Genomic DNA, 61,470 nt, shown 5'->3' with positions numbered 1-61,470 from the left:
ACCTTTCCTCCCAGTCTCAATTTCTTGCTGCCTTACTCCATCCTTAGAGATGTGCAATTAGTTGTATGGTTGTTTACCTGTTTTCTTTATTGCTATCCTCTTGCCTAAAAGATCTCTTGTGCCAAAGGAATACTTCTGTACTAAATCCCTGTGACCTAAGAAAAGGCACTGGCAACAACACAGAGGTTTGCCGAAATATTTGCATATGGTGAGTATCCTAGTGTGTGCTCACGAGGGACTGGCTGGCCTTGGACAGGGTCCTGTTGCATTTTTCCAGGGATTAGGTGTGCATCTTGACTGTGTCTTGAAAGCATGTTGGAATCAGGAAAGGTGGCAACACCAGTCTCTGCAAGGCTCAGAGTGGAGATAGTGCCTACAGAAAGTAGATGTGCTCTACAGTGATTGCTTACTGTTGCTCTCCTTGTCAAAATGGACACAGTAATTTGGAGATGGGGTCATAGCTATTGAGTCGGGTATATTCTTATGTTTGAGGTGAGCAAGGACATGTCTTTGATCTACTATAAAATAGCCCATCGAGCAGCATGTGGCAGGTGAGGAGGTCAAGGTCAGTGCTTGGCTTTCTTGAGCTGTGTAACTGTCCTCATCCCATATGTGGGAGAGGAGTCAGGTCACTATGGGGAAGCAGATGTCCAGAACATAGGGTTTGCTGACCTATTTAGGCAGTTGAAAGTGGCACGTTATTGCTGAAATGAATGGTGACTTTGGGGCAGCAGAGTGTGGCTTTCTGTCTGCTTTCAGCCCGCTTTCCCATACTATGCTGCTGCTTTTGCTGCTATAATAGCATTGTTGAAGAAAGAGGTAATATTTGTCCTTCCCATGGGACAGTTTGGGAGCAATAGAGGTATAGGAATCAAAAACATAGTAGAAGACACTTTCTAAGAACAATTTTAGGTTATTCTTAAAGATACTCATTAGCAAATCTATTGGTATATATTTCTATTTGACTTCTTTTGCTGCTGTTACTAAGAAAAATTTCTAGCAACAGGTATACAATGACGTCAAAGAGAAAGCCTTTCAATATTGCCAAACCAAAGACAAAGAAATGCTCTCCTTCACCTAGCGCTTCTTTATTCCCATTGTGTGCTCCACCCTAGAATAACATGGCATTAAGCAGACAGTTCCTTAGCTTCAGGGATTTTGTACTCTGGTGTGTGTGTGTGTGTGTGTGTGTGTGTGTGTGTGTGTGTGTGTGTAATTAATGGGAGTTTTATACATGTATACAATGAAAGATGATTACATGTGTGTGTGTGTAATTAATGGGAATTTTATACATGTATACAATGAAAGATGATTACATGTAATCCCCAAGTGTGTGTGTGTGTGTGTGTGTGTGTGTGTGTGTGTGTGTGTGTGTGTAATTAATGGGAGTTTTATACATGTATACAATGAAAGATGATTACATGTAATCCTCAATTTCCTTTTCCAACTTCTGTCATGTTGCCCCAGCATGCCTCTTCTTAGCTTCATGTCTGTTTTTTGTAACCTTCTCAGCCCAATTATTGATTCCCATAGGAATCCCATAAGTAAAAAAGCCCCCAAACAATGATTCTCCCTCTCTCTACAGCTATCAGCTGCCTAAAGCTTTTCTTCTTTAAGGGGTGAATACAGAAGAGCACCCCTCTCTGAGTTTGGGCTGGCTTGATCTTATGCAGGTACACACAGCTTCTGTCAATTCATGATGGTGGTCACTGTGTCACGTCCAGAAGACAGCATCTGTTTGCAGTGACAGCAGTCAATTCGAAGATGCAAGATTGGTCAGAGTACCAAGAGTAAGGGACTATGTGCGATTTTCAGAGAGGTGGTGAGATGCAGTTTGGGTGAGTAGAATCTGTAACCAAGGATGATGGTCCTAGTGAGAACGGTGAGAGACATTTCCCATAGTGCATACTTGTATATAGTCGGCTTCTCGGGCTGTGTGTGTGTGTGTGTGTGTGTGTGTGTGTGTGTGTGTGTGTGTGTGTGTGTGTGTGTATGTGTGTGTGTGTGCCCGCTCTCACACTCTGTGTGTGTGTGTATGTGTTCTCCCTTCCACCCTGTGTGTGTAATAACAGTTAAAAAAAAAACAGGCCATGAATTTGAAAGAGCAAATAGGGGTATATGGGAAGGTTTGGAGGGAGGAAAGGTAATGAAGAACTATTTTAGTTATATTGTAACCTCAAATATAAAAGAAAAAAGGAAAATTAATAACAATGAATTAACTTAAGACACCAAAGGTGCAAAAATAAAGAAAGCAGGCTGGGCAAGCCCTGAGGAGTAGCACTCTTCCATGTTCTCTGTGTCAGTTCCTGCCTCCAGATTCCTGCCCTGACTTCCCTAGATGATGGACTGCAAGCTGTACAAAGAAGTAGACTTTCTCCTCTGAAGTTGCTTTTGGCCATGGTATTTTATCACAGCAGTGCAGACCCTGAGATTTCAGGTATGTAATTCTTCCCATGGATCAGGCCTCAAATCCAATCAGAAAATAATTGGGTACTTTCAAAGCAGTGTTGGCAGTATTGGACAAATGGGCGCATCTTGCCTTTTAGGGTCCTCAGGATCTAGAGCTGGGTAAGACCATTGCTTTCTTTTTCCCCACAGCCTGCATGGGACCTTCCAGCACTATGAACATCAGCCATCAGAGTGGAAGCTTCCAACTTAGTTCTAGCTTGATTTATTTATATGCTGCATCTGCATCCAAAGTCTGTGGTTTCTTCAGTAACATAGTCTTACCATCTAGTTCCGGTGGGTGACCTACCAATGGCAGTTTTGGGAGCCTGTAATCAACAACTCAGAAGGAAATAGCCTACAAGTGGTGTTGAGATTTTTCTTTCAAAACTCTTGTCGTTTGGGAGCAGTATTATCCATTCATTTAGGGTACCTTCATCCACAAATGTTAGCTCTCTAATTGGACTTAAGGCCTGCTCAATAGGAGGGAAACCATGCCTGGTACTGGTAGCATAGCCAACTACCCGGTGCCAGTGAACTCATGGATCTTGGAGGAGAACTGACAACCATCACTTTACTAAGCCATCGTAATACCTAACTATACTCTAAATCCTTATACTCACAGTTAAGTGTAGGCCTCCCTTACTCACCATCAATTTTATTTCTCTTTGCAACAGACATGGACTATTACAGAAAACAACAACTCATCAAACTGCAGAGTTGTGGAGCCCAGTCCCAGTGGATACATCTCCAAAACAACTAACTGCATCTAAGGCTCTGGGAGTATTTTGGAAGAGGGGCAAAAAGGTTCTAAGAACTAGAGGATCAGGGAACAAGCCGTGGGGCTATGTCTCCTAGTAATGCCGGAAGTTACCCATAATGTGTCAGCAATGTGACTGCCTAAACACGAGCAGAACAAGGACAACAATACACATGCCTAACTGGAATGGGGAAAGGTACTAGGCCTCAGCCCTATACTAAGAACAATAGGAAACTAACAAATATTGGGAGCTGTAGAGATAATCTTCCCCACAGAAAAGCACACCAACTGTTTATCCCATACCAAATGATCAGTCCTGGAGACATATATACAAGTAACATGATAAAGACTAAGCAGCTTATATTTAGAAATATGTATGTATATACACAAACACCTACACATATGTGTGAAACAAGTTAATGAAATAAGCCATTTATTTGAAAAAGGGCAAGGAGGGGGTATATGTGAGTCCTTGGAAAGAGGAAAGGAAAGGGAGGAAATGTGTGATTATAATCCCCAAAAGGACAACAATCAAGTCTTTTAGCTGCCTACTGAAGTCACTGACTTTCTGCATGTGTGTTGCCTATGTCCCCAGGTTTGGTTGACCCTTTTCCACCACGCCATCGCCCCTAGCACCTTCCCTGTTTAAGCCTTTCCACCCTAGTATCCCCCAGCACCACTTTCAGGTCACATGCACTTCCTATCCCTCCTCTCAAGACCTCCTCTCCTGGCTCCTTTCTTGCTCCCTGGCTTCAACAGACACTGACCCCTAGTTAAACACAGAAATTTAAAACTACGAAGCTAGGATTCACATGGGAGGGGACATATGCATCTTCTGAGGCCATTCTGACAAAGATGTCCCAAACGTACATTGGAGAAGAAGCAGCCATCTTCATTGACACACAGTCCTGGGGAAACTAGACATACACGTGTAGAAGACTAAAGCTGGGTCCCTGGCTCTTATCCAGAGAAGTCAGTTCTAAATGGATCAAGGACCTTCCTGCATATGAGACCTGAAATTCTGAACATGTCACAGGAAAATATCGGGAAAATTCCTCAAGAGAAGGGAATAGCCAAGAACTTTCTTAAAAGGTTCAGTAGCTCAGGAAATGGTCTCCATATTTGAGGGATGGGATTATGAGGAAGTAACAACTTTCTTCACAGCAAAAGCAAGCAGATTGCCAAAGTGAAGACACAGAATTCTGAATGGGTGAAGTGTTTCCTACATATCCATCAGAGAGAAAATTAATGAACATATAGATACTTCCAGCAAATACAAAAGGACCAAACAACTTAAAACCCAGTCACTAAACCCAACACATTCCCATGCATACTACATGCCGTGCATAGAAACAAGAGAACACTGTGATGAGGTAGAATAAGGAGACTAGTAGGTGGAAAGAATGCGGGCGAGGAGAAAGGTGAATCCATGAGGCATGGAAATGGTTAAGATGCATGTTCTGTTTGAACACAGTGAATTAGATCCATTATATTTGCAATGTTTGTACACCATTTCAAGAGGGGTGAATAGGTAGGCCTACCTCCTGAGGCCATGTTGGTGTCCAGGAGGCATGCTGCAGCTCTGCCATGATGACCTGGGTGGCCTACACTGCCATCAGGGTGCCATGGTGACATCTGGGCATGGGCTGCTGCAGAGGGACTTGTCTGGGTGTGTGTTAACATCCATGGCCCATGTTGCCCTCAAAGGTGGCAGATACCCAGGTCTGGCCTGCCACCTGTGGCCATGTTGGTGCTTGAGGCCCGGCTACCGCAGGAGCCATGCTGATCTGGGTGGTCTAAGCTGTCACCCAGGTCCCTGATGACATCTGAGCCTGAACTGCTGCCAAAGGCCATGATGGGACCATGGTCCTGCAGCAGCCAGGGTCTGTGTTGATGGCCATGGATGGCTTCAGTTGCCACTGAAGTTCATGCAGATGCCCGGGCTCCAGGCCTCCACATGAGGTCAAGATGGTATCTGAGGACCATGGTGCAGATGGGGTCACACAGATCTGAGTGGGCTGCCCAGCTGCCCTGGTGCCATCCGAGTCAGAGGTGAAGCCGGGGCCATATCTGGCACCATGGTCCTGCTGCAGCTATGGTCTGTGTTGGTATCTGTGGCTCCTGTTACCATCAAAGGCCATGTAGACATGAGGAGTCCGGACCACCACCTGGGGCCTTATTGATGTCAGGGGGACACACTGCAGCTGTTGCCTTGCTGATCTGAGTGGCCTGTGCTGCCACCTGGGACCATGGTGTCATCCATGTTGCAGAGGGTCATGTCTGGGTCCATAGCCCTGCTGCATCTGGGGCCTGTGTTGACATGTGTGGCCCATGTTACCACAGGGGCCATAAGAGCCATGCAAGATGAAATCCTAGGGCCAGGCTGAGCCAGAAGAGTCCTTCTGGCCCCAATGGCCTTGGCCCAAGAGAGCTGGCCCCTGCTTTGGAAGAGAGAGCTCCACCCCTCAGCACAGGTGTGGAAAACTCAGCCCTGAGGGCATGGGTGTAGAACAGCTAGCTCTGCCCTGTACCAGAGTGGGGCAGCCCCGGTGGCCAGGTCATACCAGCTCAACTACCACCCAGGCCTACATCCAGGCCTGCAATGGGCACCTTAGCATCTACCCCATATATGACGTGCTAGAGCATGTGAAGGGACTGGTCCTGTGGAAAGTTAATCACAGGATCTCCAAGACTCAGCAGCCCTTTGGATAACTGAGGCGTTTCAGAGAGGGTCTAGTGATGAATGTGTACCAGAAACCAGAGGCCTTGAACCAGACCAACGACTCATTGCAATGAACATTTGCAAGGAAAGCTGATGCAACAAGAGGGTGTATTGCCTGACACACTGTGGCTCCCAATGCCACTAGGACAAATGAAGAGGTGTTGGAGAGGCAGGAAATGTGGAGGATCAAAGTGGTTTTTAATTAATGACTTTTCCATCCAGACTTGTCAGTTTCCCCTCCCTGTCCTCCCAGTTCCTCCCCACCCCACCAACTCCCCTCTGTCACACATATGCAGAGGTCCTGGGTCAATCCCATGCAGGCTCCCTGGTTGTCAGTTCAGTGTCTGTGAGCCCCTATGAGCCCATATTAGTTGTTTCTGTGGTTTTCTAATGATGCCCTTGAGCCTCTGGCTCCTACAATCCTTCCCCATCCTCTTCTCCAGGATTCTCAGAGCTCAGCCTGATGTTTGTATGTGGATCTCTGCGTCTGTTTCCATCAGTTGCTGGATGAAGCCTCTCTGACGACAGCTGGGCTAGGCACCAATCTATGAGTATAGCAGAATATTGTTAGAAATCGTTACACTGACAGGTCCAGCCCCCACACTGGTGTTTGTGCTATCCTAGGTCTCTGGGGCATCCAGCCCCTGGGTCCCAGTGCTCTGGGCACTGTCGAGGACATGCTCACTACTGTGGCATTGTTTGTGTGTGTTTGGTTTGGATTTGGTTAATTTTATTTTTTTCCATTTAAATTGGGGATGCTAAAAGTGTAAAGGGTGGATGTGGAGGGACTGGGAAATGAGTGGAATTTGGGTGGATGGTGTGAAATTTCTAAAGAATCAATCATGAAATTACATGTTAAAAAACCCCAAAACAAACTGTGGGAGTGACACCCAACTTGATCCCAGGAGGTACACCATGGGTAAAATATGAATATGAAAAATATTTTTGACAGTGGGTGACTAGGAGGTAGAGACACATCTCAGAGATTAAGGGTATCTTTTTCTCTTGCATGTGAGAAGGTTCTATTCCCAAAACCACAGGACAGCTCACCAGCATCTGTAACTCTAGGCCAGGGGATGTGACCTCCTCTCTGGCCTTGAAAGCTACGGGCACACATGAAGTGCACATGCATTCATGAGGGCAAACAGTCATGCACACAACAATACAAATCAATAAATCATTAAACATGGTACCCCGGTGGTTTTCTAAAAGTAAGTATACATATGCCCTTGCAAAAGATGTAGTTGCAGTTGAGCAATCCTGTGTCATCTTTGTGTTGTTTGTAACTAAACACAGTGGTTGGTGTGGGAAGACATAGATGTACATGTTTACATTCACGGTGGGAAACACTCTCTTAGAGGAAAAACCGTGAGAGAGGGGGAGATGGGAATACAAAGCCTCTTCTTGAAGCACATGAACATGTGACATGTGGAGGAACAGCGGCACAAGGACAGCGGCTCCGGGAACCCAGGAGCCAGCAGTGGTCAGCACAGAGGACTGTGCTGGTAATGAGAGGACAGAACGGTCAGAGGAATGGTGTCTGGGGTGCTCCTTATGAAAGCTCTCACCACCATCAAGAAAAGGATGCATGGAGTCCATAAAGGGATGCAGACACGGGAGAGGCAAATGGGGAGGGGGGAAGCAGCAACAACTGACCAACCAGCAGAGAAGCCTGGCAACAGAGGGCAGCACATTTAAGAAAGAACAGACGAAGGAGCACTGTCTTACCTAAAATGGAGAGAGAAACAGAATTGCATGCTGATGGAAAACACAAAAAACCAGTGAGGGGAACTGAAAGGTGCAGGGTAACAGAGATTGCTCACAAGCATGAACATATAAACCAGTTAAAGACATGACAGGAACTAGGGAAGCTGGTGTGTTAAAGTTATGCCCCTCCTTAAAAAGAAATCCTGGCAACCCCCATTTCTCTATCTATCTGGGCACACTGAGAATGGAGGTTCAGCCGAGCCAGTGATGGGTAGAGATGAGCACGGAGGTTCGAATCTGCCAGATCTAGAATGATTACTACAGGGTAAGGTGGAGTGGCAGGAAGAGATTAAGGCACGTGCTTATTGAGGATAATTCTGGATCCCGGATACCCGTGTTTCTGTCCCTCTGTCCATATGCTTAGACCTAGAGGAAGTAGAGGTAGGTGGCAAGGTGAGAGAAAGGAAAGGAGGAGGTCCTGCAATACAGTCAAATGTTGGGGTGTCTTTCTCCTGGACAGAGGGAGAAAGCGGGGATTCTCAAGAACCAGCAGGGAGGGACTCTGTGCTCCTGCAGTGAATTCAAATGAAGTTTCTCCATATATTTATATGTGAGGTCTCTCCACAGGGCTAACATTTTTTATATAAACTTTTATTTAAATAAAAACAATGTTATTTTACATAGCAAACCCAGTTCCCTCTCCCCTCCTCCCATGCCCCCACAAACTCCCCCGTCCCACCCCCATCCACTCCCCAGGGAGAGTGAGGCCTTCCATGGAAAGGGACAAGCTCTCCTAAGCAAAGTGGAAGCACAGGGGAAGGGAGCTGGGTGAATGGGGAGGAGAACATGAGGGATCAGGAAGATCAAGGTGAGGGAAGGACAGAGAAGGAGAGCAAGAAAAGATACCTTAGTAGAGGGAGCCATTACAGGTTCAAAGAGGGCTCACATTCTTGTAGTGAGCACAAGATGGCTGCCGCTTCTTGGCCTCCAGGAACACACACACACAGCATTGGCTTCCTTGGCGTCTTGTACATTTGAATCACCTTGGTCACCTCCCACTGTTGGCTGAGCTCTGTTACACACATATGGCATGAACGCTTGGGAGTGTTGTTGTGTATTTGGGGCTGTGGGGTGTTAAGAAGCAGCAAAGACAAGGTAAGCTTCAACTTCCTGAGTTTCCATTCCTCCCTGGGATCTGCTCCAAAGGAAACATGGGTCTGGAGTCCCTCGGTGGGTGTGAACCATGGAGGAGTCACTGGCACATGGGCCTCAGGAGTGCATAGGATGGATGCAAACACCCATTGTAAAGCCCGATTGGTGGCAAGTGTTTGTGGCGTTCCCTTGCATGAAGGGCATAGCCATAAATGCAGGTGGCTCAACTGGAATGAAGAAGACTTTCGTGCACTAGGAAGGGGGCCAGTAGGACCCAGGCCAGAGGAAGTGCCTGGTGGGCGGTTGAGAACCAGGAAAGGACAGTGTGGCTGGACGAATGCTTGTCCACACATGCACTGGAATACTGAGAGTCAAGGGAGGAGAAGCCGGGACTTGGCCCAGCTTTTGTGCCATATCTTGTGACAAATTCATGCTGTCTCTCAGGCCTCTGCTAGGCTGACCAGGCTCTGAAACGGTGCGAGAAGACAAAGGTCACAGCCATCTCCTCAGCAGAAGTGGGTAGGGGGTGAAGGGCATGCTGAAGCAGTTAGTGTGTCTTCTACAAGGGGAAACTAGCAGTAACCTCCTCCCTGGAGTCTCTCTTTAAAGCCCTTTAGAGGAGGGGTTGACAGGAAATGAGAGCCTTACAGACTGATCTCCTCAGCTGGACACCAAGGCTCTCAGGGCACAAAGGAGAGGACAGGCACCTCTCCTGTCCCTCTTGACACCACTGGGGAGAATGCAAGTGTACCTCTGGGGTCAAAATTCTGCAACTAGGCTGAGATGTAGGTTTTTGTCTTAAAGTTGGCTGGAAACCCCAACAAAATGAGAGAGGCTGTAGGGTGTGGAAAGGGGGGAGCAGTTTGAGAGTGGCGAGAAGGCTAGGTGTGAGGGTCATAGTTGGGGGTAGAAACCACTATGGGTAAGGGGGAGACAGGCACAAGGTCTGCAAAGCACCCTGCTGCAGTATGCGGATGTCGCAATTCACCTCAGATCCCTGTACCTTCTTATCTGCCCCCACTGAGCAGCGATGGGAGGGCAGGGTGGAAGTGCGCAAGGTCCCATTTTCTCTGTAATAGAGGCTTGTGTACTGCAGAGGAGTAGGGAACACAGGCACTTCTCTTTTGTCTCATATTTAGTCCCTAGATCATGAGCCTCAGTTGCCATGGGAACCGAAGCTGAAGTGTGTGATGCATTCACTGGGCTGTGGGAGAAAAGCAGAGCTGGTCCTTGAAATAAAGCCCTCTGGGAATAGAGATTTTAGCAAAGTGTTCCCGTTAAAAGAATTAGTAATTTCTAGAAATATATCGATCCCTGAGAATAACAACAGATAGCAGGAGTGGAGGGCAGGAGAACAGGAAGGAGGGAGGGGGAGAGGAAAGTAGGGGAGAATGGAGAGAGGAGAGACAGGAAGAGGGATAATGGAATGGAGGGAGGGAGGGACGAAGGGAGGCACACACACACACACACACACAGAGAGAGAGAGAGAGAGAGAGAGAGAGAGAGAGAGAGAGAGAGAGAGAGAGAGCCCTCCCACCTTGGATGTATCTTTGTGGTGTATCACATTGACACTGCCTGGACCACAAGATTCCAGTGGGTGAGGCTACCATGAAAAGTAGTGGGGAATTTAATTAGAATCAAGACTGTTGGGGGTCCCCTGGAACTTGCTGTTTTGTCCATCTTGGCAGGGGAGGCGATGAACAGTGTCGCCCAGACATGGGTAAAGTGTCCTGTTAACAGGCCTGGGAAGCTGTTTAGTGACACACACAGGACAGGGAATGAGGCAACTAGTGCCCCTCCCCTTGGCTCCCCTATATGCTTTCAGAGGGTCCTTACAAAGGACCCAGGCTGGACCTGAGATGGAATGTCTCCCATGCTCTTCATCAGTGGCAAAATGAAAATTCAACCCATAGTCTATGAGAAAATCTTGCAGCACAAACTGGCAATCTAACAGTAAACAGATAAGCCATTTGAACCTGCTGCCTCCATGGCAACCTGAGAAAACATATATGTGGGGCCAGCCAGGAGAAGAGGCTGGGGTCAAGCTCACTAAGACATTGGCGGAGCTGCCTCAGTGATCTCTGGCAGGTCATGCTCTCCTCTGGTTTGGTTTTCTCCTTTCAGTCATGAAGGCAGGCAGGAACAGAGGGCATTGGAGAGGATGAAATGGCATTAGCCACGTGTCCTTAGGTAGATGGGGGTGGGGATGTTGGAGTGAGGACAGCATGTGGTGGGTAAGTGGGGCGGTTGTCTGCTGGACCCCGTGAGTTCCTCCATGGCGACAACAACATGCTGCATGGTACATCATGTCCTCAGAGGGCTCTAGGCTTGAGTCCTTACACTGCTACCTTCTGGCTATTGGCCATCAGACAGAGTGGTCTCCTTCTTGTAGCCTCTGGTTCCTCATGTAGGGGATGGGGAAAATCGATCTCCCCCCCCTCTCTGCAGTGCAGATCAATGAAACGTAGGCCAGACAATGAACTGCATATGAGTGGCCCAATAAGCGTTCTCCGTAGCCGGGGAGCACTAGGATCCTGGGCATCCCTTTTTCTTTCTTCTGTTTCAAAGTGGAGGAGGGGTCAGATGAGCAGGCCTGGGTGGAGGAAGAAGCTGTGTGGGAGCAGTCAGACCTGTGCTGCCTCAGACCCAGCACAGCCAGAGGCCTGAGAAATCACCTGCCACTCAGAACCTGGTGCCATGTGCTGGTGCTGGCTAAGTGGAGGAGGTGCATGGGAGCCCTTTGTCTCCTGTTGATGATGAGAGTGAGGAGTTGAGGCCTCCAGGTGGCCTGTCTGGCCTTCCTATGGGACCCACTGTCTCAGTCGTGGTTTCTATTGCTGTCATAAGCACCATGAACACAAGCAACTTGAGGAGGGAATGGTTTATTTCATCTCAGGTTGTAGCCCATGCAGTCCAAGGAAGTCATGGCAGGAAGCTGGAGGCAGGAGCTGAAGCAGACGGCATGCAGGGGTGCTGCTTACTGGCGTGCTCATCATGGCTTGCTCAGCTTGCTTTCTCTCTGCACTCAGGACCACCTGCAGAGCAGACTGCCATTATTTCTCTGGGTTACCAAAACCCAGGCCCTATCTTTTCATAGCCATGGCTGCCCTAAACTCCTGCAGTGTAGGGAAGCAGGAACAAATTTACTGTTAACCGTATCTTATCATATCAATTATTCAAGCTCTGGTAGTTCTTGGCATGTCTGGCAGGCACCAGGAAAGCCCATGGACAGCACAATGCTGTCAGTCCTATGGACGTGGTCTGTCAATGGTATCACAGAGAGGATTTCTAAGAAGTGAGTGCAACATTGAGTAGACCCAGGTAGAGCAGCCTAGGATGAGGCTGAGTGTCTCTGTCTGAGCCCTGGGTGTGAAACATAATCTTAAATCTCCTGAAAGCTGAATCTTGCTCATTTGGGACAGGTATTGTGATGTGGGTGTTCTGTTGTTCCATGGGAGGGGGAAAGGGACAGCCAGACACCCTGTCTCCTCCCATAGCCCTCTGGTTTAAAAAAAAGGCCAGAGCCCTTTGAACTAGAGCCCTGTTAAACACAAGGTCTAGATTGGATTCCTGCCTGCTCTCCCACATGATGGTCAGATCCAGGCATGGTGTCTGGTCCTATTGTTACTAGAGTCCAAATCCAACCCCTGTAGCCAAGCAATCTAAGTTCCCACCCCAACTCTTTTCCATTACTCCAGGTAAGCAGACTATTTGCTGCTTATCTAGAGTCCCAGAGCTCCCCATCCAGGACTCCTAAGTCCAAGCCTCAGCTTTGACTGGAATCAGCAGAGTCCTCCCTTCTATCCCCTCCCCCGCTAGCTCCACGTATCTCCTCCTGGTTTTGATCAGAGTGGCTCCTTGAGATAGGGTTTTTCAGAGCCGTCTCTGCCCCTGTTGTCTGAACCCTGATCCATTGTGTGTGCACGTGCCTCTCTCTCTCTCTCTCTCTCTCTCTCTCTCTCTCTCTCTCTCTCTCTCTGTGTGTGTGTGTGTGTGTGTTGTCTTCCAGCCCCTGCATCTCAATTTCAAGCCCACCCCTCCTCTCTCTGTGCATTCCATGTAGGTTCCTCCAGTTCAAATACTAGTCAAATCTAGACATCCAGAAGCCCCCTCTAAAGTTCCTTTTCATCATGGTGTCTCCTCTGTGATTACCTTAGCCAAGGCTTTGTCACTGACAGACCAGTCCCTCACACAGTCTCCTGTCCTGTCCTGCCTATGTCCTGCATAGCTATCTACCTGATGAAGGCTGTCCCCTCACCTCACCAGAGGTCCTGCCTCCGCTCCGTCATTCCCCCTCACTCCCACTTTCAAACTGAGCTCTTTCCTCCTTGGAACCCTCAGTATATCTGGGGCAAGCTGCACTGTGTAACCAGAGTACTCCATTGCTGAAGACATGAATGAAGCTCGAGACCAAGTCAGGGAGAAAGTGAAGCCTTCCTGGAGCAGAACAAGATCTTTGATTTCACTCAGCCAGCAATTATCCATGGAATGGCCTTTCCATGCTCCATGAGGTCTACAGGACCCAGCAGGCCATGCCAGAGAGGCCCCATGCTGTTTCTAGAATGCCCCAGCCATCCCCTGCCAGGGAAGGAGCAAGACCGTCAAGTCTGGGGAGGCTCTGGATAAGGCAGGATGGGTGAAGCCTCAGAATGTTGTGGCCACAGTTGTTGCCAAGGTCCAAACAGCCATAAACATCCTAGAACCTGAGGGCAGCCAGCATTGCCCAGCACAGTGCTGAGCCCTGGCTCAGGATGGGAGACAAGAGGACCAGGAAAGTGAGATATCCCTGTAATTTGCAGTCTCTCACTCTTACCTTTTCTTTCTCTCTTCCTCTCCTGTCCATTCTCCTCCCTTCCTCTCCTTTCCTGTCTTCTCATGTCCCCTCTCAGTCCTCTCCTCCTCATCCCTCTCCTTTGTGTGTCCATATTCCTCTACTATACACTTTTAGCATGTTTTGGTGACTCCATGTAGTTCCTATTCTCTGGTCTGGTTGGAGAATGCATTAGTCACTGCTTGTATGTTTCTTGCTGCCAAGAGCCTGCATGGGTAAAGTATGCATGGGGCTCTCTTGAATACAGTGTCTGGAAGCCCTGTATATATCTGTCATTTCTGATGTAGTTCAAGCACCTGGATGAAGGATATGAAAGCAGCGAAGAGGAAAGAGATCCTGCTATGGTCCCCTCCACCTGGATGGTACCTCAGCCCCCACTGACATCTTGGGCCCAGTTAGCACCTAGCTCAGTGGCCCCAACTTTGCAGATACATTGAGGCAAGTGTTGCGTCAGACCCTGAGCACTATGACCCTTCTGCGAAAGAATAAGTAGCCTGTCCCTCCAGTCTCTTTTCTTTCCTCCCTCACGGGCTAGCACTCTGTAGCTACCCATGCCTTGATTTCCTCTGGTGTTGCTCCTCCTACTCCAGGCAAGTAAGTTAGTGAAATACCTGATAATGAAGGACTACAAGGAGGCACCTATCAGGTAGGCAGGTGGCAGTCTGCGCCTCTGTGAACATCCTTTTGCTTCTGTTCCCCACTGTTCATGCTGTCATGATTTCTCTGGTCTCGGCTCGTTGCTCTGAATGGCTGCCTTTAGCTGGAACGGCCAAAGGGCTGAGTCTCTGAGGCCCCTGCTCAGACTAGGTGCATTTGCCAAGCATCCCTCTCCACCCGATCCTGCAAACATGCTGCAGGATGTCATCAGGGAATATGATTAACATTGCCCAAGGTCATTGCAAGATGCACCTACACGCTAGAAAAGGGGGAAATGATGGGAGAAACTTCAAGCTATAAGAACCCTCAGGCAGTCTGTGGACTGTCAAGTACAATTTCCCCTTCTGATTGCTCTAGAAGCCTCCTTTAGCCTACCACTGCTTGAGCTTCTAGTATACCAGCAGTGTAATGGGACACATGTCCTCTGTCCTGTCCTCTGAGAGTCTTTATCTCCAAAGGTAGATACTACTCATCGTCCCTTTTTGCCCTGTTTTTCTCTTGCAGTCTCACACAGGTGTGGACTCCTGACTGAGAGCCGAGGGAATTCCCCGACCAGGGCTTGACTGTGTGCATTAATACCCAGCATACAGTTTGAGTTCACTGGTTTCTCTGCAGGTAGAACTTTGGGATCCACCTGAAGGAAATAGACAAGGAAGAACATCCACTCTTGTCTACATGAGAGATCCTTCCACTGCCTTGGGGGAAGTAAGGAAGGGGAAGGGAATGCCACAGCCCTGTCCCTGCCCGTATGCTCTCAGGGAAACAGTAGTGCAGGACTCAAAGGCTCAGTAAGACTCTCACTCTCAAGGAACAGCACACAGCAGTTGCAGGTGAAAAGGCGACATTCTGGCCCAGGCCTGTTTGCTTTGGGGGTTTTGCATGCATGCACCCATGCCGGTACACACCTATACACATAGCTTGGGTGAAAAGCAGCTTGCTCCTTTGTCTGGGACTGACAGGTTAATTCTTCATGGAGATGCTTGCATATAGATCTTGAAACAGACAAGACTAGCAAACCCCCACATCTGTAGTTGTACACCCTCTAGCCTTCTGCCGAGCTTCTGCTCCCAGCTGTTCCCTGCCTTACCCAACACTGCAGAACCCAGGGAAGAGAGGATCGATTTGCAATTCAGTCCCAGGCTGGAGAGCTATGAATTGTCTATGTGGCAGGGAAGAATTGTCCTTCTGTTGAAAGAGGCTATTGGAGAGCTGGCTACAGTGTAGGGGAAGCAGGCTCCAGATCATGTCACTGTTCCTCCTTGTTAGAACCAATGACACTCCCAGCTGAGTTTCCTCTTGGTAATTTTGAGCATCATTTTCATGAATGGCAACTGAGGTGGGCAAAAGTGAGTCCTCCCCCTGTTGATGGGATTCTGCCCATCCTGTCATCCATGTGTATCGAACCCTTGCTCCCCAACTTCCTTTGCAGCTGTCCTCGGGGAGGCACTCCACAAAGTGAAGCAGTTCCTGTGCTTCAGCCCTCTCAGCAGAGGTTCCGGGATTGGCTTAGCCTGAGATGGGACTCTGATGCCTTGAGCTAGGAGGACAGCCAATGGGTCTTACCACAACAGATGAGTAGCTGTCTGGAACTCCAGCCCCCTCACAGATCACTGTCCCCAGAAGAGATCTCAGACAGTGAGACTTGGGACAGTGTCCATCCTTTCTGTCCGGTGTCTGGTACTAGTGTCCATGTGGCATCTGCTATGAGGGTGTAACCCTTTGTTAGGGTGTGCTCGTTCAGGGGGTGCCTGCACAATCTCTTGCTGCCACCACCACCAGTCATGCATGTCTTCACTTGCCCTCACAATGAAGTACCCATGTCTTTGTAATCTGAAGAAATCACTGATGGCTTTGTAAAGCAGAAGTAAGGGTTTTGAGCAAGTTTCACTCACGTGGGATCCTTGGTGCTGGTCAGGTGGGGAAGGCCATTCCCTAGGCCAAAGTGTAAAGTAGAGGAACTCTGGCCTCTGGTGTGGACATACATGGTGATCAAATATACTAGTGTCTTCCTTAGGGTTTCTATTTCTGTGAAGGGACACCATGACCAAGGCAACTCATATAAAGGAAAACATTTAATTGGGGCTGGCTTACAGTTTCAGAGGTTTAGTCCAATATCATCACGGTGGGAAGCATGGTGACATGCAGGTGCTAGAGAGGTAGCTGAGAGTTTTATATCTGAATCCACAGGCATCAGGAAGAAAATGTGAACCACTGGATCTCACTTGAGCTTCTAAAGCCTCAAACCCAAGCCCTAGGGACACCCTTCCTCCAACAAAGGCCACACCTACTCCAACAACTCTCTATGAGCCTATGGGAGTCATTTTCATTCAAACCACTACAGCTGGCATGTGGGAGGAGGGAATTCTGAGGCATTCTTGGGGGAAATGGAACACTGATTGACAGAGAACACTGCAGGGGCAGAGTATGATAGGACCACCATATCACTAAGCATTACCCTGCAGACTCACACACAAAATTCCCCTATCTTACATCTGAGAAGACTTGGGCTCTGAGATCAGAAGACTCTGAGCATGTTCCAGTGTCAAAAAAGCCAGGGCACACCCTTCCTTTGGTCCTTAGAGAATGTGCAAGTGCAGACACAGGCAATTGTGTGTACGTGCCATAACTCACAAAGTCACACAGTCACGGGTGCTTGTGTACACACAGAGAAGCACGGGGATTTAAGAGCACTGGTTTCTTCCTTTCTAGTCATTGTCTGTGTGACTTGGCCAGGGACCCTTGCACCCAGGTGTGCTCGGAGCAAAGGGCTTAAAGAATGACTCCTCTGTTTACAACACATTCAACAGAACTCTGGAGCCACTGTGATAAGAAGCAAAACTGTGGCTTTGCTGTGAGCAAATAGCCTACACAGATTCTGAAACGGACCACTGGCGTAAGGCCATGAAGCTCTTACTCTTGGACACTGGGGTGCTGGGAGAGTGAGTCAGGGCTTGGAGAGGCAGTGCAGACCCCCTTCTGCAAGCCGAGGCACATCACTGGGCTAGGAGAGGGTCTCCTGGAACTCACTGGGTCAGCAACAGGTCTGCTTGGCTAGAGGAAAAGGATATTTTCTTATTCCAGTGTTACCTGCAATCAGCAGATCCCCAACAGCACCTGATCGGAGTATGAGGTCCTTTGCAATCTCCGAGCCTGCCATGAGACCAGCAAGATGAGGGTCCCGAGACTCATTGCACAGGCACAGGCGACCTTCTGTGCCTTGCTTGGTCCTTGGCTGAAACCTTATGCAGTGACCCTATCACAAAGGAAGCTCTCAGAGGTCCATGAGGAATTTAGCCAGAAATTCATAGATGTCATTCTATGTGTTCTGGGAGCAGGAGGATTTCCAGCCCTGGCATACAACAGTAGGAGCTTGATTCCAGTCTAGGCTTTTTTTTTTTTTTTTTGCCATTGTGCCTAACACAGGAGGGTGTGGCAGCCAGTAGGTGCTCCCTGAATGTGGGTGCCCTGTCTTTAAATTTCTGTTTCCCAGGATCTCTGGGAGTGAAAGGGACAGTGGATGATGCTTTCCAGAATATGGATGTGGATATGACCAAAAAACATGCCAGGGCCCAGATGAGGACCCAGATGAATATTGGGGATGAAGCTTTGATTGGACCACAGAGCTGGGACAACATCCAGGCAAAGCTGCTGATCTGGAGTGAAGATATTTTGGTGATGCTTGGGCCAGGATCCCTTTTGCATTCTGGACCAGGTATCATCAGTGCATCCTAAATAGCAATGGTGCCAATGGGAGAGCCATATGGAGAGCTGGTGTCAGCAGCAACACCAAAGGTGGAGCAGACACCAGCATCCTGGATAGTCCCAGAACCTGCTACACTATCTGGATCAGAGATACCACCAGAGGTAGCACCAGCTTCTCCTACATGAAAGATCATCAAAGGGACATGATGCTCTAAGGAAGGGCAGAGGAACAGGGGGAGCATCATTGTTTCATTATTTGTGTCTCTCTCTTGTTGCTATGGGTTCGGTCTGTGTTCTCCTTTTTGTTCCCTGTGTTCCTGGGGGACATGAAGCCCTCTTCCGATATACCCACTGTGTCACTCAGGGTCCCTCTCACATGGCACCCTGGCCTTTCTCCCTGTGAGTCAGAGGTCATGTGTGAGGAAGGCTATTTTGCCCTTTGTGTTTTTCTTGCATGTTTGTGTTTTTGCTATCTCTGTTACCTTAAAGTTGCAAAAATTAACGGGGATGTCTTCCTTTACCTTTGCATGAGTTGTAGGAGGCCTGTGAATGGCTGGGCTCCTGACTAGGGAACTTGTACAGACCACCCAGAATCAGTGGACTCTGTGAAGAAAAAGGACCTTGGGGGTGTGTAGAGTGGTGTGTGGTATGGAGGTTCAAGCTGAGTGGGGATAACGAGTTCAGAGAGGAGTCTAGATGAAAACACACAACGGGTGCTCTGAAGCACTGGCTAGATGCCAAGAACATGAAGAAAAATTGGCATGGAGGGCTGGAGGTTGGGACCACTGCCCTTTCTCCAGGGATAGAATGCACAAGCACTCACCCACAAAGCCTACTTGCCCCCACATCCTGCTGTATTTGTGGATACAAGGTTCTGCAAGCTTTCACTCATCACTCTGATAGTAATTCAAGACTTCCTAGATGGGACAGGGTCTTAAAACAAGTGAGGCCAGCCTCACAACCATGCTATCCTCCTGCAGTCATTAAGAGGGCTGGGTACTGCTGACAAAGAAAAATATGAGAACAAAGCTTTCTGCACACCTACCCAGCCCAGTTTTTGATGTGGCAAGGGGCTCTGATGCTCTTTCCTGGAAACTGGTGTCTCCTGGTGATGCCAAGGCCAGACCTTTGACGCTGGTATCTTAAGGGATAAGTGATACCTGCCAAGGATGGGTATAGGGAAGCAAATTTCCCAGATACAAGGCAGTGAGGGAAGAGACAGACTGATGTCCTGAGAGAGATTCAGTGGCAACAGGGACAATGTCCAGAGATTCCTGGGCTGTCCAAAGAACACAGCCAAGCTGGAAAGAGCCCCATGAGGGAGGCAGTAGTTTGAGGGTCTCTGCCTCCACATTGCTTTTTTCATCCAAGAAGCTCCCATCCTATAAGCCACACCAGGATTGTGACTTGGAGTGTATGCATACATCGCAAGGCCTAGTGAAAAGTGAAACTAAGGTCTGTTGGCAAAAATATGGTTAAGAATTCCAACACAGTGACAGAACAGCACTATACCAGAGCCCTTTAGACTGTGGGGGAGAGGGGGGAATTGCAAAGGTACAAGACCTAGGACTCAGCTGTGTTTTTTGCAACTGACTTTGAGGTTGGGAGGAAATCTAACTTGGTGGCCTGTGCTGTTTATTTGGTGTTAGGTTGACATTTGGTCACATGACAATCACTGAATTATAACTTTTAACGGGTATACACCCCTGCAGAGACTCGCACGCATAGAAATGGAATCTTCCCTTTCAGTGCCCCCAATTCTGTTTGGGACTGTGAAAGACATGCCGGGTGCCTGAGACCCTAGGCCAGATGTGTTTTATTATACCCATGAGGGCTAGGTTGTCTTGACATATTCATAAAAAGTGTCAGCCCATGTCTTCCCTGGCATCAGGACAAGGACATGGACCACAGGCCACAACCCAAGAGTGTCAGCACCATGTGTAGAGGGTGCTTGACGTAGGGCATCACATATGGAGAGGAAGAAGAAATGGCTCTGAGAGGCTGTAACACCCCTTCCTGAGTGCTGGTACCCATCCTCCTCCCAGGACACTTTCCCAAGAACACCTAAGCAGAGAACCATACCTGCTACTACTTGACAGGGGGTGGTGCTGAGAGTAGGCAGAACAAAATAGAAGGGGCAGTCGAGGCAGACTGAGAAAATGGAGTGAGATAGCCTTGGCAATTGATCAGACGGTGGATGTGAGAGCTGGTTTTATGTCAACTTAAGACAAGCTAGAGTTATTTGGAAAGAGTGAATGCAAACCCAGAAAAGCCGCTATACAGAGTTATTTGGGAAGAGGAAACCTCAGTTGAGAAAATTCATCAAAAGATTAGCCGCTGGGAAAGTCTTATGAAAAGATATGTATAGATACTTTTTGATTAATGGTTGATGTGGAAGGGCCCAGTTCATTACAGATGGTGCCACCCCTGGGAAGGTGGTCCTGAGTGTAGAGAGAAAGCAAACTGAGCAAGCCATGATGAGCACGCCAGTAAGCAGCACCCCTGCATGCCGTCTGCTTCAGCTCCTGCCTCCAGCTTCCTGCCATGACTTCCTTGGACTGCATGGGCTACAACCTGAGATGAAATAAACCATTCCCTCCTCAAGTTGCTTGTGTTCATGGTGCTTATGACAGCAATAGAAACCACGACTGAGACAGTGGGTCCCATAGGAAGGCCAGACAGGCCACCTGGAGGCCTCAACTCCTCACTCTCATCATCAACAGGAGACAAAGGGCTCCCATGCACCTCCTCCACTTAGCCAGCACCAGCACATGGCACCAGGTTCTGAGTGGCAGGTGATTTCTCAGGCCTCTGGCTGTGCTGGGTCTGAGGCAGCACAGGTCTGACTGCTCCCACACAGCTTCTTCCTCCACCCAGGCCTGCTCATCTGACCCCTCCTCCACTTTGAAACAGAAGAAAGAAAAAGAGATGCCCAGGATCCTAGTGCTCCCCGGCTACGGAGAACGCTTATTGGGCCACTCATATGCAGTTCATTGTCTGGCCTACGTTTCATTGATCTGCACTGCAGAGAGGGGGGGGAGATCGATTTTCCCCATCCCCTACATGAGGAACCAGAGGCTACAAGAAGGAGACCACTCTGTCTGATGGCCAATAGCCAGGAGGTAGCAGTGTAAGGACTCAAGCCTAGAGCCCTCTGAGGACATGATGTACCATGCAGCATGTTGTTGTCGCCATGGAGGAACTCACGGGGTCCAGCAGACAACCGCCCCACTTACCCACCACATGCTGTCCTCACTCCAACATCCCCACCCCCATCTACCTAAGGACACGTGGCTAATGCCATTTCATCCTCTCCAATGCCCTCTGTTCCTGCCTGCCTTCATGACTGAAAGGAGAAAACCAAACCAGAGGAGAGCATGACCTGCCAGAGATCACTGAGGCAGCTCCGCCAATGTCTTAGTGAGCTTGACCCCAGCCTCTTCTCCTGGCTGGCCCCACATATATGTTTTCTCAGGTTGCCATGGAGGCAGCAGGTTCAAATGGCTTATCTGTTTACTGTTAGATTGCCAGTTTGTGCTGCAAGATTTTCTCATAGACTATGGGTTGAATTTTCATTTTGCCACTGATGAAGAGCATGGGAGACATTCCATCTCAGGTCCAGCCTGGGTCCTTTGTAAGGACCCTCTGAAAGCATATAGGGGAGCCAAGGGGAGGGGCACTAGTTGCCTCATTCCCTGTCCTGTGTGTGTCACTAAACAGCTTCCCAGGCCTGTTAACAGGACACTTTACCCATGTCTGGGCGACACTGTTCATCGCCTCCCCTGCCAAGATGGACAAAACAGCAAGTTCCAGGGGACCCCCAACAGTCTTGATTCTAATTAAATTCCCCACTACTTTTCATGGTAGCCTCACCCACTGGAATCTTGTGGTCCAGGCAGTGTCAATGTGATACACCACAAAGATACATCCAAGGTGGGAGGGCTCTCTCTCTCTCTCTCTCTCTCTCTCTCTCTCTCTCTCTCTCTCTCTCTCTGTGTGTGTGTGTGTGTGTGTGCCTCCCTTCGTCCCTCCCTCCCTCCATTCCATTATCCCTCTTCCTGTCTCTCCTCTCTCCATTCTCCCCTACTTTCCTCTCCCCCTCCCTCCTTCCTGTTCTCCTGCCCTCCACTCCTGCTATCTGTTGTTATTCTCAGGGATCGATATATTTCTAGAAATTACTAATTCTTTTAACGGGAACACTTTGCTAAAATCTCTATTCCCAGAGGGCTTTATTTCAAGGACCAGCTCTGCTTTTCTCCCACAGCCCAGTGAATGCATCACACACTTCAGCTTCGGTTCCCATGGCAACTGAGGCTCATGATCTAGGGACTAAATATGAGACAAAAGAGAAGTGCCTGTGTTCCCTACTCCTCTGCAGTACACAAGCCTCTATTACAGAGAAAATGGGACCTTGCGCACTTCCACCCTGCCCTCCCATCGCTGCTCAGTGGGGGCAGATAAGAAGGTACAGGGATCTGAGGTGAATTGCGACATCCGCATACTGCAGCAGGGTGCTTTGCAGACCTTGTGCCTGTCTCCCCCTTACCCATAGTGGTTTCTACCCCCAACTATGACCCTCACACCTAGCCTTCTCGCCACTCTCAAACTGCTCCCCCCTTTCCACACCCTACAGCCTCTCTCATTTTGTTGGGGTTTCCAGCCAACTTTAAGACAAAAACCTACATCTCAGCCTAGTTGCAGAATTTTGACCCCAGAGGTACACTTGCATTCTCCCCAGTGGTGTCAAGAGGGACAGGAGAGGTGCCTGTCCTCTCCTTTGTGCCCTGAGAGCCTTGGTGTCCAGCTGAGGAGATCAGTCTGTAAGGCTCTCATTTCCTGTCAACCCCTCCTCTAAAGGGCTTTAAAGAGAGACTCCAGGGAGGAGGTTACTGCTAGTTTCCCCTTGTAGAAGACACACTAACTGCTTCAGCATGCCCTTCACCCCCTACCCACTTCTGCTGAGGAGATGGCTGTGACCTTTGTCTTCTCGCACCGTTTCAGAGCCTGGTCAGCCTAGCAGAGGCCTGAGAGACAGCATGAATTTGTCACAAGATATGGCACAAAAGCTGGGCCAAGTCCCGGCTTCTCCTCCCTTGACTCTCAGTATTCCAGTGCATGTGTGGACAAGCATTCGTCCAGCCACACTGTCCTTTCCTGGTTCTCAACCGCCCACCAGGCACTTCCTCTGGCCTGGGTCCTACTGGCCCCCTTCCTAGTGCACGAAAGTCTTCTTCATTCCAGTTGAGCCACCTGCATTTATGGCTATGCCCTTCATGCAAGGGAACGCCACAAACACTTGCCACCAATCGGGCTTTACAATGGGTGTTTGCATCCATCCTATGCACTCCTGAGGCCCATGTGCCAGTGACTCCTCCATGGTTCACACCCACCGAGGGACTCCAGACCCATGTTTCCTTTGGAGCAGATCCCAGGGAGGAATGGAAACTCAGGAAGTTGAAGCTTACCTTGTCTTTGCTGCTTCTTAACACCCCACAGCCCCAAATACACAACAACACTCCCAAGCGTTCATGCCATATGTGTGTAACAGAGCTCAGCCAACAGTGGGAGGTGACCAAGGTGATTCAAATGTACAAGACGCCAAGGAAGCCAATGCTGTGTGTGTGTGTTCCTGGAGGCCAAGAAGCGGCAGCCATCTTGTGCTCACTACAAGAATGTGAGCCCTCTTTGAACCTGTAATGGCTCCCTCTACTAAGGTATCTTTTCTTGCTCTCCTTCTCTGTCCTTCCCTCACCTTGATCTTCCTGATCCCTCATGTTCTCCTCCCCATTCACCCAGCTCCCTTCCCCTGTGCTTCCACTTTGCTTAGGAGAGCTTGTCCCTTTCCATGGAAGGCCTCACTCTCCCTGGGGAGTGGATGGGGGTGGGACGGGGGAGTTTGTGGGGGCATGGGAGGAGGGGAGAGGGAACTGGGTTTGCTATGTAAAATAACATTGTTTTTATTTAAATAAAAGTTTATATAAAAAATGTTAGCCCTGTGGAGAGACCTCACATATAAATATATGGAGAAACTTCATTTGAATTCACTGCAGGAGCACAGAGTCCCTCCCTGCTGGTTCTTGAGAATCCCCGCTTTCTCCCTCTGTCCAGGAGAAAGACACCCCAACATTTGACTGTATTGCAGGACCTCCTCCTTTCCTTTCTCTCACCTTGCCACCTACCTCTACTTCCTCTAGGTCTAAGCATATGGACAGAGGGACAGAAACACGGGTATCCGGGATCCAGAATTATCCTCAATAAGCACGTGCCTTAATCTCTTCCTGCCACTCCACCTTACCCTGTAGTAATCATTCTAGATCTGGCAGATTCGAACCTCCGTGCTCATCTCTACCCATCACTGGCTCGGCTGAACCTCCATTCTCAGTGTGCCCAGATAGATAGAGAAATGGGGGTTGCCAGGATTTCTTTTTAAGGAGGGGCATAACTTTAACACACCAGCTTCCCTAGTTCCTGTCATGTCTTTAACTGGTTTATATGTTCATGCTTGTGAGCAATCTCTGTTACCCTGCACCTTTCAGTTCCCCTCACTGGTTTTTTGTGTTTTCCATCAGCATGCAATTCTGTTTCTCTCTCCATTTTAGGTAAGACAGTGCTCCTTCGTCTGTTCTTTCTTAAATGTGCTGCCCTCTGTTGCCAGGCTTCTCTGCTGGTTGGTCAGTTGTTGCTGCTTCCCCCCTCCCCATTTGCCTCTCCCGTGTCTGCATCCCTTTATGGACTCCATGCATCCTTTTCTTGATGGTGGTGAGAGCTTTCATAAGGAGCACCCCAGACACCATTCCTCTGACCGTTCTGTCCTCTCATTACCAGCACAGTCCTCTGTGCTGACCACTGCTGGCTCCTGGGTTCCCGGAGCCGCTGTCCTTGTGCCGCTGTTCCTCCACATGTCACATGTTCATGTGCTTCAAGAAGAGGCTTTGTATTCCCATCTCCCCCTCTCTCACGGTTTTTCCTCTAAGAGAGTGTTTCCCACCGTGAATGTAAACATGTACATCTATGTCTTCCCACACCAACCACTGTGTTTAGTTACAAACAACACAAAGATGACACAGGATTGCTCAACTGCAACTACATCTTTTGCAAGGGCATATGTATACTTACTTTTAGAAAACCACCGGGGTACCATGTTTAATGATTTATTGATTTGTATTGTTGTGTGCATGACTGTTTGCCCTCATGAATGCATGTGCACTTCATGTGTGCCCGTAGCTTTCAAGGCCAGAGAGGAGGTCACATCCCCTGGCCTAGAGTTACAGATGCTGGTGAGCTGTCCTGTGGTTTTGGGAATAGAACCTTCTCACATGCAAGAGAAAAAGATACCCTTAATCTCTGAGATGTGTCTCTACCTCCTAGTCACCCACTGTCAAAAATATTTTTCATATTCATATTTTACCCATGGTGTACCTCCTGGGATCAAGTTGGGTGTCACTCCCACAGTTTGTTTTGGGGTTTTTTAACATGTAATTTCATGATTGATTCTTTAGAAATTTCACACCATCCACCCAAATTCCACTCATTTCCCAGTCCCTCCACATCCACCCTTTACACTTTTAGCATCCCCAATTTAAATGGAAAAAAATAAAATTAACCAAATCCAAACCAAACACACACAAACAATGCCACAGTAGTGAGCATGTCCTCGACAGTGCCCAGAGCACTGGGACCCAGGGGCTGGATGCCCCAGAGACCTAGGATAGCACAAACACCAGTGTGGGGGCTGGACCTGTCAGTGTAACGATTTCTAACAATATTCTGCTATACTCATAGATTGGTGCCTAGCCCAGCTGTCGTCAGAGAGGCTTCATCCAGCAACTGATGGAAACAGACGCAGAGATCCACATACAAACATCAGGCTGAGCTCTGAGAATCCTGGAGAAGAGGATGGGGAAGGATTGTAGGAGCCAGAGGCTCAAGGGCATCATTAGAAAACCACAGAAACAACTAATATGGGCTCATAGGGGCTCACAGACACTGAACTGACAACCAGGGAGCCTGCATGGGATTGACCCAGGACCTCTGCATATGTGTGACAGAGGGGAGTTGGTGGGGTGGGGAGGAACTGGGAGGACAGGGAGGGGAAACTGACAAGTCTGGATGGAAAAGTCATTAATTAAAAACCACTTTGATCCTCCACATTTCCTGCCTCTCCAACACCTCTTCATTTGTCCTAGTGGCATTGGGAGCCACAGTGTGTCAGGCAATACACCCTCTTGTTGCATCAGCTTTCCTTGCAAATGTTCATTGCAATGAGTCGTTGGTCTGGTTCAAGGCCTCTGGTTTCTGGTACACATTCATCACTAGACCCTCTCTGAAACGCCTCAGTTATCCAAAGGGCTGCTGAGTCTTGGAGATCCTGTGATTAACTTTCCACAGGACCAGTCCCTTCACATGCTCTAGCACGTCATATATGGGGTAGATGCTAAGGTGCCCATTGCAGGCCTGGATGTAGGCCTGGGTGGTAGTTGAGCTGGTATGACCTGGCCACCGGGGCTGCCCCACTCTGGTACAGGGCAGAGCTAGCTGTTCTACACCCATGCCCTCAGGGCTGAGTTTTCCACACCTGTGCTGAGGGGTGGAGCTCTCTCTTCCAAAGCAGGGGCCAGCTCTCTTGGGCCAAGGCCATTGGGGCCAGAAGGACTCTTCTGGCTCAGCCTGGCCCTAGGATTTCATCTTGCATGGCTCTTATGGCCCCTGTGGTAACATGGGCCACACATGTCAACACAGGCCCCAGATGCAGCAGGGCTATGGACCCAGACATGACCCTCTGCAACATGGATGACACCATGGTCCCAGGTGGCAGCACAGGCCACTCAGATCAGCAAGGCAACAGCTGCAGTGTGTCCCCCTGACATCAATAAGGCCCCAGGTGGTGGTCCGGACTCCTCATGTCTACATGGCCTTTGATGGTAACAGGAGCCACAGATACCAACACAGACCATAGCTGCAGCAGGACCATGGTGCCAGATATGGCCCCGGCTTCACCTCTGACTCGGATGGCACCAGGGCAGCTGGGCAGCCCACTCAGATCTGTGTGACCCCATCTGCACCATGGTCCTCAGATACCATCTTGACCTCATGTGGAGGCCTGGAGCCCGGGCATCTGCATGAACTTCAGTGGCAACTGAAGCCATCCATGGCCATCAACACAGACCCTGGCTGCTGCAGGACCATGGTCCCATCATGGCCTTTGGCAGCAGTTCAGGCTCAGATGTCATCAGGGACCTGGGTGACAGCTTAGACCACCCAGATCAGCATGGCTCCTGCGGTAGCCGGGCCTCAAGCACCAACATGGCCACAGGTGGCAGGCCAGACCTGGGTATCTGCCACCTTTGAGGGCAACATGGGCCATGGATGTTAACACACACCCAGACAAGTCCCTCTGCAGCAGCCCATGCCCAGATGTCACCATGGCACCCTGATGGCAGTGTAGGCCACCCAGGTCATCATGGCAGAGCTGCAGCATGCCTCCTGGACACCAACATGGCCTCAGGAGGTAGGCCTACCTATTCACCCCTCTTGAAATGGTGTACAAACATTGCAAATATAATGGATCTAATTCACTGTGTTCAAACAGAACATGCATCTTAACCATTTCCATGCCTCATGGATTCACCTTTCTCCTCGCCCGCATTCTTTCCACCTACTAGTCTCCTTATTCTACCTCATCACAGTGTTCTCTTGTTTCTATGCACGGCATGTAGTATGCATGGGAATGTGTTGGGTTTAGTGACTGGGTTTTAAGTTGTTTGGTCCTTTTGTATTTGCTGGAAGTATCTATATGTTCATTAATTTTCTCTCTGATGGATATGTAGGAAACACTTCACCCATTCAGAATTCTGTGTCTTCACTTTGGCAATCTGCTTGCTTTTGCTGTGAAGAAAGTTGTTACTTCCTCATAATCCCATCCCTCAAATATGGAGACCATTTCCTGAGCTACTGAACCTTTTAAGAAAGTTCTTGGCTATTCCCTTCTCTTGAGGAATTTTCCCGATATTTTCCTGTGACATGTTCAGAATTTCAGGTCTCATATGCAGGAAGGTCCTTGATCCATTTAGAACTGACTTCTCTGGATAAGAGCCAGGGACCCAGCTTTAGTCTTCTACACGTGTATGTCTAGTTTCCCCAGGACTGTGTGTCAATGAAGATGGCTGCTTCTTCTCCAATGTACGTTTGGGACATCTTTGTCAGAATGGCCTCAGAAGATGCATATGTCCCCTCCCATGTGAATCCTAGCTTCGTAGTTTTAAATTTCTGTGTTTAACTAGGGGTCAGTGTCTGTTGAAGCCAGGGAGCAAGAAAGGAGCCAGGAGAGGAGGTCTTGAGAGGAGGGATAGGAAGTGCATGTGACCTGAAAGTGGTGCTGGGGGATACTAGGGTGGAAAGGCTTAAACAGGGAAGGTGCTAGGGGCGATGGCGTGGTGGAAAAGGGTCAACCAAACCTGGGGACATAGGCAACACACATGCAGAAAGTCAGTGACTTCAGTAGGCAGCTAAAAGATTTATTAAATTAATTATTTTGATAGAAGGTGTCCTCCATGGTTTGATAATGCTATTCCACACAGCCACAAAACAATGGAGGGTCCTCTCTTTAGATTAAATACCCACCAGAACTGGATTGTAAGACCATAGTATTGAAGAAACCACAGGCCTGGTTGCAGCACATTAATAATTCATGATAAAATAAGCTGCCAACTGGTGTTCTTAGTGCTGGAAGGTGCCATGTAGGCTTCATGTAAGGCCTCAGTGGCCTTACCCAGCTCTGATTTCAATGTAATGTGATAATACTCCACCCGGCAAGATGGTTTCACTGTGCAGCAGTGGCACAACTGCTTTGGAAGTAACCAACTATTTCATGGTTGGATATGAGGCTTAAAATCCCTGGGAAGAATTACATACCTTGAGTCTTGGGTTCTCTCCTGCTGCCATAATACACCAAGACCAATAGTGACTTTTGAAGGAAATTGTTTGCTCCATCTACATTCAGTGAAACCAGAATAGGAACAGAAGCAGAGGTCACGGAGGAGTGCTTCTTACTCTCTTGCTCTTCATGGTTTTCTCAGTCTGCTTTCTTACGTGCGTAGAAATACTTGCCCAGGATTGGCACTGCCAGCATTGGGCTGGGACTGCCTACATCAGTCATTAATTAAGACATTTCCCCAGAAACTTGCCTTCAGGCCAGTCTCAGGAAGACCTTTTCTCAATTAAGATTCTCTCTTCTCAAATATGTTTAGGTTTGTGTCAAGCAGACATTTTTTTTTTTTTACAATTTACTCCCTGACACCCTGTCTCCAAAACACTTCAGTTTTTTTAAGTTACCAGGCTGTATTTATATATTTATGCATTTTATATCTAACAATAACAATGAAAGAAGAGGACATGGAATTTTTTCATTTTTCCCTTTGTTGTTTACTTATTTTTGTATTTACATTCCAATTAAAGTTTCTCCTTTTCCAAGTTCCTCCTCTCTTCCCAGCTCCTCCTCTCTTCCTATTTCCTCCTCCCCATCCTACCCATTCACTCCTCTTCCACTGTTTTTCTTCATAAACAGGCAGACCTCCCATGGATACCAGACAGCCATGGTATATCAAGTTGCAATGAGACTAGCCACTTCCTCTTCTATTTAGGCTGGATTAGGCAATCTGGTAGAAGGAAAGGGTCCCCGAAACAGCTAATACAGTCAGAGGCAGCCCCTGCTTTCACTGTTAGGAGTCTCACATGAAGACCAAATTACACAACTGTCACATATATGCAGACGGTCTAGGTCAGTCCTAGGCAGGCTCCCTGGTTCTCAGTTCAGTGCGCACGAGCCCCTGTGAACCCAGGTTAATTGGTTCTGTGGGTCCTTGACAACATTGGGTCTTACAATGCTTCCTCCCCTCTTCCACAGGATTCCCCGAGTTTTGCCTATTAACTATGGGTCTCTGTATCTGTTTCCATCTTTTTCTGGCTGAGGAGTCCATGAATTTGAGAGGCAGAAATGCAGAGGATGGGAAGGGTTGGTGGAGAAAAGGGGAGGATGATGTAAATCTCTCTCTTTATATTGAAATACATTTATTGAAATACATTTTTATTGAAAATAGATTATTTTCTCATATATCCTGATTATGGTTTCCCCTCCCTCTATTTCTCTTAGTTGCTACCCACCTCCCTCCCATCCAGATTTACTTCTTTTATGTCTTTCATTAGAAATGAACAAGCTTTTAAGAGGTAACAACAAAACATAACAAAATAAAATGTACTATGCTAAAACAAGAACCATCACATAGCAAAGTTGGAAAAGGCAAACCAAGAGAAGGAAAGGAGTCCAAGCAAAGGCACAAGAAGTAGAGACCCATTTGTTCATACACCCATGAATCCCACAAAAACACTAAACTGGAAGCCATAATATACACAGAAGACCTGGTGCTGCCCTATGCAGGCCCTGTGCATGCTATGTCAGGCTCTGTGAGTTCACATGATCATTGCTCATGTTGATTTAGAGGGCCTTGTTTCCTTGGTGTCCTCCATTCCCTCTGGCTTTTATACTGTTTATGCCTCCTCTTTCACGGGATTACTTGAACTCTGAGTCGAGTTTAATGGAGACATCCCATTTAGAGCTATGAAAACATCATTTAAACAATAACCTTTCCTTTCTTGTTTATCCCCATGATTTCATATTAATATCACAATATAAAACACCCAAACTTGTACAAGTTCCACACTCATTAAAGTTTTTAACATTTAAAAGTCCGAAGTCTTTTTAATATATTAAAAGTCTCTAAAAATACAAAGTTTAACAGTGTAAAGCTAGATGCTTATTGTATGGGTTATACTCATGATCCTCTTGGTTACAAAGGGCCTTGGCAACAGCATGTCTCCATCCCTGTCATCCACAGCACACACAGCATGTCTCTTAGACTCATGTGGGCTCTCCTCCCTGGTTGTTGCTGCCCTTTTACTCTATTAGTGAAACTTTCCATTGAGGTTTTTTTGTTGACTTGTCGTTTCTCTGTCTTTTTCATTCGTCTTCATAAAATATACTTTGATCATGTTTTCCCCTCCCTCAACTCCTCCAAGATCCTGGTTTTATTGAGAGACCGGGTCTCTCTCTATAGCCCTAGCTGTCCTGGAACTTGCCATGTGGACCAGGCTGGTCTCAAACTCAGAGATCACTTACCTCAGCCTCCAGTATGTTAGGATTAAAGGCATGTACCTGACAAGTTTGTTTGTTTAGTTTGCTTTACTGAGTTACTCTTATTTAAAATTTCAAACTTATTTTTTACTATTCTATCTCTTTATTGAATTGCTCTTTCAGATCCTGTATTAAATTCCTTATTTCATTCAATGGTTTATTTGTATTCTCTTTGAGCTCATTTTGAAGTTTGTGTCCTCTGATTTTGTTGAATATTCTCCTAATCATTTCAAATTCTTTCTCAAGGATTTCATTTAATACTTTCTTAGAGTATTAAGATCTACTACTTAGCAATTGGTAATTTTGGAAGCAGTCATATTACTGGACATTTCTGTGTGGTTTTCTTGTATTTATGTCATGGGACTTGGTCAGTTCCAAATTCTTTTTTTATTTTTTGATTGCTTATTTTCTTTAAGTTGAAATACTTTCAATTTCCAAATGAGACTGTGTTATAGTAGACACAAGGTTTCCTCCCCAGTGGATTAGGGGTGATGCTCAGTAGCTAAACCTTCAGCCCACATATTTGGGGCACCAAGCATGATCTAAAACCCTATAGTAAAAGGAGAATGCTGAATGCAGAAATGACCAAACTGATGGATAAGATAGCTATGAAAATAAAATAACTCCAATAACCTTTGTGTAATATAGGAAGTGAGTGTGTCCTAAGATATTCGTTAATGAAAATTTAAATATTAAAAAAACAAACATAATAATAATGATTACTATTAAAGCAACAGAGGAAAGTGCAAGAATGAAAAGGAAATAGGGACAGGAAACAGTATAGAAGAAGAGAATAAATAAGTTTAAAGTTACACTCAAACGAGAAATGATAAAGAAACCCAGCTACTCAGCCTCAGTACTTGGGAGTATGAGGCAGGGAGTTCTCAGACCAGGCTATTTAGAAAGGCTATATTTTAAAAAAGGAAAAGAAAAAGAAAGGAAATAAATAAAAGGAATAGGAGTATAGGACAAAGGTTTCCACAGAATTAAATTTAGTTATGCTACAATGGCTATTTCTATGCAGTGACTGTCCTGAGTCATTTGTCTAAGCACAGGTACAACAACAATGTCTTTGTATGTGTGGCCACTTGCATGAATTCAGGTCATGTGTGCTCACACACTGGATCTTATGTGTAGACTATCTCACACTCATGTGTGACCAGGTACAGACTCCATGTGACCATTTACCTGAGCACAGGTGCAGATGCCTATGTAGTTGATAGCCTGAAACAAGGGATGCATCCTGCTTCTTCACCATCCTGCTTATCTTTATGAGGCTGGCAAAGCACAGAGCTTTGTGCAACCATCATTCCTATGCCCATCTTTATGTTCCTTGCCTTGCAGACAGAGGGTGTGATTCATGGGCCATGCAGAGAGTATTATAACTGAGGGTGTTCTTTCAGTTATATACACTGGATAGAATGCTCAGAGGTTTTCTCTTCAGCCAGAGGCATTCTGTATGCTTTCCAGAGCCCAGAGACTAGTGTCAAGGTGGTCACTTCTCATTGTCCACTTGACACGATATAGAGTCACCCGGGAAGGGAATCTCAATGACAGAGTGTCTAGATTAGGTTTGTCTATGGACATGTTTGTGAGAGATTTTTCTCGATTGAGTTAGTTGAAGTAGGAAGGTTCTTCCTGAATTTGGGAGATGTTCTTTCATGGGCTTGGACCTTGAGTGAATTAAAGCTAGAGAGACAGACAACCAGTGGCATACAGGTGACTATTGCTCTCTTCTGACTATAAATGTAATGAGAGCAGTTCTTTCAAGCTTTTGCCACTGTGACTTCCTTCCTATGGTGTATCTGGAATAAGCCAGAGAAACTCTTTCTACATTAAGTTGCTTTTGTCAGCGCATTTTATCGCAGTAATGAGAAAGGAATCTGAGAAAAGTGCCCTGACATTTCCCTTGATTCCTAGAGTGGACTGTGCAGGGAGGGATCTTTGCTTCTTTAGATGCCTGGCCACTGACTCAGCAGGGGTCTTATCGAATGGCTTCTTGGCCCTGATACTATTAAATACTGAGAAGAGAGAATGTCACCAGTACCTATATAGTATGCGAAGCCCAATATTACTACTGTCTCCTTGTACTGCAAATCTGCTCAGTGACGCATCCAATGTTGGTTCTGCTTTATGTATAGTCATCCATTCATTTATTGAGACAGTAAACACAATCATGTGTTTTAGGATGGCCTCCTACTTTGAACCTCCTGTAATCTTCACTTAATTGCTGGGATGACAGTCGTGGGTCATCTTGCTCAGTTTAGTGCATCTTACACAAGCACTGTACTAACTGAGCTATAAATTCAGCTGGTTGTAGTGCTTTTGGAGTCTCTGGTTTTGCTTTGGTTTGGTCTGAATATGACTCTCTGCTGCCAGTTGTAGTTCCATGGAGCTGTGTGACAAGATTTTTCCTGAGAAGATGCAGCATATGTGTCTACTCACTTCACATAGGGAGCCCATGACAGATGAAAGCACAGATGCCACCACAGTCCAACTTGTTAAACCAATAAGTTTTGTTGGGGTTACTTACAGGACTATGGGTGAGCGGTTACTTACAGGAGCGGAAATAACCCAATGACAGCTTTGTCAACAAAGCCCACTCTAGGTAAGTGACAGCCCACCCAAACTGGAAATCTGGAACAGATTGCATAGCCTGCAGGCAACTCAACAGGTTGGTGAGTGTCCTTTCCAAGTTGGTCTAAACCTCTTCCAGGCATCTCTGCTTCTTCCAGGCAGCTAGTTTGGCCTCAGAGTCGTCTTTGCAACTTGTCTGTCTGAGAGTGACTCTTAGTAGTCTTTATCATTTACTCTTGGGAAGAAGGGGCCTAGTGAATCTGGTCAGTTTCAGGAACTTCTTGAAGCTATTTGAATTATTCACCTTTCTGCTAAAGGAGCTTCTCTGCAGGATGGAATGTTTCCTTTTTAAAATTATTTTTTAATGACTTATTTATTTTTAGTTCATGTGTATGGTGTTTTGCCTGCATGTATGTCTGTATGAGGGTGTCGGATCCCCTGGAGTTACAGACAGTTGTGAGCTGCCATGTGGGTGACCTCAGGTCTTCTGGAAGAGCATCCAGTGCTCTTAACCACTAAGCCATCTCTATAGTCCCAGAAAGGAATGTTTCAATCTCAGAGGAAAAACTTTACATAACTCATGGTACTTTTGCCTCTCCTGTGATCAATCGATCAATCAATCTCTGTCTCCTTTCTCTCCCCATCCCTCCTTCCCTCCCTCTGTCCTTGCCCTTTCTGCCTACTCTCTTTCTGTAAATTATCTGGTACTGAAAGTAAAGTATGCATTTTTCTGAGCTTTGTAATAAGTCATGATTCCAACCATCTGCACCTGCAGTCACATTGCACTAGGACCAAATCTCTCCTCAGGTGGGACTGAGCCATATGGAATGGACTCTGGACTCCCCTGTTCTGATTTCTAATGAGCTCCCTACCTTTTGTTTTGTTGCTGAAACTAGTTTTTTTCTCCCACTTCATAGGATAGCTTTTCTCAAACTACCCCTGATTTATTCCCTATGAATGTTAGAGGCAAAGATAAGGGGTGCCACCTTCCAGGCCATCCTGTAACATTTAATTTCCAAATTGAAGTCTCCATGTTTCTTTTCTTTGTAATAACTCAATTATCCTCTCTGACTTGTATGCTAACATATTTGCATATGCATGTTAATTTTAGTAACAACCGATGGGGGGTTGAGATTCCTTTGGATTCTTTTTCACTCATTAAAATTTTCTTTCTTCATGGATGTCAATGAGGAGGCCTCAGCACTCTAAGGGGCCCCAGGCAGTGGATCAGTATTTTCCCCTGGTATAAGAAGGGACTTTGAGAACCCATCCCACATGGAGGGATGCTCTCCCAGCCTGGACACAAGGGGAAGTGCCTAGGCCCTGCCCAGGATGATATGACAGAGTTTGGGGAACCCCCAGGGAGAGCCTTACTTTCACTGGGGAGCAGAGGGTGGCAGAGGTGGGGTGCTGGTGGGGGGTAGGAGGGGAGGGAGGGATGAGAAGAGATTGACATGTGAAGCAAGCTTGTTTCTAAATTGAACTAATAAAAATAATAATAAATATTTTTTCTTATATATAATATATTTATATAAATACATAAAATTAAAAAGTAAAAATATATAAATAAAAAATAATAAAATAAATAAAAAATAATAAAAATTTTTTTTCTTGCTGGGTTTTGGTGGTGGGGGCATGCCTTTATTCCCAGCAGAGACAGGCAGATATCTGAGTTTGAGGCCAGCCTGGTCTACAGAGAGTTCCAGGACAGCCAGAACTACACAGAGAAAACCTGTTTTGAAAAACAAAAACAAAAAAACCCAGAAATTTTCTTTCTTGAGAAAAATTCAAGAATCACAAAACACACCCTTTAAAAAGATGGAATGATACTCAGGTAGAGGCCTCCTGCTCAACCAGAGGCCATGCCTGCTGCCAGAACTCCAGGTAGGTCACCCTTCTGCAGAGCCCCTCCCTCTTTTGGTGCATGTCCACCTTACTCCCAACCCCCGCCCCTCCTCTTTTATGTGTCCCAGCCCCAGACTCGGACAGAGGCCCCCTACTTGACCAGAGTCAATGCTGGCCTCTGGAAGCCCAGGTAGGTTGACCGCTTGTGGACTCGCTCACTCTCTTGGTGACATCCCAACCCCTAATCTTACTACCTCCCCTTTGTCACCATGTACCAACCCCCATCTCAGGCGAGATCCCCTGCTCAACCAGAGGCCATTCTGGCCACCAGAAATCCAGCCCCCAACTCAGGTGGAGACCTTCTGTTCAGCCACAGGCAACATCAGCCAGAAGACCAGAGAGGAAACAGAAACCCTGCCCATCCTTGCTGCTGCCTCACTATTGGCCATTCAGCTCTTTATTAGACCATTAGGTGTTTTAGACAGGCAAAGTAACACAGCTTCACAGAGTTAAACAAATGAAGCATAAACAAAAGTCACACACCTTAAAATAATATTCCCCCAAACCATCCAAATTCCAACAACATTCTTTACAGACCTTGAAAGAACAATATTCAACTTTGTGGTGATATATTATTTATGATTTATTAAAGCTTGCTGAGGGTTAAGAAAACAAAGCCAACCTCAAGCTATAGGGATCTGGTGGTGGTGGTACACACCTTTAATCCCAGGACTCAGGAGAAAAGCAGATGGATATCTGAGTCCAAGACCACCCTGGGCTACCAGAGAGTGAATCAGAGCTCACACCTTTAATCCCAGGATTTGAGAGGTGTAAAAGGTAGAGGCATGCAGTCTGAGAGTTAGTCTCTAGCCATGTTGAGGAGATCATAGCAGTCTCAGTGACTCTGAAGAACAGTGAAGTCCGGAGCAGTCTTAGGATCTCCCCCTTGGTCTGAGGTAGAGGTAAGAGCTATTGGCCGGCTACTTTGCTTCTCTGATCTCAGCTTGAAGCTTGAAACCCCAATATCTGTCTCTGGGTCTTTTATTTATTGTGCTACACAACTTCATATGGAAACACAAAAAGCCCAGGATAGCTGAAAGAATCCTGTACAATAAAAGAATTTCGGATGTATCACCATCCCTGATTTCAAGCTCTACTACAGGGCTATAGTAACAAAAAGGCATGATAATGGCATAAAAACAGATAGGTGGATCAATTGAATTGAAGCAAAGTCCCAGACGTAAATCTACACACCTATGGACACCTGATTTTTATTGAAAAGCCAGAAGACACATGGAAAAAGAAAGCAATTCAACAATTGGTGTTGGTCTAACTGGATATAGAATAGTGCAAATTGATGCATCTCTGTCACCTGCACAAAACTCAAGTCCAAGTGGATCAAATATTTCAACATAAACCAGATACATTGAACTTGATAGAAGAGAAAGTGGGGAATAACCTCTAATGCACATTTCCAATTAGACCAGCAGAGACTCACAGCTAAATATTAGCCCAAAAGAGATAGCCCAAAGGCTCCATCAGGTCCCTCTCTCTCCTTGGATCTTGGGGAATCCCTCACAGAAGAAGGAGAGAAATCATTGTAGGAGACAGAGGGGACAAGGACATCAGGATAACAGGGCCCACAGAATCAATTAAGTAGGGCTCACAGAGGCTGAAGCAGCAATCATGGAGGCTGTATGGGTCTTAGATAGGGCCTCTGCATATATATTATGATTATTAGTTTGGAGTTTTGGGGACTCCTTACAGTGGGAGTGGAGCATCTCTGACTCTTTTGCCTGCTCTTGGGACTCTTCCTCCTACTGGATTGCCTTGTCCAGCCCTATTATGAGGGTTTGTGCCTAGTCCTATTATAACTTGTTTAGTTGATATCCCTGGGAGGCCTGCTCTTCCCTGAAAGGAAATAGAGGAGGAGTGGATCTGGGAGAGGGGAAATGATGTGTGGGGGGACTGGGAGGAGTGGAAGGAGAGGAAACTGTGGTTAAGATGTATTTATTGTCTGAGAGAAGAAGAAAAAAAGAAAAAAAAAAGGACTGCAATGTATTTCGGTATTTCAATGAGTTGTACAACCTCCACTCTGTAGGACGGCTTTTTCTGTAACATGAAAAATAAATGACCTAGAGACAGATATTGGGGTTCAAACTTCAAACTGAAGATCAGAAAAGCAAAGCAGCTGGCGACTAGCTTCTTACCTCTATCTCAAACTGAATGGGCTGATCCTGTCTCCATGAGCTCCCATGAAGCCTCAGACTGTAACCTCTACTCAGAGTGGCTGGAGAATGAATGCCTCATACTGAATATCCTGCTTCTATCTTTTATGGCCATCTAGTTCTGGGATTAAAGGTGTGAGCTATAATTCTCTTGTGTAGATCTGGGTGGCCACAGACTCACAGAGATCTGCCTACCTCTTAATCCTGAGTCCTAGAATTAAAGGTTTGTACCACCACCTCTTAGCTTCTGGCTGCTGGGATTAAAGGTGTGTGCCTAGCTTCTATGGCTTGTGAATGTCTTTGCTTTCTGAATCATCAGGCAAGCTTTAATAAATCATACATAATATATTACCACATTTTATCTCTTAATTATTTAACTTGGTTTTCAGAAATTCTCTTGTTTTGTAGTGTTTATTATGAAATGCAGGGCTACACACATGGTTTTACCAACTGGAGCAGCTTTTCAGTCTGAGTATTGTCCCACTTGCCTAATTTTAGTTGTCTTACTTGCGCATTCCTAGGAATTCATTGCAAAAGTCATGAAACTTTGAGGAGATCCCTGCAGGTGTCATGGCAGGCAGGGAAATGATCTATGAAGAAGTGAGAATGAAAATTCAGTTCAGCCTGACTTTGGGAGTTTGATGCCAGGCCATTTATTGCCCACACATTTAAACAGTACAATTTGGAAAAAAGTTTCCTAGTGTAATACAATCCCCAGTGCACAATGGGACATAATTACATTGCAACTCAACTCAAAGTACGTGTCATTTCTCCCAAGAAGATGGGTTCTAGAGATAGGCTACCAGTACCAGCTTAAGTGTCTGTGGAAGGATTTGGTCTGGTCTCAGTCAAACCAATAGTGTAGAGATCATTTGGGCTATTAGCCACCTCCAGTCTTGGTTGTGGGAGCTTGATATGGCCTGGCCCAACAGGTAGCAAAGATCGCCAGGCTGTTAATGACCTCCAATTCCCAACCCTTTCATGATTAACATTTTTCCCTGGAGATCTGTGGATGAAAGGACCTTCATGCTCCCAACAAAAATTTCCACCCATGTTTTCTAGAAAATACTTTCAAACAATATGTTATCAACGCTTAAAATACAACAATACTTAATGAATTTCTACAACTCAATACAAACAACTCCACAAATAAACTGATTTGAAAATAGGAAAAGGACTCAAATAGATTTTTTCCAAAGAAGACTAATGCACATTTACCAGATATATTAAAAGTTAATCATTGTGACTAATCAGCATGAAATTGCAAATTAAAACCACAATGAAATATCATCCCTTATGTATTAGGAGGGAAGTTCTGAAAAAAAAAGAAGATAACAAGTGTTGGGGAAGACGTCACAAAATTGGAACCATGGTACACTGTTGGTGACAATATGGAATGACATAGCCACTTTTGAATAGAGTGTGATGACTTCTCACACAAAATCGTTCTTGTGGCAAGATATCCCTACGAATTGAAATAAATACCTTAAAGTGGTATACACATTCTTATCTTTGTTGCAGTATTATTCCTAATAGCCAATATATAGAAACTATATGAAAAGTCCTAAATACCTATTGGCAGTTGAATGGATAAAAGACAGGAGGCCTGAGGTGAGATACAGTAGATTTTGGAATGAGCCTCGGGTTTGGAACTTGAATCTGTCTGAGCATCAATATGCTTGGCAGGGGCAAAATTGACACAAGAACCTCGCTAAAGTGTCAGAAGTATCTTTGTAAGTATGTTAGTTTTGACTTATTTTAAAGAATGGACACCAAGATTTTATTACACTGTTTAATAAACACCCCTTTTCCTCGTTAAAGAAAAAAATCTCCGTGGTCATGCATACAATGGAATATAATTTAGAGTTAGTGAAGTATATCATGCCGCATGTGATAACACAGATCAACTTAAAAGACAAAAATTTAAAAAGAAAACTTCTAAGAACATTCAGCAAAATCAAAGGGGATACAAACAAACTCCTGGATGAATTCAAATGCAGTACAAGTAACTGAATGTAAGAAAGAAGTCAATCTGTTGGCGAGCCTTACCTCGGAGTATGTTTTTTGACATCCTAAGTTTTCATTTCCAGTTATATTTCAGTTAGGGTTTTCTTCAGTGATTCTATTTCTATGTTAAATTCTACTTTCATGTCTAGGATTATTTTCATTATTTCATTTAACTGTGCTTTCACAGTCTTCATTATGGCATTTATTTAAATTATCTTTGAGGTCCTTGAACATATTCAGAATTTTTATGTTGGAGTTCTTGTCTTGTGCTTTAGCCTTTCCCAGGCATATTGCAATAGGGTTTCTGGCCTCCGGAGGAGACAGATTGTCTTGGCTCTTCATGTTGAATTTTCACACTGGGATCTAGGCATCTGGAGTTGTGATGTTTGAAGCATTTCTTGGTGTAGATATCTGGTTTCACTTTTGTTATGTGGATGCTCCATTCTTTGGTTGCCCTTGTCCATTCTGGTCCTAGCCAAATGCGGTGCCTATGGGGTCCCTGGTAGAGAGCTGTTCTTTTTGTCAGTGGGAGTCTCAAGGGTGTGTAGATGGGCTGGAAGGAAAGGTGGAAGGGGGCATCAGGGAAGAACTAGGGGGCTCTATCTTCACCAAGAGGCAGAGCCCCAAGGAGATGGAGGTGGGCTGGGAGTAGGGATTCAGATGGGTAAGCTGCAGGTAAATCTGGGGAGAACAGAATGGAACATGACCGGAGGAGGATAAATGTCATGCTCCCAAGTCCCAGCCTTTGTGAGTTTCCAGGGATTCAATCTCAGGTCACAGGGCTTATGTGGCAAGCACATTTGCTATCTCTCCAGCCTTATTTGTGTCTTCTTCAAGCTCATTGTTTTCTTTTTTTTAATTATGTGTTTTTAAAAAATTAGCTATTTTATGTGCATTGGTGTTTTGCTATGGATGCTGGGTCATCTGGAACTAGAATTACAGATAGTTGTGAGCTGCCATATGGGTGCAGGGAATTGAACCCGGGTCCTCTGGAAGAACAGCTCTTAACTGCTGAACTATCTCTCCAGCCCCTCATTGTTTTCTTTAGATAACTATTGTAAATTCTCTGAAACTTGTCTCATAGTGATTATTATTTAGCCAGTGTCTGGAACCTTATTTTAACTGTTAGATGAGGTTTGGCTTCTTCCTAAACAAACCTCACAATTTCTGTTGGCATGTAGTATTTTTCGCATATCAGAAGATTAGCTATTATTCTAGCCTTCGTAATTTGGCTCTGTGACTGTTTTCTAGAATTCTAAGCAAGCATCTTGTCTTTTGTAAGTTTGTCATTACTTCTGCTATTTGGGGCTTAGATAGCACCCACCCTAAATTATGATTTGCCCTGACTCTATTAGTGTGTTGTCACCATTTCAGCACTAGAGAGCAGCCCAAGCTTAAGATTGTCCATAATTTATAGTTAGTATCTGGTTCAACATGAATCAGGGGGATATTTGATTTCCTTAATGCTACTACATGTAGTTTCATGTATTCATCTGTTAAAATTGGTGTATCTATGGGGGATCCTATTTATTTACTCTATTTACATTTAAAGTAACTATTGATTCTTTTTTGGCTTATTATTGTTATTTTATATTTAAGAATTCAGTGTGTGTGTGTGTGTGTGTGTGTGTGTGTGTGTGTGTGTGTGTGTGTGTGCACATGTGGAGGTCAGAGGACAATCTTTGGGAGTTGGTTCTCCCCTTCTGCAATGTGGGTCCAGGAATAGAACCCAGGTCATCAGACTAGGCAGCAAGAGCTTTCTTTTAATCATGGAAGCATCTCCCTAGTCCTTACTGCTGTTTTAATTGTTTTCTATATTTTTTAAATCTTGGTTCTCTTCTATTTGTTGTTTTTGAGGTTTAATAATATTTTATAATGTACTTTTATTATTTTCACTTTATTTACCATAATTTCTTCTTTATGACTGCCCCGAAGTCTGCATAAAGGTTTTTCTAGTTCTTATATACTACTTGTAACTGGGAACTATTTCAATCCTGTATGGAACTATGCCCATCATAGTCCATACTGTGTATCCAACCAATTTTATCTCTACCACAAATCGTATTCTAGTAATGTTGGGATTCACTCCCTATCATATCTATTCATTAGCCTATTTTCAATCTTAAGCTTACTGTTTTAGTAGATTTTTTGTGATGTCAACATATCTGAAGAGTCCTTTTAAAAGGGAAGTTTATTTTGACTCACAGTTTCAGTTCATCATTTATTACATTTTAAACCTATTTTAAGAAGAAATATCAGCTGGGTGGCGGTGGCACACGCCTTTAATCCCAGCACTCAGGAGGCAGAGGCAGGTGGATCTCTGAGTTTGAGGACACCCTGGTCTACAGAGTGAGTTCCAGGACATTCAGGGCTACACAGAGAAAACTTGTCTCCAACAACAACAACATAGCAAAGAAACAAAAAACCAAAGCTGAGAGAGAGAGAGAGAGAGAGAGAGAGAGAGAGAGAGAGAGAGAGAGAGAGAGAGATAGAGAGAGAGAGAGAAACCAAAGACCACCAAAACCCAAACAAAAAAGAAACATCATGCTGAAAGGGAATGGCTAAGGAAAGATAGGAATAGGAAAGATCCCAGGAAAGAGAGAGTGTAAAAAAAATGATGTCTGAGCAACAGTCCAGAGGTGCAGCCTGGGACACAGACTTGGAGGTAAAGGCTCTAGCACAGCTGCCACTACCCCACCTAATAAATAAAAGAACAAAAATTTAAAAAGTCTGAGCAAGATGTACCTTTTAAGAGTATACTCCCAGGATACTGTTTCCACAAGCAGACCTATTTTACAGTAATGCCAACAGATGATGAGGGAGCAATACCCTCATTATCCCACCACCTCTTCAGTCTCCCTTCTGAGCATTACACTGGAGAACAAGCCTTCAGCATATGAGTTATAGGAGACATTATATGTGCAAAGCATGACAGTTATTGCCAATGCTTTTTGTATGTCAGTGATTACACTTGGACTAAAGTTTACTTATATACCACCATTGAAGCTTCACATGCATCTCTATCTTGTGTATATTAATATTTCCCAACAAGATTTTATACTTGTATATACTTTTATTATTTAGTATCTTTTCATTTTAACTTAAAAAATCTTCTGTTTATACTTTCTATAAGACATGTCCAGTGGAAGAACTCTGTTTTTGTCAAGGAGTCCTATAAGCCTTTATGCTTACAGTTTTCTTAACTATAGCATATTTTACTCATGGGTTTTTTATTTTATTTTCTATTAGCGCTTTATATTTTTGGTTGAGAGGTGATCCTTTAACGGCTGAGCCATCCATTCAGCCCTCTATAAGCACTTTAAATACACCATCTCACTTCTTGCATTCAGGTTTTCTGTAAAGAAATTGACTGACAGTCTTACGACAGTTTTTGCTGCCTGTCTCCTCCTCTCGGTGCTTACAAGTGTGTGCCACCATGCCTAACATTTTTTTCTTTCGGTTTTTCGAGACAGGGTTTCTCTGTGTAGCTTTGGAACCTTTTCTAATTTAAAACTTTAAATTTTCTTCTTGTTTTTATTTGAGTTATACATTTCCCCCACTCCCTTTCCCTCCTCCCCTCTCCCTTTCCACCCTCCCCCTGCCCCCCATGCTCACAATTTGCTCAGGAGATCTTGTCTTTCTCCCCTGCTAGAAGAATCCATGTATGTCCCTTTTAGGGTCCTCTTTCTTACCTACATTCTCTTAGGTTGTGGACTATAGGCTGGTTATCCTCTGCTTTATATCTAATATCCACTTATGAGTGAGTACATATTATATTTGTCTTTCTGGGTCTGGGTTACCTCACTTAGGATGTTTTTTTTCTAGTTCCTTCCATTTGCCTGCAATTTCAAGATGTCATTGTTTTGTTTTGTTTTTTTTAACCGAGGAATAGTACTTCATCGTGTAAATGTATCACATTTTCTTTATCCATTCTTCTGTTGAGGGGCATCTAGGTTGTTTTCTAAAACTCAAAATTTTTTTATTAAAATACAATTACATAATTTCTTCCCTCTCCTCCCTCTATACTCTCCCTCTCCTTCTCCTTAAATTCAAGGCCGCTTTTGCCTTAATATATATTTATTTATATATTTATCCATAAATATATAAAATATGACCTGATGACTTCATTTGGTGTCATTTGTATGTATATGTTTTTATGGCTGACCACTTGATATTGGATAAACGATTAGGATGTTCATCCCTAGTGAAAACTAGTTCACCATCTCCCAGTAGTCATTAGTTGCTTGTAGCCCTGCTTGTAGGGATGAGTCCTCTTGATGTTTTCCCCACTCATGTTAGTATGTCAATTGGAGCTGGAATTGCTTAGCTCTTGTTTAGACAGCCTTATTGTTGAGCTTTCATAGGTGTTGCTATCTCCCTTCTTTCTAACTAGTTCCTCTCCTAATTTCATGTCTTTTTCCCTTCTATTTTGTGTGTGCAGGTAGCCATAGATGGTGTGTGTTCACAATTGTAACAGCCATGCAATAATCCAAAAGAACAGCATTTCAAAGCATTGGCTTCCATCCTCTGACACTTATAAAAATTTGTCCCCTCTTCTGTGATGCTCCCTGAGCCTCAGAAGGGGGTGATATTGGATGTCCCATTAGGAATGAGTAGTCACTTATTTTTAACACTTTGATCAGTTATGGACCTCTGGTTTAACTGCTACCCACTGGAACACAGCTGAGAGCAGCAGTAGTCTAAGTAAAACTTTAGTTAGAAGACAGTTTAACTACATGTCTGTTTAGCAAAACCTCAGTATTAAGTTCCCACCTAGGACCTGTAACCAGCCTGGCCTGGTGGTTTTGATCACGTCTACATTCATTGGATTTCCTATGGACTCTCAAATATAATCAGAAAGCAGTTGGTTGCCCCCAAATAGCCATGTCATTGTTGCACCAGTGGGCACTTTCTGCTTCTAGGCCAGTATTGTAGCATTTGGGTCCACAGCTCAGTAATAGCTTTGTAAATTTTCTTCTACATTAGCCTGCATAGCATTCTTGCACTATGGACACTGAACAGCAGAGAGGAAGCTTCAGAACAGTTCCAGCCTGATTTTTCTCTGCCCTGAATCCCAAATGGGGGATGTCTTCATCATTAGGTCGTTAACCATCTATTTCTAGTGGGTGACCAAGAACAATGACAATAACTTCTACTGATTTTGGAGCCTCTGGGGGCCCCCTGACAAACAACTAATAGGGAAGTATCCTGGACCCGGTATTGGGATTTTTCTTGGAGAGTTTATGGTTTCTGGGAATGGCAGCATCCACCCATGTAGGGTACCTCTATTCAAACTCCCTTAAAAAGATTGTATGTTTTAATTATCTTTAAAAATTAATAGTTTCTCCTTGGGTTGTTTCATATATCCTGACTTTTGGTTCACTCTCATTCCTAAGCCTCCATCCCTATTTAACCCTTCCCACCCACATTACTCCCCTCTCTGCTTACATGGTACTTGTTTTACTACCCATCTCTTCTTCATCTCCAGATCTCATGACTACGTTTTTGCTCCCTAGTCTGCACATACACTCATTCAGACTTCAACATGGAAATTAAAGAATTTGAAATAAAAATTTGCATACGAGAGATGACAGATGTCTTTGTCTTTGTGGGTCTGTGTATCTCACTTAGTATAATATTTTTCAGTTTTGTATCTTTTCATATAAACTTAAAATTTCAGTTCTCTTTGTGCATTCAGATAAGTTCCAGCCTGAGTGGTACATCTGGGTGATATTGAAGTTCCCCCCATTCCCCACGTCTCTACCAGCATTATTATTTGTTTCCTTCACAGTAGCTATTCTAATTACAGTTAAATGGAATATCAGAATATTATTGAGTTTCTCTGATGGATAAGAATGTTGAATATTTTTTAAAAATGCTTGTTAGCAACTTGTACACTATCATTTATGATACACTTAAATAAATAAGTAGATAGATAAATAAAATATCTAAGAATAAGTCTTACCAAGGAGGTAAAAGCACTCTTCAATGAAAGTTTAAATCTCTGAAGAAATATTTTTAGGAAGACACTAGAAGACGGATTAGTATAATTAGTATTGTAAAAATGACCAAAGTTTACAGATCCAATACAGTTCCACTCAAAATCCCTACAACATTCCCCATAGAAATAGGAAAAAAATCCTAAAATTTGTATGGCCTTACAATAACCCCAAATAACCAAAACAGTTCTGAACAATAACAATAATGCTAGATGGGTTACCATACCACATTTCAAGCTAGTGTTAAAATCAGCGTGGTATTGGTATGAAACACAATGGAACAAAATAGAAGACACAAATATGAAAATCCTTATAATTTAATATATATATTTAGAAATATAAATTGATCTCGCTCTTTTTTTTAAGATAGTGTAGCTCTGGCTGTTCTGGAACTTGTTCTTTTTCCAGATTGGACTTGAACTCCCAGAGATCTGCCTGCCTCTGCTTCCTGAGTGCTGGAATTAAAAGCATGCATTACCACTGTCTGGCTAAATTGATCTCTTAAATCTGTAATCCCTGTAATCAAGTTTGTCACATCGTGTTTCATTTTTATTCAGTTCTAGGAACATTTTATATTTCCTTCGTGATTTCTTAAATATCGCATTCACCAGTCGATAATGTGCTTTTAAATTTCCAAGGATTTGCATATTTTCTGTAGTTTCACATGTTGATTTCCAGCATTATTCCACTGAGGTCAGATAATATACAAAGAGTTATTTCAGTTTTCCTACATTTAATTGTCTTGTTTTACGTCCCAATGTGTGATCTATTGAGTAAGTTCCACTGGCTGTGGAGAATGTTGTGCAGTCTGTAGTGTTTGGTTGCAATGTTCTGTAGATTATTGTTAGGTCTATTTGACATATATTGCCATTTAAGTCCAATGTTTCTCTGTTATTTTTTGTCTAAATGCCATGTCTACTGGCAAGATTGGGATATTGAAGTCATCCACTATTACTGTGTTTGTATTAAGCTGTGACTGCATTTCATAGTGTTTCTTTTAAGAAATTGTGTGAGCCTGTGTTTTCTTCAGGTATATTTAGAAGTATAATGTCTTGATGAATTATTCTTGATCAATATGAAATGAACTTCTGCATCTCTCTCGTCTAATTTTTGTTTGTCAGTTGTTTTGTCAGACATTACAATAGCAACACCTGCTTGTTTCCTGGTTCCATTGGTGTGAAATAACTTTTCACACCATGCCACACTAAGGTGATGTTTGTCTTTGATGGTGAAGTGTGCTTCTTATAGATAGAAAAAGATAGACCCCATTTTCAGACCCAATATGTCTGTTTCTGTTGATTGAGAAAGTGAAACCGTTAACACTCAGTTATTGCTGAAACATGTGTCACAGAGAGTTTCTTTTCTGGTCCTGTATGTTTGGTGTTCTGCATGCCTCTTGCATTTTGATAGGCATCTCTTTCTTTAGATTTGGGAAATTTTCTTTTATGGTTTTGTTGAAAACATTTTCTGTGCCTTTGGCCTGAGTTTCTTCTTTTTCTTCTATACCTATGATTCCCAAGCTGAGAGGCAACAACCTAACCTCAGCAAGATTGGTGTTTTTTACAGTGTCCCATAGTTCTTGTGTGTTCTGCTTCTCAGTTGTTTTAGAATTAGCATCTTTGACTGAGTACTCCATTTCTTCTATCTAGTCTTCAAGACTGTATTCTGCCTTCCACTTTCTCCAATTTACTGGTTTGGGTTTTGTCTGAGCTTTTTGTCTGTCTTCTTAGTTTTTAATTTTGAGTTTTAGTTCAGTTTGCTCCCCGACCCCAGAGATTCTCTTTATTAAATTCTACTTTTGTGTCTTGAATTTTTATCATTTTGTTCATACATTTGTGTTTTTGCACCTTTCATTCAGACATTTATTCATATTATTTAGTTCCTTGAAATACTTATAATTGCTCTTTTGAAGTCATTGTCTTCCGCATTGGCTAAGTTGCTTTTCTTGGGGAATATTATGATGGATATGCTAATTTCTTGAGGATACTTATGGTCTTGGTTATTTATGTTGTTTGTATTTTGTGATGGGATCTAGCCATCTAGTGTTAAGATGTTTGTGGGTTTTTTTGTATGGATATCTGGTTTCACCTTTGTTACATGAGTATTTGATCACTGAAGGCTGTTACCCCCACTTGTCAGGATTTTCAGTCTTGGGGCTGTTTTGGGGTTCTGGGACACATTCCACACAATTCTGGAGCCAGATAGTAGTAGGTTGGGGGGTAGGTGGTCAGGTGAGGAGACTGGCTCTGGGGGTTTCTACCTGGTGTTCTTGTTCTGATTCCAGAATGTCTGATGGCTAACCAAGTAAAGGAGGGGGACTGGCTCTGAAGGGGGGTAGTCTATCTGAGGTTCTGAGTCAGACTCCATGTGGTCCCACATCCAAATGTTGTGTGTGGTGGCTGATAAAAAAGTAGGTGGAGAGCTTGAATTCCACTTTCATATTCTGAATTGACTTCCTTATTGCATTTAGCTTTGTGTTCTTATAAAATGTGTTATAGAGTTTATATCTGCTCTCTTTAAAGTCATTCAGAAGTTTACTTATGTCCTACTTTATGCCCATAATCATATTTACAACTGCTCTTCTGAATTCCTCTCTGGAGTTAAATCTGAGTTTCTTTCATTGGTGACTAGTAGTTTGGGGAGGAGACGTGTGGTCTTGGTTTTTCATGGTGCTTGTTGCTTTTACATTTACACTTGTACATCTAGAGTTAGTTTCAAATGAGTTTCTTACCCAACTGTGTTGAGTGGACTGGCCTTGTATCAATGCTTACTGTGACCTCAACTCCGCTAGTTTTAGATTACCTAGATGAAGTTCACCCATGCAGATATTTACTATTGTTTCTTGAATATGGTAGCTGCAGTGATCTCCTATCATCTAGGGAGCATGTTTTTTTTTGTCCTCACAAGTGGGTGCTCTGCATGAACTAGCAAAGAGTGGGATGGGGTGCCTGGGTCAGCGGGGCTGTAGCTGGCTGCTGTAGTTGGCAGGGAGAAGATTAGCATCCTGAGCTTGGTTAGGTTTCTGTCTCTCAGCATGGGATCCAGTGAGCACTCTATGGAATCTTGGGTCAGATGCCTGGTATTGGCATAGTTATAGACCCTGGTGAATAACAGCTGCTCCGCTAAGTTTCTTGTGCAGTGGGCATTGGAATAGCAGGGTAGTAAATGTTGCTTCTGAGTAGCTAGCTGGGTGGGCACTCTGTGGGATCCTGTGGTAATGGGTGCTAGTGTTAGCCCTGCGGTGCTCTGTGGCAGTAGGGACTAAGAGTGTCAGGATTTGGCTATAAGGTGTCACTTCTGACTTGATGTGAGTAGGAAAACATACTTCTAGGTTCTGTCCTCAGTGGGAGTTTTGGTGCCAGGGTTTGGGTGTGTGTGTGTGTGTGTGTGTGTGTGTGTGTGTGTGTGTGTGAGAGAGAGAGAGAGAGAGAGAGAGAGAGAGAGAGAGAGAGAGAGACCTCTGACCAAATTAGTGATTAGGGTCTTTGTGGCGGTGAATGCTGGATTACTAGGTGTGGTCATTGCTGTGGTCTGGCAAATGCTTGAGCACTCGACTGGATTCTGTATGAAGTTGAGGATAGGGTACCAGTGGTAGACAGCAGTGTGGTCTCATATCTGGTGGATGGCTGGTGTTTCTCGGTGTGCTGCATTTAGTGTCCAGAATCAGGTTGCTGAAGGCTCACTGCAATGTGGTGTCTGACTCTAGGGTGGGTGGGCTCCCATATTCTGTGCAAGCTGGTAGTGGTTGGAGTGTTTACAAAGTTCTTAATTTTCTTGTAGAATCTTTCTTCTATCATGCTGATTTTCTCATCCATTTTGCTGATTTTTTTCCTCTGCATTGTTGACTTTTCAGTTTCTGGATTGAATTTTGCTTTTTTTAAAAATATACTTTTTGACATCATTGATCATTCTCACCAGAAAACTTTTGAAACCTTCATCCTGCATCTCACGTTTCAGCATTCTAAATTCAGTACTTGGTAAGTGAGGATCTTTTGGAGGAATCATGCTTCCTTTCCTTTCTATGTATCTCGTGCAACTTTTTACATTTTAATTTTAATATCAATTTCAGCTTTATTTGACATCCTTCTCATTAAGCGGCCTATTTGCAAAAGCACAACCCCTAATACCAGTGACAGAGGGGAAATCAGTCTGCCATATCAGCCTCAAGACATGAAGGACGTGGGAATACACTTAAAACTTATCAAAGCCACGACATCAATGACCGAAAAATAGAAAATGACAAATGAATGCAGAATGTGCCATGAAGTTACAAGATGTTTGGGTAAATTCTAAATGAGTGAGATAACAGGAAGGAGACAAATAAAGAATAAAAAGAGAGGAGAATCGATGTTAGATAGGTGCAAGAAGAAAAATCAGTGGAGAAGGAAAGAAAAGAAAAAAGGAAACAATTTTGCAATATCATTATATGTACAGTTATACACGAAGTAGTAGGGAAGATGGTTAAACTTGTGGAATCTTGTCTTCACTATTCTTTATGGTGCTATTGAGCCTGTACTGGCTAAACATCTGGTGGCCTTCAGAGATGTCTTTACTGTAGTATCTTCCCTTCTGCATGCCAGGAACCCTGGCTTCACTTAGCCCCGGGTGGCTTCCAAACCAACTGGTTAACGTTAGCTGTGGGTTTTCTCTCAAGTGTGTTGGCAGTGTGGTAAGCAAGTACAGCCTTGACACCTGTATAGATGGAAGACCTGTCTTTGCACTGTCAGGGACTTTACGATTAGTCAGCTTGATAGAGGCAGGGGCTTCGGCAGTCGCAGGCTCTGGTCTAATGTATGCAAAGGCTCCTGACCTTAGGCTCAGATATTAACCTCATGCTAGCCTCATTTGATGAGGTTTAGTCCTGGCCCCTGGAGGTGGGTTTGTACACATCCTTTCCAGCCAGCCATCTGATGCATCTTTTCTCAGCCCGTGAGGATGCAACCCTACCATTCTTCACAACTGCTTCCTGAGGCGATGCTACCTTTGGGGTTGTGACAGGTTCAACCCAGGCTCCCAGACTTGTTCCCCATTCTCATACTCCTATGATATATTGCTTTTAACAATGGATTATCTCTCAAGGTGGCCCCAAACCATGCCCTCTGAATCACATATAGATGGGAAAACTAGATTCTTCTCCCCACTCTGCTATCCCCCAGAAGAATCACATTCTCACTGAAACCTGTAAGCATATTCAAGTCTTGTGAGGGCCATGGCCTAATCTGAAGGTAGGCCTTCCAGTGTTTTTTCACCATGGTTGCCTTGATGAGCTTTTAGAGAATTCTTTCTTTCCCTGCTGGGTTGCTGTGTAACTGGAGATGCGTTTGCTTCTGCAACTCTTCTTTCTCTGTGGTTCTATCGCCACCTTTATCAGTTTCTGCAGCTCTTCTCTTCCTTTCTTTGGAATAGAGTCTGTTCCTTTTTATGCTGACCCTTCTCCTCAGCTTCTATTCTTCCCTCTCACCTAGAACTCTGCCCACAGTTTGAACCAAGTACTGTGCTGGCGTCATTTCTGTTTTGCTGCGGAGTTGTAGGAGTTCCTTATCTATTTAAATGTTGATAAATTAAAAAGATTTTCAACTATTTTCTCCCATTTCATAACTTGACATTTCATTTTACTGACTGGTTCTTTTGCTGCTTATTTTTTAACATCTCTGCAGTCCATTGATTTACTTGTGCTTTTGTTTCCCAAGATCTTACTGTCACATCTGAAATGTAAAACCAAAGCTTTCTTCAACAACTGTTATAATTTCAGATGTGTTGAATTGCTTCATTTATTTTGACTTGAACTGTGTGTATAGTGTAAGGATTTACTTTCAGTTTTTGTAGCAGTTTCCCCAACAGTATTTATTAAATACTACACTTCCTGATCAGATATTATTTTTGATGCTCCTGTAAAAACATTAGTCTAAAGCTGGGTGGTGGTAGTACACACCTTTAGTCCTAGCACTCTGGAAGCAGAAGCAAGAAGATATCCAAGTTCTAGGTCAGTCTGGTCTACAGAGCGAGTTCCAGGACAGCCAGGGCTACACAGAGAAACCCTGTCTCAAAAAACCAACCAACTAACCAACCAACCAACCAACCATCCAACCAACCAATTAACCAGCCACCACTACCAACAAAACCTAAGTCTACTGTATATCCTTGGATTGATTTCTTGGCTCTCTAGTCTCTTCTATTTTGTCTGTTTTTCTGGGAGTGTCATACATTTTGAGTCCTATAGCTTACTAGTATAATTTTGTCTGTTTTTGTTATCTTTTGTTTTGTTTTTAGACAAGGTCTCATTGTGCAGACCAGGACAGCCTTAAATTCTCATTTTTCCTGCTTCACCTTTTTTAGTACTAGGATTACCTAGTATGTGGCTTAATTAGAAATGAGAAAGTATTATACAAAGTTGAATACAGTGGCCTGTTCTTATAGTCCCAGCTGAAGATATATCATTTCATTACAGGAACTTGAGGTCATCATATCCATAGCAAGACTCAGATTCACAAAGAAAAGAAAAATAGAAAATTAAATTCATAAAAAAGAAAAAAAAGTGTTGGCTAGTTGCAGACCCAGGGACCACAAACCCTCTTTGTGTCACCTTCCCTTCTAACCTTCCTCCAACCTTCTGCCACTTGTCAACTCACAAACCTAGACCTGCAGTACTCTGTGTGAGAGCCTCCTTTCTTGGGTAAACCACATCTTCCTTTCCCCTGTGACTACCCCAGCATTTGGCATCTGCAAACTCACAACCCTGGTTCCAGACCTGTGGCTACAAATTCTCTACTTTTGTGAACTCATGTTGCCTGGACTAGCTGTAGACCATGGTCTAGGATCCATCTTTCCATGTGCTGATTAAATAGCTCATCCACATTAAGAACTTATTGCTTGTCCCAAGCTTTTGTTAAGATAGGTAAGTAGGTAGTTTGGTTCACAGAGCAAGCTTTTTTGTCATCTCTGCGCTAGGTCTCTCTCTATTCAATGTTCTTTAGCAAAGAAACCAAACACCCAAATATAATTTTCTCTTTTAGATCTTATTTTCCAATGGGGAAAACATTCTATAAACAATCTTGGATCTGATTTTCTAGTGGGAAAACATTCTATAAAACAGTCAACAATTTCCTAGGCAAGGTATATTTCTTCTATAATTAAAAGAAAGCAAAGACATTTTTCAAAAGAAGGTTATTAACACATCTACTTTTCAAATCTAAGCAAAATTTAAGTACAGAAATTCTAGAGATAAATACCCAGAAGGTTTTAGAAATGTTCATATAAGCACATATCAACAATTATTAAGGAATTAGCTCTAGGAAAATTACCAGAGATTTGTTGTAATATTTAGAACCAAATCCATTTACTTTTTATCTATAATATGAAAACTGGAGAATATTTAAACATTAAAAATATGAGATTTCTTTACCTTTTCTTTTTATTGTATTTTTATTATTTAAAATAATATTTAAATTAAAAATTATATATAATAGATACTATTATAATATTATATATATGTGCTGGGATTTAAGGTGTACACCATCACTGCCTGGCTGAATTTAAATATATTTTGATCATATTCATCTCCTCCCCCAAGTTCTTCTACATCCTCTCCCCCACTACCCAACTTTAAGTTTTTCTCAATAACAAACAGCAAAACACCAATATAACAATAAAACCAAGAAAACAAAATAAAATGACTCCCCCTCCCACAAAAAAACCCTACCAAACTGTAACCAAATAAAAGCAAACACACAAAAAGCTGTGGTGTCTATTATACATTGGTCAACTACTCCTGAACGTGAGGCCTGCCCTGGAGTGATTGATGTACTCAGCGTCACTCCACTAGAAAAAACTCATTTTCCCTCTTCCAGCAGGTATAAGTGACAGCTCAGTTATTAACCTTTACCCCAATGATTAGGTTTTCATTTATTCCTTATTAAAAAGATAACAAAATTTAATATAATAAGATTAATCAAAAACTACTACATCAAAGTTGGACTAGACAAACCACCAACAACAAAAACAAACAAACAGCTGAAGAAAAGGCACAAAGATCAGAGACCACTCATCCACACACTCAGGAATCCTATAAAAGCATTGAACTGGAGCCGTAATATATATTCAGAGGACCTGGTGCAGACCCGTGTGGCAGGTACTGTCAATTCTGTTCCAGTTTCAGTGAGTCAGATGAGTGTTTATCTTGGTTTAGAGGGCCTTGTTTTCTTGGTGGCCTCCATACCTTCTGGCTCTTACACTCTTTCTGCCTCCTCTTCTGGTGGGGTTCCTTGAGTCCTGAGAGGATGGATTTGCTAGAGACTGAGTGTTCCAAGGTTTCTCACTCTCTGCATAATGTCTGGCTGTGGCTCTCTGTATTTTTTCCCATCTGCAGCTGGAGGAAGCTTGTCTGATGGTGGCTGAACAAGGCTGTTCTATGAGTACAGCAGAATGTCACTAGGAGTCATTTTACCACTACACCCCCTTCTTTTAGACCAGTATTATTTGATTTAACCCTAGGTCCCTGGGATATCTAGTCTCAGGTTCTTGGTCATCCTAGCATGTCTGGTATGGGTTCCATCTCATGGAGTGGGCCTTCAGTCAAATCAGACATTGGTTGGTTACTCCCACAAGCTTTGTACCACCATTGTCCTAGCATATCTTGTAGGCAGGACACTATTATAGATCAAAGGGTTTGTGGCTAGCCTGGTGTTTACATTTCTCCTTCGGTAGAGTGCAGGGTAAGGTTCTGTACCAAAGATGCCAGAACACAGGGGTGAAGGCTCTATGTAGGCACCATCTTGAATTCTCAATGCTCAAGGAGTTATGTAGATGCTGTCTTCAGCAATGGGGCCTTGCTCTCAGTTTGTGGACAGCAACATATAGTCTTGGGAACAGCCTAGGTTCTTTGGTGATTCTCATGGGACTCCTTTGGCCAAAAACTCAATTAGATGTAACCCAGTTCAGGTACTGGGAGCTTTGGTGACAAGAGATGGCCAGCTAGGGCTCTGTCTCCTTCATTATTTGATATATGAAGTTTCTACTGTGTTAGGTTTTCATACTAACTCTCAAATGCCATTTTGTTTTAGTTGTCTGTCCCTGTATTCCCTCTCATGACCCCTTATCCTCTTCCCACGAAAGTCTGCTTTAAGAACAATGAGATACAGAACTGGAAATTCCCCCAAACAGCTGTATGCATAGAGAATCCAAACTTGAGAATTCAAGGGTGCTGCAATGAGTAGCCAACTCCTCTCACTTCTCTGGAGGCTATTTTCCTCCATCAGGTTAGAAGGTGAAGATGAGTCAGCACAGCTACCGAAATGAGCTGATAGGAAAAACTCTGGTTTCTGGATCTGGTTGTCATGGATGAGTTTGCTGAGGCTAGGCCTAGGCTGAGTGTTTACATCCCGAAACATGGTGACTAGCAGGACCTGGAAGCTCAGTTAAGAAGAAACCAGCTGCCTTTCTACCATACCACTCTGAGAGTTCGTAACCACACAGAACAACTGCCACACTATATACCTACTGTGCTTCTTATCAGCTGCAGGTTTGATACAAAGAAAGCTAGAAAAAGATAACACATCAATGAGGACCAGTACCTCTTCGGCCACTAACTGAAAGAACACCCCACTCATGAATTGCCTATATCATCTCTGCTTTGACATACATCCAGCCATAGACTCGTTTTGTGTTTGTTGGAGGAAGGAGGGGAGGGAGGGTAATATATACGTGGGTTTGTTACTCTCTCACAGAAACCCCCAAATGTAGACCTCAGCACTCTCAGTTTACATTCTAAGAAGCTGAGGCACAAATACACTGTATGACCCCAAAGGACCACTGAACCAGTGTGCAGAAAAGACAAAATGTGAGTCTGGGTCTTTTGGACTGCAACTCACAACTTCTACTAATGCTGGTCTGGGGACTAAGACACCCTCACAACTATATTGGAGCAACAGACCTCCCTTAGCCCAACATATGCCCAAGTAAATGTGACTTTTGCTTTAGGAGGCCTAACCCATGCTCTGAGATATATGTGGGCCCACCTAGATGTACGATCCCCCTTGGGATGTACTCTGCTTTTACTGACAGGCATCTTTCTGAGGGGTAATACTGTTACGCTGCCTCTTAGGACTTTTGGGTGCTTCCATAAGCTGCCAAAATCATCAGGTGGTTGTGTTTCTGCCATGGCAGTCTCTGACTCAGAGTAATTATTTGTCTGTGCTTCCTTCATCTCCTATGCCTGAGGCAGCTGTAGTAGGAGCTAGCTGGGTTTCCAAGTTCCAGGGCCAGAGCGCCTAGACTGTCTGTCAGTTATTGTTTCCTCTTCTTTGAGTCACTTGCCTTCTCTGGGCCTGGTTTACTCACTACCCAAAATAAGAATCACAGAAAGGGGGCCCTGTTCAAGGACACACAGCCTGCTGTGCTTCCAAGATGGCTGAAGAGACAAACGCAGAAAAAGTGACATACAGATACGAAGTGACTCAAACCAAACCCATAGGTTTCCAAAATCCAAGGCAGATTTTAGCGCGTTTCCCATTTATTCTGGCGTCAGCAAGGAGCCTGCATATGAAAGAAAGCTAATGCTAGGAAGGACTGCAGCATTTAGTCCCCAAGGGCCGACATCAATTCTGCCAGGCTGGATGACTTCCCTCATCTGTTGCATAGCAACCTCCTCTGTCAGCTGCCTGTTTTTCCTCAGCACTTCCTCTGTAGAGCGTCTGCAGTGGGACGTGACCAGACTCGGGAAAGGAGGTTGAGGTGCCATTTTATGTATTATCTGCTTCCATGTCTGTGTCTTCAGTCATGACGCAGATTAAAACTTTCATACTCCTCACCTACTGCTCCCTCCCTTCTCCAGTTCTCTACAAATTAACATCCTAAAATGTCCTTTCATAATTTATTCTTCTCAAAAACATCATTTATTTTTTCACTTGTTTTTTTTTCACCTCAGTAAATACTACTAATATATATTCTGATTTTCCAGTCAGAAACTTCTGAGTCATCCATCACCGCCCCCTCTCCTTCCTTTTCTAGTCTGAAGGCACCACACTCCTGAATATGCTACCTCACTGTATCCCAACATCTTTTTGTAGCATCCCTGCTTAGTCTGCTATTGTCTCCCTTCCAGTGCACTGACAGCCTGGCCCCCCTCTTCAGATCAGTTTCTTACTGCAGTAAGTTCTCAATTGTCACTACACTAATTGGAAAGTATATATCAAATCACCCCACCTCTCCACTTGTCTCTCCCATTTCTTTGAGTTAAAGTTAGAATCAAAATCACACTCTTTACTCTGGGCAAGTATGATTTCTTCATTTCCTTCCCTCACTGTTACTTTATTCAAACACTGTTAATGTTGACAATGAAATGAGTTAATGTTCTTGAGTAGTCATAAGCATCTTTGTGAAGTAGTGGTACTTTGCTGGCCTTTAACATGTATTTATAAATGGAATATGTATGCTTGGTTATAAAAATAAAATATAAATATATTGCTGCAAATAATAGAGTACGACCATACCAATCCAAATACAAGGCCTCATCCTACCATCCCTTCATCACATCAGAAAGTCTGGAAACCTGCCCATTTGATGCCTGCCTTGACCTGACTCTTCACTAGTAACACTTCCATCCCCTTCTCCAGTGACTACAAAGTTCTTTTCTCTCCTCTAACAGCCTCGGTATTCTAATTAATTTTGTGCGTAATTTTTTCTTACTTCTCACCCAGCCAACGCTTAACCATCCTGCAGAAGTGAGCCTAACTGCACTTGGCCAGAGTCATCTTCCTTGCCCATGTTGACTTGTTTACACTGGGACCTTTGCTCAGCTTTGGTGACCACCAGTCCCAGTTTTTCTACATAGGACTGGTCTGCACTTAAGTCATCATTGGTAAAACTCTGAGGTTAGCACTTCAACTTCTCTCAGTAGTGACAAGTCTGATAGATGTCCTTTGTGTTCCAGAAAATGGTAGACATTAGCAGACAATAGGAGGAAAGGGAATGACAGGAGAGGGGAAGAAAACACAAAAGTAGGAAAACTCAGAGAGTTCAGGCAGAGAAGAGATTATGAAAGATAAAGATTGAGAAGATGAGATAATGGGTTAAATGGAGAGAAAAGTGGATTAGTTACTTTTCTATTGCTGTGCTAAAACACCATGACCAAGGCAAATTATAGAAGGACGGGTTTATTTAGGCTCATTGTTCCGGAAGGATAAGCGGCTACCATTGCTGGGAAGTGTGACAACAGTCAGGCATGGTGGCTGGAATGGCTGAGGGCTCATGTCTCAAGTAACAAGCAGGAAGATAAGTGGGGTGCACTGGGAATGAAGCAAGGCTTTGAAAGTTGGAAGCCCACTCTAAAGACATACTTCCTCCAACAAGGCCACACCACCTCTACCGCCAAAACAGCCTCATCAATTGGTAAGCCTGAGGAACAAGCATAACAACACGGAAGAGGAATAATAGTTGAGGATGCCATGTGTAAACTGTGATGTTCCCATTAAGGATTTGTTTATTGGAAAGCAATCACAAGTATAATAGAAATAAGGCACTGTCCAAGATTTGAAGAGAACATCACACCCATGAGTTGGCAAAGAACAGTTCTAAATTGATGTGAGTGTATTAAGAGGAGAAGATAATTCTTATTTACTTATTCATTTTGAGTTTTGAGACAGTGACTCATTATGTAGCATTGGTTGCCCTGGAACTCCCTGCCTCTGCCTCCTGGATGCTGGGGATAAAGGTGTGCATCACCACTACCCTGCAGAAGTGAAGATAATTCTTAGGAGGACAGAGATGGACTGTTAAGGGAATTTGGCCAGGATACAGAAAGTTTTTGTTATGTTTTTCTTTGTCAAATTTTATTTAATTTTTTTTCATGGATTGTATTTTTATCCTATTCCTTCCCATCTCTCACCTCCCAGGTCCTCTCCACCTCTCTACCTACACAACTTCATGTTCTCTTTCACTTTCTCTTTTAAAAGAAAGAAAAAAAATCATGTCCACTCCTGCTTCTCAGGTCTGGGATATTTGTCTGGTTTGAAGAAGTGTGGGTCTTGTGCATGCTGTCACAATCTCTGTGAATTCATAAGAACACAGTAAGTTTTTAAAAGTCACATTTTTTTCTGTAGGTAATTATTGAAGGATATTTTTGTATTTTATATACATATTACTATATTCAATAAAGGGTTTCATTAGGACATTTTAATACACACACACACACACACACACACACACACACCTTGTGTTTTGATAGTGTTCTCCCCACTGTTACCCTCTCTTGTCCTCCTTCCACTCTGGCTAATCTTTCTTTCCTCCTCCCCCTTCCTCCTCCTCCTCCTCCTCCTCCTCCTCCTCCTCCTCCTCCTTCCTCCTCTCCTCCTCCTCCTCCTCCTCCTCCCCCTTCCTCCTCCCCCTTCCTCCTCTCCTCCTCCTCCTCCCCCTTCTCCTCCTCCTCCTCCTCTCTTCCTCCTCCTCCTCTCCTCCTCCTCCTCCCCCTTCCTCCTCCTCCTCCTCCTCCTCCTCCTCCTCCTCCTGCTGTAGTCCCTTGCTGAAGGAATTAATGTTTTCACAAAGCTAATATTGAGAGCACCACAGGAACTGACAACAGCAGCAAATGCCCCTTTTTACGTTATTCATATAGTGACAAACAAACTACTGCGCTTGTCACTGCTAAAAGGTTTCTGTTGGGAATTTTCAGGCTTTCATGGTGAAGTAGTCATGCCCTTTTCTGAGATGCTGGCATGTCTGCTAATTCACCCTCTTAGAAAACTGTTCATGCTTATATTTTTAATTCATTAAAATGAATGTATTAAATGGGGAATTTAGATGCGGGAATAATAAAAATGCTATACTTCTGGCACTAATAAATACTTATAATTCTGCTCATTAAACGAGAAAGCCTGGGTACAAAGCTGAAAGATGGTATTTATGTTTGCATGTCATATTATAATTCAGCATGATCTGGTATTATTTACACAGACCGATGAGTTTTAATGCTAAAAAATTCAGTATTCAAATGAATGAAATGGAAAAGTGCCTCCCATGCATCAATTTTAGTTGGGCCATGAGATTTTTCTGTTCACTTCTCTAAGTGAGTATGAATGAACACTTACTTTTTGGCCATTCCCATGGGGTTCAGTTTGAATGATAGCATCATGTGATGTGGGTTTGGTCTTAGCAGTGGCTTGAGGATGGCAAAGAGATACAACTTCACTAGAGTTTATGGGAACAGAGAATTGATTTTCCAGTGGCAAAAACTTTTATATAGCAGATAATTCAAGAGTGATTACTGAGATTATAAAGTAGACTACCTGCTCTGCTCTTAAGGGGTATATTTGGAAACTGATCACCAAATATAAATTTAATAATCCCATTTGATTATGCTTACAATGTACATGAACTTTCAAGAATGTGATTTTTGTGTGAGAGAAAATAATAGCAGTGTTACAGAACAGAATTTCAAATAGATAACTTATTGAAATATGAAAGTCCTTTATTCAAAAGGTTAATAGGTAGTCCTTATTTTAATAAAAATGTAAAATATCATATCCATAAAATAACATGAATGCAAGAAAAGCCAGTAATTAGGTATGTGATAATAATTATGAAAGGTGAACTGAAATGACCAATTACAACTGCCAGGCAAATAAGAAATGGCACAAATCAGCAATTTTCTCTGGCATGTACTCAGTACTTTGGATGCTTGTCAAGGTCAAGTTTGTAAGAGATAAAATGATGTCCAAATGAATGCAAATTGCTCACTGAAAGAACAGGGTAGAACCAGAAGTCAGGTTCAAAAACTGCGACACAAAAGGAAAAGTGCAGAGTTGGAAAGCTGCAAGAATTAAGAAGGCTTCCTGTTGATCAATCACTCATCCCTCTTTCTACTTACCTTGCCAGTAGATTGGTTGTTTTTGTGCCATTATAAACAAGGCATAGGAACAATAATAGATCACTTACTGATACGAAATAAAAAATGGTCAAAGAGGACAAAACTAATGAATGAATGGGCAAGAAGCAGAAAAATAAGAAAGAAAAGACGATTCTGCATATATTTGAAACAATTAAGAAACACAGGGTTTTCAACTGTATTCCATTCGTCTACCTGTCTATTTTTGTGCCATACAGGAATGTATGTTGGCATACAGAATACACTAATCACGCCTGCAAACATCCAATGCTAATTTTGGATAGGGGCTTATCAGGGAATATTTATATTAACCTGCAATAAGATAGAGGTCAATATTTGTAGTGTCAGTAATGAGACCCAAGCAGTGTTGGGTTAACATTTGTCTAGAGGTCTCAAGAATGCCTCACTCCTACCCTACACAGTTCTGCCACTCGGGTTTCTCCAGGAACTTTCCATAAAGGTTGCATACACACAGGAAACATATTGATCATTTTCTCGGCCAATTTTCAGTACCCCTTCAATATAGAGGGTTCAGGTCTAGCTGGGTTGGAGCACATGCTGAGTCACCAGAATGGAACAGGGTCTCTGATTTAGGACAGAGTCTCAAATCTGCAGTGAGAAGAAAAGAAGACAATGTGCTAAAGTCTTGGTCTAACAGTCAGCAGTGGTTTATCAGCTAATTTTGTATATTCCTTGTACCATTATTCTCATTATTCCAAACTTGGTTATTTCATGGTTATATAGCAAAGGAGAGGAAATCTCCACCTTGTAAAGACT

At 44.2% G+C, this 61,470-nt stretch overlaps 1 non-coding gene and 1 pseudogene across 1 annotated transcript; both read left to right on the top strand.

The window, feature by feature from the left end:
• The first annotated feature begins 7,353 nt into the window (after positions 1–7,353).
• On the top strand, positions 7,354–22,528 carry LOC103159363 (annotated as a pseudogene).
• Positions 17,021–17,146, top strand: LOC113837545. The gene has a single exon (XR_003488189.1). It is a non-coding gene; the product is annotated as a small nucleolar RNA SNORA11 (small nucleolar RNA).
• Positions 22,529–61,470: the final 38,942 nt, after the last annotated feature.

Source organism: Cricetulus griseus, chromosome X, assembly GCF_003668045.3.
Source record: "Cricetulus griseus strain 17A/GY chromosome X, alternate assembly CriGri-PICRH-1.0, whole genome shotgun sequence".
Taxonomy (NCBI): Eukaryota; Metazoa; Chordata; class Mammalia; order Rodentia; family Cricetidae; genus Cricetulus; species Cricetulus griseus.
This window is presented reverse-complemented; position numbering and strand designations above follow the sequence as displayed.